The sequence below is a fragment of the Bufo bufo genome, chromosome 4 (genome assembly GCF_905171765.1).
Source record: "Bufo bufo chromosome 4, aBufBuf1.1, whole genome shotgun sequence".
Taxonomy (NCBI): domain Eukaryota; kingdom Metazoa; phylum Chordata; class Amphibia; order Anura; family Bufonidae; genus Bufo; species Bufo bufo.
The window spans coordinates 3690874-3762962 of record NC_053392.1 but is presented as its reverse complement, the minus strand read 5'-3'; the positions used below and the strand labels follow the sequence as shown (position 1 = coordinate 3762962).

Sequence of the window (72089 nt, the reverse complement as noted above, 5' to 3'; positions counted from 1 at the left end):
CAGATGTATATAGGTAACGACCTTCTACACCGATTTGCCGTGCAAATTGATCTGGTCAATAATAGTCTTTGGTCCAGATTACCGGGAGACCCAGAGGGGTTCCAGAATGTAGAGCAAGCCTTAAGATGGGGAGAACAGATGCTCTATGCCGTGAGTATCATGGTTGCTGATGAGGTTAATATCCCTGAAGGATGCAAACCATTCCTTATTCCCATTCAAGTGAAGAAGGGACAAAATTTGAACGCAGATGCTTTGATCTGTTTGTCCAACCGGATGCAGCAACTCGGCCTAAAGGTAAAGCCTACTCCTATGAGAAACATCCATCAGGATCTATTGCATATGGTAATCCATAACATGGCTCCCCATAGCATATCTCTGCAAAAGGACACTGTAATTGGTCTAGCTATGGATTCGGAATACTATACTTTTGGATTCCAGAATGATGTCATTGGACTTATTCCTGATGGATACCTAACAGAAGAACAGGTAGTGGAACAACATTTTTCCTCAACACCTGAGGGTTTATTCAAAATCCACTCTGTTTATCCTTTCAGTTCTGAAGAAAGTACGTGCCACATCGAACAGTCATCATTGGTTTTCAACCATGAGATCGATGAAAAGGAATACGAGTCATGCCAACAAGGAAAAGATAAGGTACACGATACTCACAATGATTTAACTAGTGAGCTTGAAGAAGCTTACGAGTTAAGTCAACCTGAAATCTTTCCATAATTTCAGGAACGGGTGGAAGAGAAAATATCTATAGCTGACGCATGCTCCAATGAGTCAGAGCATCAACAGCTAAAGAAGATCTTCACAGAATTACAGAACATGTTTGCCAAGGATTCTTATGATTGTGGGGAAACTGACCTACAGATATAGCAACGTTAGTGATCCCTTTTTTCACATAATGAAAGCAACGAATCGCGATACTAACCTGCATTTCATAACAAAGCCAGTAGATGGCAGCATTAACCAATCCTAATAAAAACCACAGTAACTGTTTAAACTAAACTATAGCTACCTCTTTTTAACACATTAAGTTGTATATTAAAGGATTTTTTAATCTTAATTTATACACAGTTACATATTATTTCAATAATTAAAAAAAAAAAATTATAACACACAGACTATGTGCCATAACCCTGGTATAATGCAAGCCAGCACCTATTCATAATAAAACAGGTAACCAGGACACCTTACACTATGGTGCACTATGAGACATTTAAAACCATCTCTCATCTAACTGAGAGCCAGTAAGTCTCAATGTTGCCTGAGAGCTCTTGGATAGCTTGGGGGACCATGCACCTAAGACTTTATCATTAGGGTGACAAAATTATAATTAATTTTTTTTATTTTTTATTGCTAGCTAATTCTTCTCTAACTGCTTAGGAAGGCTGCATAAAAATATACGGGTTTCTAATTGTTCTAATATATATTTAATAACCCATCTATACTGTTTTGTTATGTCAACTAATTTGCATAAATATGAAAGACATAGCACATGTGATTAGCCTACTTTCCACCATGGACAGCGCCATCTATTGGATACATAGTCTTATGTCCTACAGTCTGCAGAGTATTATCATTTTCCTCATGGACAGCGCCATCTATTGGATACATAGTCTTATGTCCTACAGTCTGCAGAGTATTATCATTTTCCTCATGGACAGCGCCATCTATTGGATACATAGTCTTATGTCCTACAGTCTGCAGAGTATTATCATTTTCCTCATGGACAGCTCCATCTATTGGATACATAGTCTAATGTCCTACAGTCTGCAGAGTATTATCATTTTCCTCATGGACAGCTCCATCTATTGGATACATAGTCTTATGTCCTACAGTCTGCAGAGTATTATCATTTTCCTCATGGACAGCGCCATCTATTGGATACATAGTCTTATGTCCTACAGTCTGCAGAGTATTATCATTTTCCTCATGGACAGCGCCATCTATTGGATACATAGTCTTATGTCCTACAGTCTGCAGAGTATTATCATTTTCCTCATGGACAGTGCCATCTATTGGATACATAGTCTAATGTCCTACAGTCTGCAGAGTATTATCATTTTCCTCATGGACAGCGCCATCTATTGGATACATAGTCTTATGTCCTACAGTCTGCAGAGTATTATCATTTTCCTCATGGACAGTGCCATCTATTGGATACATAGTCTAATGTCCTACAGTCTGCAGAGTATTATCATTTTCCTCATGGACAGCGCCATCTATTGGACAGCTGAAACACTGTTTTCAATATCTTGGCCATATTTATGCAAATGAGCTTACTTGACAAAACATTATAGAAAGGTTATTTGAATTGACTTGTAATTCGGACAATTAGAAAACAGAACATTTTTATGCAGCCCTCTTAAGCAGTGAAAGAGGAGTTATCTAGTGTAAAAAAATAAAATTACAATTGTTTTCACCCTAATGGTAACGACAGGTGCACAGGACTCCCTAGAAATCCGAAGTAAACCAATATTGAGACTTACTGGCTCTCTCTATTTAGATAGAGAGCTAGTTTACTATGTCTCAGGCTGCCACAGTGAGGTGTGCTGATGGTACCTGTCTCACAGATAGGACATCGGCTTGCACGTATCTTGCGTATGGCATATAGCCTTCAGTTAAAAAAGAACTGCTTTGTGTTGTCTTTTGTCATTTTAGTAATAAGGAGTTCTGAATGGTAGGAAGAAAGCTATATAATAAGTGGTTATTAATATAAGGTACAGATAAAAAAAAAATAATGATAATACTCTGCAGACTGTAGGACATAAGACTATGTATCCAATAGATGGCGCTGTCCATGAGGAAAATGATAATACTCTGCAGACTATAGGACATAAGACTATGTATCCAATAGATGGCGCTGTCCATGAGGAAAATGATAATACTCTGCAGACTGTAGGACATAAGACTATGTATCCAATAGATGGAGCTGTCCATGAGGAAAATGATAATACTCTGCAGACTGTAGGACATAAGACTATGTATCCAATAGATGGCGCTGTCCATGAGGAAAATGATAATACTCTGCAGACTGTAGGACATAAGACTATGTATCCAATAGATGGCGCTGTCCATGAGGAAAATGATAATACTCTGCAGACTGTAGGACATAAGACTATGTATCCAATAGATGGCGCTGTCCATGAGGAAAATGATAATACTCTGCAGACTGTAGGACATAAGACTATGTATCCAATAGATGGAGCTGTCCATGAGGAAAATGATAATACTCTGCAGACTGTAGGACATAAGACTATGTATCCAATAGATGGCGCTGTCCATGAGGAAAATGATAATACTCTGCAGACTGTAGGACATAAGACTATGTATCCAATAGATGGCGCTGTCCATGAGGAAAATGATAATACTCTGCAGACTGTAGGACATAAGACTATGTATCCAATAGATGGCGCTGTCCATGAGGAAAATGATAATACTCTGCAGACTGTAGGACATAAGACTATGTATCCAATAGATGGAGCTGTCCATGAGGAAAATGATAATACTCTGCAGACTGTAGGACATAAGACTATGTATCCAATAGATGGCGCTGTCCATGAGGAAAATGATAATACTCTGCAGACTGTAGGACATAAGACTATGTATCCAATAGATGGCGCTGTCCATGAGGAAAATGATAATACTCTGCAGACTGTAGGACATAAGACTATGTATCCAATAGATGGAGCTGTCCATGAGGAAAATGATAATACTCTGCAGACTGTAGGACATAAGACTATGTATCCAATAGATGGAGCTGTCCATGAGGAAAATGATAATACTCTGCAGACTGTAGGACATAAGACTATGTATCCAATAGATGGCGCTGTCCATGAGGAAAATGATAATACTCTGCAGACTGTAGGACATAAGACTATGTATCCAATAGATGGCGCTGTCCATGAGGAAAATGATAATACTCTGCAGACTGTAGGACATAAGACTATGTATCCAATAGATGGCGCTGTCCATGGTGGAAAGTAGGCTAATCACATGTGCTATGTCTTTCATATTTATGCAAATTAGCTGACATAACAAAACAGTATAGATGGGTTATTAAATATATATTAGAACAATTAGAAACCCGTATATTTTTATGCAGCCTTCCTAAGCAGTTAGAGAAGAATTAGCTAGCAATAAAAAATAAAAAAAATTAATTATAATTTTGTCACCCTAATGATAAAGATTTAGGTGCATGGTCCCCCAAGCTATCCAAGAGCTCTCAGGCAACATTGAGATTTACTGGCTCTCAGTTAGATGAGATATGGTTTTAAATGTCTCATAGTGCACCATAGTGTAAGGTATCCTGGTTACCTGTTTTATGAATAGGTGCTGGCTTGCATTATACCAGGCTTTTGGCACATAGCCTGTGTGTTTTTTTGTGTTGTGTTATAAATAGGTATTTAAGTAAAAGTAACTTTAATAAAATAATCATAAATAGTAGGATAAATATAAAATTTGATTAGTTGTTTATTAAATTAATGATAGAATTAAAAATAGTTAAAGTGCTAGTGTGGTCATTGTAAATTGTCTGTAGGTATGTTCAAATCTTAGAATGTAATAGTTCTATGTGCCATCTGCTGGTTATAAAGGTAAATTGCATTCTGATTTTTTTGGTTTCTGTTTTTACTTTCGTTATCATTCTTCACTTTTGCGATTGTGAAAGGAGCGGTAACGTTTCTACATCTGTACATGTTGCAAGAATCCAGACAGATCCCAATGCACCCCCTGTCTATGTCAAACAATACCGACCGCTGGTGTATTACGAGTCACTATCGGAAATCGTCAAAAACTTGGAGAGGCGGGGCATCATTCGTCCGGTACACAGCTCGTTCAACCATCCTATACTTGGTATTCTCAAACCCAATGGTCAATTTTGTCTCTGCTCGGACCTCAGACAGTTAAACAAACGTGTTTACATGTCCGGATGGCCCATGCCATACATTGATCAGTGTTTGGCCCGAGTACAATGTAACGGAACGCCTAGCACCCCGACCGGGTACCTCCGTTGATAGATGCTCCTAGTGCTTCCCGAGGACTCCAAGCACTCCACTTGACACCGTCAGCACTGCAGACCCCACGAACCGCCGAAGCTTGGTGGAGGTCTCGCCGTCTCCTACCCACCCTGGACCTACGACAAGGCTCCAGGCTCCAGTGGGTGAACCTCTCCTAAATGCAGAGAGCAGGAACCAGGAACAAGCTCTTACAAGAGCTTATACTCAGGGGAGTATAGTAATATGTGATATAGCAATCCCCAAGAGAGTAGTTATCCCATTCCCCAAACATGAGCCAAAACTTCATGAAGGGATAAAAACAGGAACTCTCTTTATTTGAACACACAAGCATTGATTTATACACATTTTCCAACAAGGTTACCACCCACAGGGTTTTGTAAAAACAGCCAATCACATGAATTTACGGTATTCAAACCTTCCCAGCAATTGTACACAAAATCCCCTTCCCTCTGTCTGTAACGCAATCAACAAAATACAATGAGCATTGTCTGAGACGCAATTAACTAACACACTGCATTGTCTGAGACACAATCCACAAAATACAATTACCAAACATAACGGGCTAACTTAATCACTACCAGACAGAAAACACACATTTTTCCCAACACACAGAAAACACCTCAAAACCCCACACATCCCCATAATGTATACATCCATGGATAGCTCTGATCTGGGTGAACAACATATCCAAAAATCACCCAGATCCGAACAGGGGTTCCCGAATTCCATGGAAGTCACATTTGGCCGGCGGCAAGCATGGCTTTCCTGCCCAAAACAGTTCCACAGATTTAAGCTGTGCGGCCGGTCTGTCTTCTCCTTCAAAGTTAGTATGGGCCATAATCCTGGGGCAAGAGGCTAGTAGCCAGGCCCCTCCAAAACCCAGTGGCGAGGTTGGTTTCGCCACACATCTCCCCCTCCCAGGGAAGACTAACTAGATACCTGACCTCACGGTCAGTACCTGAGTTAGTCTGGCAGTCCAACCACAACCCAATACTGGACCTGTTGAATTTTGGGGCCTGGCTCTGTTCTGTATGTCCCCAGCTGTTGAGTGGGCATCTGCGACTCCTTGCTTCCCTTGTGGTTCTCTAGCTTGGAGCTGTAGGTACTTGGTGGGCAGAGGCCGACTGCGCTCTGCCCAGATGCCAGCTATTCCGCTGGGGTAGCCAGTGGGGAGTCAGCCTCTAGACAAGAGGATAGGGGAGGGCAGAGGCCGACTGCGCTCTGCCCAGATGCCAGCTCTTCCACTGGGGTAGCCTGTGGGAAGTCCGGCTCTGGAGAAGAGAATAGGGGAGGGCAGAGGCCGACTGCGCTCCGCCCAGATGCCAGTTCTTCCGCTGGGATGGGGTCAGGGAATCCTGCCCCCAGGACCTTGTTGCGGATCAGCTGTGGAGAGGAGGGATCGTTTACCTCCTCCTCCTGGCATTCCTGCCGGGTTGGTGCGGGATCCGTACCGGCCGTCCAGCATCCCGGTAGGCCTGGTGCAGAGACTGCGGTCCCATCTGCACCATCGGAGTTAGGGGTGCTGTCCCCCTGTGGTTGGGGAGAGAGACCAATTGTCTCCTCTCCCTTCAAAGTACACTGCCGCTGGGGAGTGAGACCGACTGTCTCCACTACCCGTGATGCTGGTTGTTGCAGGGGTGAGGGACCGACCATCTCCTCCCTCTGGACTCCCAGTGGCAGTTGGGGATCTGGGCTGCCTCCCCAGCCACCCTGTTGGGCCGGTGGAGTGACTACGGTCCCATCTCCACCTGCCGACTGGGGTTCCTCCCAGTACCAGTCTATGAAGTCCCCTACCTCCACGGTTGGTGAGGAAGTAGGGGATACCTCAGCTGTGACTTGCCAGGGGTAGGGCTGCAGGTCTGGGCCTGGTATCCAACTGTCTTGTATCTGGCGCTGGGCTTGAATGGAGCGAAACAACTGTTGATAATCTTGCTCTAGCTCCCACTCCCTTTGGACCAGAAAGGTCAGATCTGCCCTCACCCCACTAGTTGTAGGCCAATTGTGCAAGTCCCCCCTGTAGTCAGTAATGTCCCAAAATCTAGATTCTTCTGTGCTCCCAAAGTCAATGTCTTCAAAAGACTCCCACAATAACCCAGAGCAATTATATTCCTCACCTTTGGGCTTGGCGTACTCCTCCATCCATGGAGACTGTCGTACTGTGTCCCACCATAGTGCTTGGTAAGCGTCATCCAGCCAGGTTTTCTGCCATACCAGTGTCTCAAGCTCTGACACTCACTCCGTCAATGGTTGCTCTCCCAGTAGAGGTAGTCGCAGCGCCAATCGCATTCGTAATCTCTGCTCCTTACTGGGAAGACTCTCACCCCTCCGACGCTGCACGTCCTCCAGGCCTGGTGCCATACGCCTTTCCACTCGGCAATCCTGTAATCTGGGTGATCTTCCTCATGGAATGCTGTGCAGGAACCAACGGCATCCATATTGCTGTAGCCAGGGGCGCTGTACGGATACTAGCGTTGCCCTCAATTTTGTAAATCCACGAACGGTGTCTCCGAGCTGCTTCTCCTCACACTAGGACGCCATCCCACTGCTGCCACCAATGTAACGGAACGCCTAGCACCCTGACCGGGTACCTCCGTTGATAGAAGCTCCTAGTGCTTCCCGAGAACTCCAAGCACTCCATTTGACACCGTCAGCACTGCAGACCCCACGAACCGCCAAAGCTTGGTGGAGGTCTCGCCGTCTCCTACCCACCCTGGACCTACGACAAGGCTCCAGTGGGTGAACCTCTCCTAAATGCAGAGAGCAGGAACCAGGAACAAGCTCTTACAAGAGCTTATACTCAGGGGAGTATAGTAATATGTGATATAGCAATCCCCAAGAGTGTAGTTATCCCATTCCCCAAACATGAGCCAAAACTTCATGAAGGCATAAAAACAGGAACTCTCTTTATTTTAACACAAGCATTGATTTATACACATCTTCCAACAAGGTTACCACCCACAGGGTTTTGTAAAAACAGCCAATCACATGCATTTACAGTATTCAAACCTTCCCAACAATTGTACACAAACTCCCCTTCCCTCTGTCTTTAACGCAATCAACAAAATACAATGAGCATTGTCTGAGACGCAGTTAACTAACACACTGCATTGTCTGAGACGCAATCCACAAAATACAATTACCAAACATAATGGGCTAACTTAATCACTACCAGACAGAAAACACACATTTTTCCCAACACACAGAAAACACCTCAAAACCCCACACATCCCCATAATGTATACATCCATGGATAGCTCTGATCTGGGTGAACAACATATCCAAAAATCACCCAGATCCGAGCAGGGGTTCCCGAATTCCATGGAAGTCACATTTGGCCGGCGGCAAGCATGGCTTTCCTGCCCAAAACAGTTCCACAGATTTAAGCTGTGCGGCCGGTCTGTCTTCTCCTTCAAAGTTAGTATGGGCCATAATCCTGGGGCAAGAGGCTAGTAGCCAGGCCCCTCCATAACCCAGTGGCGAGGTTGGTTTTGCCACATACAAGGATCCAAAATTTTCACCGCTCTTGATTGTGCGCAAGGATATTGGAAGATTAAAGTTGACAAGAGGGATCAATACAAACTGGCCTTCACGTTTGGAAAACAACATATGCATGGACCCGACTGCCCTTCGGGTACATAAATGCGGGCCATGAATTTTCTGTGTTCATGCATAAAACGAGGCACCTTATCCTATGTGGATGATATCCTGATCAAAAAAACTACTTTTGAGGAACATGTTGCAGAACTGAGGCATGTAGTAACCCAATTGAGAAAAGCTGGAAAAACTTTCTTTGCAGAAGGCTCAATGGTGTCGTGCCAAGGTTAATTTCCTAGATCACGAAATCACTGCTGATGGAATCAACCCACAGAAGAAGGTGGAGGCAGTGATCAATACCAAGTCACCTACAAATCTTAAGGAGTTGAGATCATTCCTGGGTATGATGAACTATTCACGTAAGTTCATAGATAATTATGCCAAAATTATCAAACCTCTTTTGCAGTTGCTGAAGAAAGGAGTGAAATGGGAAAGGAGTGAACGTCATGAGCAAGCTGTGAATGAGCTAAAGGCTAAGCTTGTCCAGGCCCCATGCCTTGCCTGTCCAGAGGGTGGAAAACCTTTCTTTGCGGAAACAGGTTTCACCGACAAAAGCGTGAGTGCAGTCCTTTTCCAGAAAAAGGAAAACCTGAACAAGATCATCGCCTATGCCAGCAAGTCCTTGTCACCAGTTGAAGTAAAATTCAACGATTGTGAGAAAGCATTATTGTCAACCGTGTGGGCTTTGCAATATTTCAGGAGCTTTATCCAAGGTAAAAGGATCATTGTGGAAACTGCACTCCAACCACTGCAATATTTGCAAAGTGATAGGATCAAGGATGGAAATCTGTCAAACAGCAGGATAACCGCCTGGACGATGTCCTTAATGGGATGGCCAGATCAGGTACAAAAAAATAATAAGAATCCACTTGCTCAAGGATTAGCCGAACTTCATGATTCTTCCAACGCAGAACATAAAGGTGAATCACAGGAAAATTATTTCCTGGAAGAACAAACTTCATCTCCATATAAGTCTTACGAAGAGGAGTATTGCAAATCATTTTCATGTGTATGTTGACGGCTGTTCTTTCCATACGGATATAGGGACTGAACGTACACTGGTTGCAGCAGGTATCAGAAACGTGTGGAATAATATGTTCCCAGAGATGTCTGTCGGATACAAAATTGGTCCCAAAAGTAGCCAGGTTGCAGAACTTGCCGCTGTGTACAAAGCCGTACAAATATGATATTAAAGAGTTTGCCATTATCACAGATTCTGATTATATTCGTAATAGCTTTGTGGAGAATTTCCCCGGATGGAAAAGATCCAACATGATGAGAAGCAATAACAAGCCAGTCAAGCATGGTAGGATGTTTTGTAAGATCGACGAGATTGTTATTAGCCACAGTCTTACCATTTACTGGAAAAAGGTAAGGGGTCATTCAAAATATCCAGGTATGGATAAGGAAGGAAATGATCTAGCAGATTCCCTCGCCAAACAAGCAGCCATGGATGGAGAAGCCTTGGATGTTGATGACCTCATGGGAACTGTCCAAGTGGATGCCATGACAAGAAGGCAGGCCCAAAAGGAAGCCGAAGCCAATGTGCTACAATGGAGCCCAGATTCCCCTAATGAAGATCTCATTGTGAGCCAAAAGGGGGATCCAATAATTGGTATCTTTTATAAACACATGGAGGATCCTCAGAATTGTCCTATAACCATGGAAGACTGTGCAGGTAAAGAAGAGTTACGTATTTTGATGAAGGGTAAGTCCCAATTCTCATTACAGGATAGGTTGTTGATAAGGACCTCGAAGAATGGTATTGTACAATGGGTAGTACCCGCAACATACCGAGGTTTGATGTTACAATATGCCCATGATTCCCCAACAGCTGGTCACCAGGGTGAGAAGTTAACGTACAAATTATTACGGGACTACGCTTATTGGCCACATATGTTGCAAGATGTTCACACATATTGTCAAGGATGTCTAATTTGCCCTCAATTCCAGCCACAGGCACCCACTCATCGGGTACTGCTGATGAAAAGAGGGATATCCATGCCATGGGAAGACCTCCAAATTGACATCATTGGACCAGTAACAACTTCATCAAAAGGCAACAGATACATGCTAACTGTGACTTGTCTGTTCACAAAATGGGTGGAATGTTTGCCTTGTAAAACATGCAGCTCAAGTGTGTGAGCATCTCTACTCATTAGCCACGTATTTTCCAGATTCGGTCTTCCCCAATGCATCGAGTCCGATCGTGGAAGTCATTTCACCAGTGAGGTGATGACGAAGATGTGGGAGATACTGGGGGTAAAAAGAAAACTAAATATAGCTTATCGGCCAGCCTCTAGTGGTGGAGTGGAACGCTATAACCAATCCATTGTGAACATTCTAAAAAAGTTTGTCAATGAATTCGGTAAGGACTGGGATGTCAAGTTGCCTTTAGTTCTCATGGCCATCAGAGCCACCCCGAGCGCGGCAACCAAACTTTCTCCCTTCAAAATTATCACAGGCAGGAAGATGGTGTTACCCCAGCATTTGCTCTACCGGACTACAGACCACAGTTTGATAAACGCTTTGACATCTCATCAATATATAGAAAATCTATGCAAGCACCTGCAGTATGCTTTTGCGTTTGCCCAAAAGAATATAGAGAAAGCTGCAGTAACTGCTAAGACATACTACGATCTGATGACTACACAGAAGGAATATCAAATTTCCAATCAGGTTTATCTCTATAACTTCGCCCGGAATCAAGTGAAGGAGATAAAATTCTTACCTTCCTGGAAAGGACCTTATGACACCACTGACAAGTTGTCACCTGTGGTCTACAAGATAAAAATCCCAAAGGGGGATAAAATTATAGAGAAATGGGTGTACATAATCCAATTACGTGTTTGTCATCATAGCTCACGCATTCGAGAGATAGGAGTTGGATGATGAGAGGTGAGGAGATATCAAGGTTCCAGCTAAAGATGGAAACCCGGGAACGGTATTGTATAAACAAACAAATATACTAACCTATCCCCATTTATGTTTCCTCTGCAAATAATTATCTCTTGACTCACCTCGAAACTGAGAACCTGCTCTGTTCAAGAAAAGAACCTATGCCAATTAAAGGTATATGTAAGTATAAAATCTTTTCTTGCATGATTGATAAAAAGTAAAAGATGTATGTACTCATATGTGTCATACAATATTTTATAGGCACAAGGTGACATCGAGACTTATTGCCGTTGTCTACGTCGTCCTTATCTTGGAGAAAGAGTTCCACTCCGAGCCAATTGCTGTGTCAGGCCCTTCATCAGGGATTATGCTGCAGGCTACCGCGGGATTCATCTTGACGAACAAGAGGATTCTGTCCCAGAAGATCTACGTCAGTCTGGATCCACGCATCTTCGTTGAGAGACAGTTCAACGTGTATGAAATCCTGTCGCCGGAGATCCAATCGTGGTATCAGACGCATATCGGATATTCCCAAGAACGAATTATGCAGATCCTGGAACAGGCGAGGAAGACCCTGACCAGGGAACAATTTTCTACAGGTCAAAGACCGAAGCGATTCATTTCTGCAATTGTAGCCGCCATAATCTTTGGCGTAGTGGGCGCTGTCATTGCCACCGGTGTATCAGTTGCCAATTCCATCTCTATAAAGACATTGGAACTTGAGATCGGTTCACTGAAAAGGAACCTAGTAAGTATTTATGCAGAGATGGAGAATCAAAAGAAACATTTATCGGACTTATATTCCGTTGCACAGGATACTGTCGTTACGACGAACTTACATTCAGAATTATTATCTCATTCGATAAATCTTCGTAAAAGTAACAAACGGTTTAATCAAGAACTTATATCTTTAAAAGAACGTATCAATTTCCATACTCAGGTATACCACGACGAAGTACAAAGTGGGATGCAGGATCTGAGGGAAGGACGCATTCCCCTATATTTTGTTTCATATGATCTCATCCGCAAAATGTCAGCAAAGAGAAAGTAGAGGATATCCAACTGAACTTAACATTCAACATGGGGATTGCCATGCCGCTGTATACTGATCCCATAAAGATGGAAATCTGTTTTCTGCTCTCGATTCCCGTAGTTACTACAAATAACGTATTCCAGATGAAAAAAATTCATAACGTAGGCACCTGGAAAGACAATATTCACGTTAGGATTCAAACTCCTGACATTGTGGCCTACCAACCCTGGAAGCCGGATTGGTTATTTGTCCTAATTCTGGACAATTGTGTGACATTCCGGGATAACAATTTCCAATGCGAAGGCAATCCCTTCAACTATGACGCGGCAAACGCAAAGACCGAAAAGGGCAACGTGGTGAACGCAGTTTTGATACAAGACAAATGGCTTGTTAGCACCCGCTTACCAGACATGACTGTCTTTTCAAATGACCACATGATGGTGAAAGTCATCGCCCTGCCTTTTTGTGTCTATTATAAAAGTGCCCCGTAATTCCATGATTATGATTGGAAATCGTACTATATATCCTGTTGAAATAGAGGACATTGAGGGGGAAGTGGAGAGTATTGATGCCTTCCAAAATCAAGAATTTGCCATAAATCCAGATGAAAATTTTTTGCTAGATAACAAGCCTAGCCATAAGGTCTGCATGGTAATAAAAGGAAAGATAACCTCACCATGGACACCCTACAGTATTTTTCATCGGACAATGATATATTATATCCCTCCGCTTGGGCATGGGGGGCAGATTATATATGCAGTGTTCTGATTGTCGTCATCCTGGAATGGTTGAGTATCTGGACCATCCAAGTCATGCGATGGATAAGGTTCTTCAAAAAGACTTTAGCCAAGCTCTGGTTGGAACACTATGAACCAAGTCTACGCATTGAAGAAGACGTATGAAAAGCCTTTTTGGACATTCCAGCACAATCCAAGTTATAGCAATGGATTATATTGCAATGAAGGGGGATTTGTTATGTCTTTTCATAAAAATACAGTGAAGTCTGCTTATTCTAGTCAAGATGGACGTTCATTGCCTTTAAGAATAAGTTCGTCCTGAACCATAGTTACAATTTTACTATGTGTCTAGAGTAGGCCAATGGAAAGGTCACAGAAAGTGTACTCTGTATAAGGTTCAGACTATGTACGGAGAGCATTGTTCGTTAAAAGTTATTGCCACTTATGTAGGTTTATCTAAAGGGAGTAATTTTACCTCATTGTAAGGATATGAAGGAGGTAACGCCGTTTCATGAGAAACATCTAATGTGTGTGTTTATTCATATAATCGAATGTATAACGTATGTATACATATAGTGGATTTATTTAGTCCTAGCATGAACCAATTGATAATTCATATACAGTACAGACCAAAAGTTTGTACACACCTTCTCATTCAAAGAGTTTTCTTTATTTTCATGACTATGAAGGCATCAAAACTATGAATTAACACATGTGGGATTATATACATAACAAGTGTGAAACAACTGAAAATATGTCATATTCTAGGTTCTTCAAAGTAGCCACCTTTTGCTTTGATTACTGCTTTGCACACTCTTGGCATTCTCTTGATGAGCTTCAAGAGGTAGTCCCCTGAAATGGTCTTCCAACAGTCTTGAAGGAGTTCCCAGAGATGCTTAGCACTTGTTGGCCCTTTTGCCTTCACTCTGCGGTCTAGCTCACCCCAAACCATCTCGATTGGGTTCAGGTCTGGTGACTGTGGAGGCCAGGTCATCTGGCGCAGCACCCCATCACTCTCCTTCATGGTCAAATAGCCCTTACTTTCAAAGTTTTCCCAATTTTTCGGCTGACTGACTGACCTTCATTTCTTAAAGTAATGATGGCCACTCGTTTTTCTTTACTTAGCTGCTTTTTTCTTGCCATAATACAAATTCTAACAGTCTATTCAGTAGGACTATCAGCTGTGTATCCACCTGACTTCTCCTCAACACAACTGATGGTCCTAACCCAATTTATAAGGCAAGAAATCCCACTTATTAAACCTGACAGGGCACACCTGTGACGTGAAAACCATTTCAAGGGACTACCTCTTGAAGCTCATCAAGAGAATGCCAAGAGTGTGCAAAGCAGTAATCAAAGCAAAAGGTGGCTACTTTGAAGAACCTAGAATATGACATATTTTCAGTTGTTTCACACTTTATTGTTATGTATATAATTCCACATGTGTTAATTCATAGTTTTAATGCCTTCAGTGTGAATCTACAATTTTCATAGTCATGAAAATAAAGAAAATTCTTTGAATGAGAAGGTGTGTCCAAACTTTTGGTCTGTACTGTATATATAATATTCTATATTGACACGTTGGAAGGCTGAAATGTCAGCCTGAATTTGTAGGAGGGGCGTCTGACCCCTCTTAAGCGCCGGTTCCCGACTCCTCTGGGCGCTTCCTGTTCACACCCACTGGATAAGAAGCCGCCTCGCTTTCTCTCCTGCAGTCCAAATCGTCTAAGGGCTCGCACGCCGCCTGTACACCGCCTGCACGTGTCTCCAGGACGGGTAATATCTCTTCCCTCGTTCCCGTCCCCACCACAGGGCACCTCTGATCGGCCCCCACGTTTTCCCCATTGTTTTAGCGCTGCTTCTGTTCGCGGGGTCGGCGTGAGTTTCAGTGTGGAACGCATGTTGAGGATCACTTTCGGGCATGTGTGCTTTTAATTTTACAGGTGGTGTCCTGGTTCATCCATGTCATACCTGCCCAGTCTCACCTGTGCACGCTCCTCCCTGTTTTCTCTATGCCTTATACGGCTGCTTATTGCAAGTCAGATTCCTGATATCGCATACACACACTGACACTGCTAGAGATATGGGAATGCAGCATAACCAGTACCTCTACATTCCATGGTATATTTGATAGGAGCCGGTCATAGTGTGCAAAATGCACACAATGGAGCGCATGCTGGGCTGTATATACACATGAATGCTACTCACCTGGGAATAAATACACAGGATTAAACCATAGGCAGAACTAGGTACAGTCACAGCACACTGGCCACTTGCACAATCCCTGTCATCACCAATACTGATATGCAGATATAGCAGAGCCGACTTTGTCAGTTGACTGTAGGTGCATGCTTTGTTTAATTTATTCGTGTTTTTATGTTTTTTCTGCTTCTCCCTGGATCGCCCAGGCTCGTATCTACCTCTGTCTTCCTGGATCGCCCAGGCTCGTATCTACCTCTGTTCCTGGATCGCCCAGGCTCGTATCTACCTCTATTCCTGGATCGCCCAGGCTCGTATCTACCTCTGTTCCTGAATCGCCCAGGCTCGTATCTACCTCTGTTCCTGGATCACCCAGGCTCGTATCTACCTCTATTCCTGGATCGCCCAGGCTCGTATCTACCTCTGTTCCTGGATCGCCCAGGCTCGTATCTACCTCTGTTCCTGGATCACCCAGGCTCGTATCTACCTCTGTTCCTGGATCGCCCAGGCTCGTATCTACCTCTGTTCCTGGATCGCCCAGGCTCGTATCTACCTCTGTCTCCTGGGTCGCCCAGGCTCGTATCTACCTCTGTCTCCTGGATCGCCCAGGCTCATATCTACCTCTGTGTACCTGGAACGCCCAGGCCGTCCTCTCTTCAGCTGTTCGTCCTTCCGACACGATCAGTTCTGTCCTCCTGTAAATGGGTACGTTCAGTTTCCTTTTATTGTGTATCCTTCCCCTGGTCCGCCCAGGCTCTGTTCTTCTTTGTCTGCCTGGTACGTTCAGGTCTGGTCTCCCTGCATGTCTACTGTCCCGGTTCTCCCAGGGTCTGTCGCTGTCGGCCGGGTTCGTCCAGGCTTTGGCTCTCCATCCATGGCAGTCTTCCTCCTGATCCGCATAGGCCCTGTCCACACTTCCACGCTTGGTTCACCCAAGCCCGTTCCCTTCCGGTTCAGCCCTTCCTGGCACTGCCAGGTCTGTTCATCGCTGGGCTACGTGTTGTGGTATTTCTGGGTTCCTCCTTGTGTCTCCTCTCCTGATTCGATCAGGCTCCGTCCGTCTTCACTCCTGCTGCTCGGTTCTCACTTTCCGCACTATGCCCTCTCGGATTCCGTAGGGTTTGCATATGTCCTCCGGGCTAGGCACGCTCAGGTTGCTTTTCACAGGCCGCATTCACTTGTCACTCTCGTTCGGTTCACCTTAAGATCTCCACCTTGGCTCCACGGGTCATTGGTCATCGATCTATTCGCGTCACAACCTCCGGTGGTTCTGTTCAGGTCCGGTCACTCCTGTCGCCTGTTTTCAAGGTTTTGCCCATCTCGGGTCCGGTTTCCTCTTCCTCCGCCTCGCGCTCGTTCATGCTCTCTCTCTTATTTCCCGGAATGCTCAGGCTTCGCTCCGTTTTCTTCCTACCGGCCCGGTATTGGTTAGGGGTCTGGTTAGTCTGCATGTCCTACTTTTTTCTTCCAGGTTCTAGCCGGTTCCATTCATCCGACACTTTGCTTAAGTCGGGCTAAATAAAACATCTTCACAGGTCTTCTCCAGCAACTTCAGGTACGTTACTCGGACTTTACACAAGCCTCTCTCCTCCTGGCGCTGGTCGTTCTACCTTCCGGTCATGCATAGTCATCCAGAAGTGTCTCTTTCTCTGCAGGTTGAGCATGTCGTGAGCCTCTGACGTGGATGACACCATGTCAGTCCCAGAAACTTCTGTTTCAGGACAGTCCGGCACCATGTCCCTGAGAAGTTGGACGATTCCCAAGCTGAGGTTAACAGAAGGAGGATTCCTCACCCGGCTTCTGCTCGTAAGGCAGAATTGTATAAGCTGCTGATGACTGATTTTTGGATATGTTGTTCACCCAGATCAGAGCTATCCATGGATGTATACATTATGGGGATGTGTGGGGTTTTGAGGTGTTTTCTGTGTGTTGGGAAAAAGGTGTGTTTCTGTCTGGTAGTGATTAAGTTAGCCCATTATGTTTGGTAATTGTATTTTGTGGATTGCGTCTCAGACAATGCAGTGTGTTAGTTAATTGCGTCTCAGACAATGCTCATTGTATTTTGTTGATTGCGTTACAGACAGAGGGAAGGGGATTTTGTGTACAATTGCTGGGAAGGTTTGAATACTGTAAATGCATGTGATTGGCTGTTTTTTACAAAACCCTGTGGGTGGTAACCTTGTTGGAAGATGTGTATAAATCAATGCTTGTGTGTTCAAATAAAGAGAGTTCCTGTTTTTATACCTTCATGAAGTTTTGGCTCATGTTTGGGGAATGGGATAACTACAATCTTGGGGATTGCTAGATCACAATACTCCCCTGAGTATAAGCTCTTGTAAGAGCTTGTTCATGGTTCCTACTCTCTGCATTTAGGAGAGGTTCACCCACTGGAGCCTGGAGCCTTGTCGTAGGTCCAGGGTGGGTAGGAGACGGCGAGACCTCCACCAAGCTTCGGCGGTTCGTGGGGTCTGCAGTGCTGACGGTGTCAAGTGGAGTGCTTGGAGTCCTCGGGAAGCACTAGGAGCATCTATCAACGGAGGTACCCGGTCGGGGTGCTAGGCGTTCCGTTACAGTCACCAACTGGGCCAACATCGACATGGAGCTTTTCTGCCGCCACTTTGCGGGTCTTAGGGCTCCTTCATGTACATTGTGCCAGTCCATATTTTACTCCTCAGACTGGTGTCCTAACTCTGTCAACCCCATTCAGGATAGGTCCCTGCCCGGCCCCTCGGGTTCCCACCTGGGCGCCCCCGGGGTTGACAAGCTTGGTCGCCCCATAGTGTACCTGGGTAGAAGCAAGGTCTGTAACAACTTTAATGTGAGCGGTTGCGTCTTCAATGGCTGCAGGGCTCTCCACATCTGCTCATTGTGCTTCAGGGCTCACCCTCGTTCCGCCCATCCCAAGAGGTCTGCCAAGCAGTCCTGACTAGCCGACATTAATCTTGATCTGCTAGGTGTCCTTCTGTGGGATCATCATGACAGAGGGTTTGTGCAATTCCTGATGTCTGGTTTTGCGGAAGGCTTCCACACGGGCCTTATTGCCCTCCCTCAGACGTCTTGGGAGGGTGGTAACTTGCGGTCTGCTTCTGGGGACACGGCCGCAGTTGACGAGTTGTTCCAGTCAGAGGTTTATAATGGTTTCCTTATTGGCCCGCTTGAAGTTATTTCTTTTTCTTCCTGGCGTATTAACCCTATTGGCCTGGTTATCTAAAAAATCATCCAATAAAAAAACTATTAATTTATGATCTGTCCGCTCCCCATGCTTCTGCCACACCCAGCCTCAATTCACTCATCCCGTCAGAGGAATTCTCGATGCAATATTCCTCTATTGATGAGGCGATTAAGTCCATTGTGATCTCCGGCAGGGGTTCCTGGTTGGCGAAGGCGGATATTGCAGACGCCTTCAAGCATCTTCATATTCAACCGCATTTATGGGGATACTATGGACTCAAGTGGACTGGTCGCTACTATTTTGCGAATAGACTCACATTTAGTTCTATTCAATTCCCTGGTGATGGATTAGAGTCCCTCCTTTCATACGCCAGGAACCTGGTACAACATTCCCTCTCCTCCAACACCACCAGGAATTACCAAGCCGGCCTTAAAATTTATAAGGAATTCTCCAGGTCTCACCCGCAAGGGTCCTTGGACGACATCTCCTACATTTTGGCGTTCATCGCCCATTGTCATCTCCACCTCAGGCTGTCTTATACTATTAAGCTGTACTTAGCTGGAATCCAGCACTGCGGAGGTTCTATTTTTTCGGTACAAGCAGTCAAGGCTGCACTTAGGGGAATCCAGAAGAGCGGGAATGCCTCTCCTGGCCGAAGACAGCCTGTCTCCGGTGAGATGTTTAGGAGACTTTCTTCTGCGTTGGATGGTCATCCTTTTGGGCACTCTCCCAGCTTGGTCATTAAGGCAGCTATGTACCTCGGATTTTACGGTTTCCTTAGGCCAGGCGAGTTCACTAGCACCACCTCCAAGCATCAGGGTTTGCAGAGGCAGCAATTGTCCTGGACCATTTTGTCCTCCGGTTACCTTCCACCAAGACCAGCCAGCACGGGCCTCCCACCGAGGTCAAGTTTTTTAGAACCTCCAATGTTTGGTGTCCGGTCAAGGTCCTTCAACAATTGCTAGCACTGCTGCAAGACGCTCCCCCTGATGGCCCGCTGTTGCCTTTCCACGAGGGTTTTCTGTCCTCTATTCAGTTCATATCTCATATCAGGACACTGGCATCAGGTCTCAGGTATAACCCACTTGCCATCACTGGGCACTCATTCCGTATTGGGGCTGCTTCTGCAGCTTCTAAAAATGGAGTCCCGGCCCACGTGATTAAAAAAATGGGTCGATGGCGATCCTCTTGTTTTACGAGGTACATTCCAAACCCAAATGTCGAGATATCCCAGGCTTTTTGTAATCTCGTGCTCTGAAGGGAATTAAATAATTTATCACTGCTCCGGTCTCCTCGCTTTTTTTGCCCACTGCTAGGCTTACCCTCGCTCCTGGCTCCGGGCACAACTCAGCCAGCTTAGGGCAGGGGTAGGTGCTTCTCCTCGTCATTTGCCTTTAGCCTCTCCCACAAGTTGGAAGGCTGAAATGTCAGCCTGAATTTGTGGGAGGGGCGTCTGACCCCTCTTAAGCGCCGGTTACCAACTCCTCTGGGCGCTTCCTGTTCACACCCGCCCCCCACTTTTTTTCAAATTTTCAAATTCCCTTTAGGGTATGCCCACTGCTAGGCTTACCCTCTCTCCTGGCACAACTCAGCCAGCTTAGGGCAGGGGTAGGTGCTTCTCCTCGTCATTTGCCTTTAGCCTCTCCCCAAATATTATAAGGTATCAATATATATATACTTTATGCTGTGTGTGTCTCACTAAGAGAATATGTATTATTATGATATATAAAAAGTGTTTAAGTTGATTTTCTGCTAATGGAATTTACTCAGAGAAGCTGTTATTCTAACCATAATGAATCAGTCATTTGGACAGTTAGAATATACTAACCCATGGTGCGAGTGTAAGGCCCATTGTATTTCTTATCAAACCCATAAATTCAAGAGTCTGGGAAAATCATGATGGTCCCACTAAGTCTGGGAAAGATTACTTCAGAGTGTCAAAGAAGTATCACTCCTCATTGATTTAGGTTGCAAAGGTTAAAGATATAATGGGTAACCTAAAGTCACATTGTATAAGTTAATTCTTGAAAAGTCTAATGTTAATATGTTACACAACAGTGCCATCTGGAGACAAATGGATATCATGACACCAATCACAATAGTGCATTCTGGGTAAATATGATCTCATAGGATCATTACCATATGAGCACACCCAACCAACATGATTGAAAAATCCTAATCTGGAAGGGTGTGATCATTAGATATGGGGATAATTACCACGTACCAGGAGATCACAAAAAAGAAAGGAAAAGGGGAAAAAGAAAGGAAAAATAACAACAGACTTCACGAGACAGAGAACACATAGGATCCCCACTACATTACAAGGAAAGAAAACCCTGGATTAGTTCCTGACTACCAGAGAATCCAATCCCTGAGAGCTGGTTATCCTCTGCAACTCTGCTCATCCTTTGATCTGGTAACATATATTCTTGTACGTATAGTATTCATAAATCACTTCGCTTGGTATATAGTTAAGATCCCCATTTTGTGTGGATTCATAGTGTTAAGTGGCCACAGCAATATTATAATTGATTTAGTGAAAATGCATATCACTAAATAATACATACGATATTGCTATCAGAGAAAGAATCTCTGACTGGAATTTTATATTTCATAGCCATACCAAGTTAAGGAATTTATAAGTTATATCATACTAACATATACAAAAATTGTTCATAGGAGACAGAGCAAAGGGTTAACATCTCTAAAATTTTCTGTATTGAATTGTGTCTGTAAAGATTGTAGCAGACTTGGTATATTCTCGTATCTTCGTGATGGCTTGTTAGAGGGTGCTGGTAAATTAGTGGTGTGTCAGCACCATCTTGTGGCATATTTTGGGCATTATTTTACAGCTTCATTGTTTGTCTTTGCAATTGTATTGTGTATAATAAATTACATATATATTTTTGCATAGACAATTGTCCCTTTGTTTCACTGCTTGCACAAAACAAATTAAGATACTCAATAAAAAAAACACTTAGGCAATTATGTCTACCTGAAGGATCATATAATTTTTTTATTTTTCTTTGATCCCCTCTTTTATTTAAAATTTAAAACTATGTCCTCTTGTAGCAGTTTTTCTTCTTTTATATATTCTCTCCTCTTTTACCTTGATTCCCTTTATGTATTTAAAAGTTTCTATCATATCCCCTCTGTCTCGTCTTTCTTCTCCCCTGTGTGGATTCTCTTATGTAGATCAAGACTTAATTTCTTGGTAAAGCAGTTCCCGCATTCTGAACATGAAAATGGTTTCTCTCCTGTGTGACTTCTCTGATGTGTAGTAAGATTTCTTTTTTCTGTGAAACTTTTCCCACATTCTAAACATGAATATGGCTTCTCTCCTGTGTGGATTCTATTATGTTGATCAAGGGTTGATTTCTGGTTAAAGCATTTCCCACATTCTGAACATGAAAATGGTTTTTCTCCTGTATGAATTTGTTGATGTATAGTAAGACTTTTTTTTTCTGTGAAACATTTCCCACATTCTGAACATGAAAATGGCTTCTCTCCTGTGTGGATTTTCTCATGTTTATCAAGGCTTGATTTGTGGTTAAAGCATTTCCCACATTCTGAACAAGAATATGGCTTCTCTCCTGTGTGAATTCTCTTATGCTGTTCAAGACTTGATTTATTGGTAACACACTTCCCACATTCTGAACATGAATATGGCTTCTCTCCTGTGTGAATTCTTTTATGATTATCAAGATGTGATTTCTTGGTAAAACATTTCCCACATTCTGAACATGAATATGGCTTCTCTCCTGTGTGAATTCTTTTATGATTATCAAGATATGATTTCTTGGTAAAACATTTCCCACATTCTGAACATGAATATGGCTTCTCTCCTGTGTGAATTCTCTGATGTATATTAAGATCTGTTTTACTTGTAAAACATTTCCCACATTCTGAACATGAAAATGGCTTCTCTCCTGTGTGGATTTTCTCATGTTTATCAAGGCTTGATTTGTGGTTAAAGCATTTCTCACATTCTGAACAAGAATATGGCTTCTCTCCTGTGTGAAGTCTTTTGTGTTGATCAAAACTTGACTTCCTGTTAAAACATTTCCCACATTCTGAACAAGAATATGGCTTCTCTCCTGTGTGAATTCTCTTATGCTGTTCAAGACTTGATTTATTGGTAACACACTTCCCACATTCTGAACATGAATATGGCTTCTCTCCTGTGTGAATTCTTTTATGATTATCAAGATGTGATTTCTTGGTAAAACATTTCCCACATTCTGAACATGAATATGGCTTCTCTCCTGTGTGAATTCTTTTATGATTATCAAGATATGATTTTATGGTAAAACATTTCCCACATTCTGAACATGAATATGGCTTCTCTCCTGTGTGAATTCTCTGATGTATATTAAGATTTGTTTTACTTGTAAAACATTTCCCACATTCTGAACATGAATATGGCTTCTCTCCTGTGTGAATTCTTTTATGATTTTTAAGATATGATTTATTGGTAAAACATTTCCTACACTCCGAACAAGAATATGGCTTCTCTCCTGTGTGAATTCTTTTATGATTATCAAGATATGGTTTATTGGTAAAACATTTCCTACACTCCGAACAAGAATATGGCTTCTCTCCTGTGTGGATTCTCTTATGTTTGTCAAGGATTGATTTCTGGTTAAAGCATTTTTCACATTCTGAACAAGAATATGGCTTCTCTCCTGTGTGAATTCTTTTGTGTTGATCAAGACTTGATTTATTGGTAACACACTTCCCACATTCTGAACATGAATATGGCTTCTCTCCTGTGTGAATTCTTTTATGATTATCAAGATGTGATTTCTTGGTAAAACATTTCCCACATTCTGAACATGAATACGGCTTCTCTCCTGTGTGACTTCTGTGTATAGAAAGCTCTGACTTATATCTGAACTGTTTTCCACGTTTCTCACAATTAAACCTTTTACCCCGTTTCTGCCTTATATTTGGAGTAATAATTTGTGATTGGTCAGGAGAAGATTCCTCATGTTTAGGATGATTATATGATAGATTTGGACTTGGGTTAATCTGTGATTGGTCATTAGAAAGTTCCTCATTCTTGGGAGAATTATTTGATGGATCTGCATTGTGAAGTCCTGGATGTACATTACAGGTAATGAAGTTTTCTCCTGAAGAGCGCTGCATGGTATCTTCATCTTCTTTATAATCTAGAGATAACATGATGGTTCCTTCAGGCTTCTCACAGGGATTATCTGCTAAGATTAATAATAGATTTTATGATTTTTTTTGTTAAAACAATTGGATAAATTTATCACATTCCAATGAGGCTGGATTCACATGTAACAGACATGTCCATCTATGTTACATGCACATGTATCTATGATGCTGTGAGTTGGTGTCAGCTTAACCTGTGGTCGGGACAGACGTGCACAATACAGATGGATAATATGTGCGTAATAAGCTCATATGAATCTGGCCTTAGGCTGGAGGGACACATACAATATAAAATACATTTTTGTGCCAGTCAGAAGTGGATCCATCAGGAATGTGAGGAATACACCCTTTCCTTTCTCTGCTATGTATTTGCTGTAGAAATTTAAGGCTGACTCTTGAACGTCTCCTGAGTTTCTACAGTTTGCATGTTGAGGATCTGCTTGCAGATTTAGCCTAAGGCCTCATGCACACGACCGTTCCATTTTTTGCGGTCCGCAAACCGCGGATCCGCAAAAAACGGAAGCCGCCCGTGTTGCCTTCCGCAATTTGCGGAACGGAACGGGCGCCGGCAATATAAATGCCTATTCTTGTCCGCAAAGCGCGGACAAGAATAGAACATGTTATATTTTTTTAGCGGGGCCGCGGAACAGAGCCATGGATGACAGCACACGGAGTGCTGTCCGCATCTTTTGCGGCCCCATTGAAGTGAATGGGTCCGCATCCGAGCCGCCAAAATAGCGGCTCGGATGCGGACCCAAACAATGGTCGTGTGCATGAGGCCTAAATCAATGGAGCAAATTTGCGCAAGGAAATTGTAACAGGAGGAAGGATGTCACTTTTTTTCTTGCTACAGTGTGCGGATAAATCATCTACTAGATGATCGATTGAGCCTGGAGTATGACACAGAATACATTCCAAAGTTAGGGCGGAAAAATGCTAATGAGAACATAAGCTAACATGTTTGAGTGACATCACAGATTCTGGTCTGCACTCAGCTGTTTTGGAATACTGCAAAGGCAGTGATAAGAGGAAGGATCATGGGCTACGTGAGTAGTTTCAAGAAAAAGGCCCAACATTCCTTTAAGGAAGCGAGTCAGAAAGTCAGGGAGGTTTATTTCAAATTCTTGAGTAATCCGTCAGATGTTAACAAACAGAAGTGGGTTACTGAACGCCAAGCTTTTGAGAAATGTGTGAGGGAACGGGAGTCCCTGAGACAGTCAGAAATGGAAGCAAGGTTATATAAATTTGGTAATAAATCAGGGAGGTTACTAGCAAATCTAGCTAAAGGGATGAGAAGTCCCCAGTACATAGCGTGCTTGACAGACAAAGAGGGTAAATTGAGCCATGACCCGGCTACAATTAGTAGCATAGTAGGCTCCTACTACGAAGCCCTATATAGGGAAGAGGGGACAGGTGACCTGACGGACACTATTTTAAATAGGGTAAAGCTACCAAAATTGTCTGAGGAACAGCTCCTTACTCTGAACGCAGACATATCTTTGCAAGAGCTGCAGGAAGCCATTAAGCACTTGGGTAATTCCAAAGCCCCAGGTCCGGATGGATTTACTGGGGAGTTCTTCAAAGCTCTGATACTCCAAGTATCCCGTTTTACTAGAATTATTTAATGGGGTATTCTAGGGCCGTATGAAATTAGATAATGAAAACATGTCATATATCAAGTTGCTCCCCAAACCAGGGAAAGATCCCTTGTCCCCGGGTTCATACAGGCCCATCTCTCCAATAAATGTGGACGCGAAACTGTTGGCCAAGATTGTGGCCGATCGTTTAGCTGTATTTCTTCCCCAGTTAATAGGAAGGGAACAGGTAGGATTTGTGAAAGGCAGGTCAGCAGTAACAAACATAAGGACTGTCTTGACGGTTCTAGACCGGGTCCAGAATGTCCCAGTTGAGGGGGAGTTTCCAGCCATGCTTACTCTGGATGCGGAAAAGGCATTTGACAATGTAAGGTGGGCATGGCTAGGAGCAGTATTGGATAGGATGGGATTCCAAGGGGCTTTCAGGACATATGTGTCCCAAATGTACCATAATCCGAGAGCGAGGGTTTATACCCAAGGCTTTCTATCTAAACCCTTTCAGCTTCAAAAAGGCACTCGGCAGGGATGCCCACTATCCCCACTCCTGTTCAACTTAACGTTAGAACCGCTAGCCAGAGGATTGTGTGACTCCAGTGTCTTTGAAGGTATCAAAGTTGGGGGATGTCAGGCACGAGCGGCTTTGTTCGCTGATGACATAATTCTATTCCTGGCCCGCCCGAAACAACATATGGGGAGGGTGATGGACCTGCTTAATGAATTTGGGAAATACTCTGGCTACGCGGTAAATAGGACTAAATGTGAAGTGCTTTCATTGGCACAAGGAGATGATGGGAGGGATATTGGCACAGGGAAATTTGGTATCGCCAAACCGTCGACCCAAATTACTTATCTAGGGATCAAAATAGGAAAGTTACCACATTCCTTATATAGGTTGAACTACCCACCCTTGTTTGCCAAAATTAAAAAGGATTTAGATAGGTGGAATAATTTACCCTTGTCTATAATGGGCAGGTGCCAACTGATTAAGATGATGGGGGCAGCGAAACTAATGTATCCTCTACAAACGATTCCTGTCCTCTTACGTCATGCTGATATAGGGGACCTTGAGAAGAAGTTTACTCAATTCCTGTGGAGAGGTAAGAAGGCAAGAATTGCGTTAAAAAAGTTAAAACTTAAAAAGGAACAGGGTGGCCTTAATTTTCCAGACCTGCGAGGTTATAATCTAGCGTGCCTTAGTAGACACATACTAGACTGGGTCAACAAGACTTCATTTTATTCGAACATACGAGTTGAGTCAGTTAGCATCACCATGGACCCTGACAGCCCTCCTTCACAACAAAATATCGAAACTCCCACTTGTCCCTTATTCTCAGAGACACAATTATTACGTGGAAAAATGTGAGGAAGCTGTTTGGCCTACCTTATTTGTTTTCGAAACATCTCCCTTTACAGGGTAATCCCAACTTCCCTCCTGGTTATAGTGAGAAATCCTTCCTAGAGTGGGCAAATAAAGGAGTGTCTAAGACAGGGGATCTGATCCACGAGAGGGAGGCCAAATGGGCATCACTGGGTGAGCTAACAGAGAGATGGAATCTACAGAAACCGGCACAGTTCCAATATATACAGGTTCTCAGCTATGTAAAGAGCATTATAAGCGATTTATCCAAGGAGGGGCAGAGGAACAAATTTGATTCCTTTCTAGGACATAAGTGTAGAATGTCTATTTCAGAAATCTACATGATACTGAGGGCAACCTGGGAAGATCAGCTGGCGGTTAACTTGTTAAAAAAATGGGAAAATCAACTAGGGGTGATGGAATTAGAGTCAATTGCTCGGACAGGTATTCAGGCGCTCTATAAAGCAGTACCCAATGAACAGATGAGAGAAACTCACTTCAAGATCCTTCATAGGACAATTTATGGATTTAATTTACCGCCTTCCCTAGCCAAACCTGATAGGATAACTGCCTGTCCAAAGTGTAACACGCCAGGGACAGATTTGTTCCACGGTTTTTGGGCTTGCCCCAGTTCGATGAGCTTCTGGTCTCAAGTGCTTGCAATTATGAGAAGGCTAGGCAACAATTGCTCAGAATTATCACCCCTTTTGGTCATATTTCAGGCAGAAGAAAAACAATCATCTGATAATGAAAGGGGTAGAGAGAGAAAGGGCCTGACTACTCTTGAGAATAAGATAATGCTGGAGGCAAAGAGATGCTTATTGACACAGTGGCTATTGGCGGACATTCCTAGTGTGGAAATGTTGTTGAATCGAGTTAAACGCTTATTTCTTCTCAAATGGCGTGAGGCTATCACCAGGAAAGAAATACTGGGGAAGAAACTGTACAAAGTATGGAGGAGTTTCATGTTACAGTTTATTTCTAATTCAGAATATCCCTCATTGATGGAGCCCTTCAAACTCACAGCGTGGTACCTACAGGAGGATCTGAAGGACCAGCTGGGGGATTTGAAAGTGTGAAAGCTTAAATAAAGGGTTTTACAAGAATGAAGAAATGGTTAAGAAGATTATCAGTAGTAAAGATAGTTGGATGTTCAAAGTAGCCGAGATGTTCAGGAAGGACAAAAGGGGGATGGGGAGGGGGGAAGAGAAGGGAGATGTATGGGAGGGGTAGGGAGTCAGGGGGGGGAGGAAAATGATGATTACACTTACGGTAATCGGATTTTCCTGACCCCCACGACAGCACCTTAGAGAGAGAGATGGCTCCGCCCCAGGACAGGAAACCTGCAGCATAAAAGGTGGAGCCGCTCTCCCACCTCAGTGAGTTTTCAGAGCATGAGAGGGACTCCCCCCTTACGTTAGTTTAACATTCTTTTTTTTTTTTTGCAACACCCGTGACAACACAGACTTACACCAATAGGGAGGGAATAAAGAGGTGCTGTCGTGGGGTCAGGAAAATCCGATTACCGGTAAGTGTAATCATCATTTTTCCCCTCCCCACGACAGCACCTTAGAGAAAGATTTCAGAGATCAGCCTCAGGGTGGGAAACAGTACTCAAGACTTTTGTACCAAAGAGAAGGTCAGAAATAGAGTCAAGCTGAAGCCTATAGTGTTTATAGAAAGTGGACGGAGAAGACCAGGTGGCAGCCCGACAGATCTGTTCAATGGATACGCTAGCCCTCTCAGCCCAAGAAGTGGACACCGCCCCTCGTGGAGTGAGCCCTCACAGAAATAGGGGGAGACACACCGGATACTGAATACGCCAAGGATATAGCTTCTCTGATCAGCGGGCAATAGATGCCTTAGAGGCAGTATTACCTTTTCTAGCCCCGCCGAACAGAACAAATAAGGCAGAAGACTTCCTCCAGTCCTAGTCACATCCAGGTACTGCAAAATACACCTCCTGACATCAAGGGAATGCAGCTCCTTCTCTCTGTCATCCTTTGGTTCTGAAAGAAAGCTGGAAGAACTACCTCCTGAGCCCTATTAATCCTAGAAGGAACCTTCGGCATAAAAGCCAGGATCTGGTCTGAGAACTACCCTGTCTTCCTGATGGACATAAAAGGGGGGTTAATGGAGAGGGCCTGAATCTCCCCAACCCTTCTGGCTGACGTTAAGGCTACCAGCAAAACTAGCTTAAGGGAAAGCACTTTAATTGTGCAAGAGACTAGAGGTTCAAAGGGATGTCTGGTTAGGGCATTTAACACCAAGTTAAGGTCCCATGGAGGAAATCTAGGGCCTGCTACTGGCGTAATCCTATCTACTGCCTTAAAAAAACTTAACAACTCAAGGGTCCATGGCTAAACTCCTTCTCCCTAAGAACGACAAAGCTGACACCTGCACTTTTAGTGTACTTTTTGCCAACCCTAGGGACAATCCCCTCTGTAAAAAATCCAACACCTGAACCACTGAAAATTCTAACGGCCAGGAAACCCTTTCTGTGCCTATAAAGGACAGGAACTTCCTCCATACCCGCGCATAAATAATATTCGTCACCTCCTTCCTACTTTTCATCAGAGTGGAAATGACCTCCTTAGAGAATCCCTGACTAGCTAAAAATGACCTCTCAAATTCCACGCCGAAAGATGCAGAGACTCTACTTCCGGGTGGAACACTGGACCCTGTGACAATAGGTCCGGAATTCCTGGCAGGATCCACGGATCCGAAACCGACATGGCCCTCAACAGGGAAAACCACGCCCTCTTCGGCCAGAAGGGAGCTATCAGAATCACTCTTGCCCTTTCGTATCTGATCTTCCTTATCACTAACGGAATCAATTGTAGCGGGGGAAAGGCATAACCTAGCGGGAAGTCCCATCTCTGGAGGAAGGCGTCCACCCCAGATGGGCACTCCTTTGGACTGAGGGAGAAGAACTCCTGTACCTTTCTGTTCTCCCTTGTGGCAAACATGTCTACAGAAGGCAGACCCCATAGATCTGCTATCTGGGAGAATATCCTTGGATTCAGTGACCACTCCCCCTGACGTAGCCTGTGGCGACTCAGGAAGTCCGCCCGAAAATTCTCGACCGCCTCTGATATGAATGGCCGAGAGATGAAGCACTTTCCCCTCTATTTCCTCGAAAATCCATCTCGTCTCCTTCTGTAAGGAATCTGACCTGGTTCCTCCCTGATGATTGAGATATTGAGACCACTGTCCGATTGTCAGACATCACCCTCACATGTCTGTTCTGTATCATAGGAAGAACTGCCCTCAAGGCCAACAAAACAGCTCTCAGCTCCTTTCGATTTGACGAGAACAGTTTCTGACCCTGGGACCACTCTCCCTGAAAGATCTGATCCTCCACGTGAGCCCCCCATCCCCAGGGGCTGGCATCCGTAGTCACAACTACTAGTTCTGGAAAGGACCAGGGAAGTCCCTGAGTCAGATTCTCTTCTTCTTTCCCACCAATTTAGGGATGAAAGAGCTATGTCGGACAATTTTATAACTGACTCCAGGGACGTCCCTGCCCGCCTTGTGGCAGCCAAGATCTCTCCCTGTAACTGGCGAGAGTGTCGCTGCGCCCACTGGACTGCTGGCATGCAGGATGTTAAAACTCCTAACAGGGACATAGCTTTCCTTATAGATAGGGTTCCTCCTGACTGAACCCTCCGAACTACTCCCTGAATCCTTGCTACATTCTCCTCTGTGAGGAAAGTTTTCTCCAGCCTGGAATTTAAAACCAGACCCAAGAAAACCTGACTTGATGACGGCTCCATCCTGGACTTTCTGGGTATTCAAAAGCCACCCCAGGGACTGAAGTACCTCCATCACCCGATTCAGAGCCCTGACACACTCCTCCTGAGTTTGGGCCACTACCAGAAAGTCGTCCAAGTAAGGCAGAAACGTGATGTTCTCCCTCCTGATGAAGGAAGCCATCTCCGCCACTACCTTGGTAAAGATCCGAGGTGCCATGAATAGGCCAAAGGGGAGTGCCTGGAACTGATAGTGAAGAAGCCCCGTCTTGGTTCTTACAGCCACCCGGAGGAATCTCTGGTGATCTGGATGAATCGGAATATGATGGTACGCATCTTTTAAATCCAGAACCGCCATATGACAGCCTGGAGATAAAAGAAATATCGCTGACCTGATGGTTTCCATTTTGAATTTCCTGGCTTTCAGGAACTTGTTCAGGTATTTGAGGTTTATTATAGTCCGGTATGACCCATCTGGTTTCTTCACTAGAAACAGGGTGGAATAAAAACCTCTCCCTATCTCTGACTCTGGGACAGGAATTAACACTTTTTTGCTTATTAGTTTTTTTATTTCTTGCAGCATAATGAGAGAAAATCTTGAAATCACAAATTTTTCCGCGGGGTATCTCAAGAATTCTAACCTTAGGACATTCCCGCAGAAGACCTATCAACCATTTGTACTTCCGGATCTAGGCCTTGCTCCTGCTCTCTGTCCCCCGTCTGCTTCTTATTCTGAATCCACTCGGGTTCCGAAAGGGCCGTCTATATTGCTTAAATTGAGTGAAAGATTCTTGGGGAAACTTTTTCTTTCTATCTGCCGCTTTTCGAGTAAGGAGTCAAGTTCAGACCCAAAAAGAAACTGGCCATCACAGGGAATGCTACACAATCTCAGCTTGGACGGCATATCTCCCCCTTTCCAATTCTTAAGCCACAAAGCACGTCGCGCCGAATTGGAAAGGGATGCGGCTCTCGCTTCCAGCCTCACCGCGTCCACTGCGCCATCTGCAATAAAGTCCGTGGCCTTCTGGAAAGTGGGCATAGATGCTAACAACTGCTCTCTAGGGCATTTATCCCTAATCTGCCCCTCTAGCCTATCCAACCACAGTGACATAGATCTCGCAACCACAGTGGCGGCTATACTAGGCCTGAAAGCAGCCGCAGAAGATTCCCATGAATTCTTAAGGGCAGAATCTATTCTTTTATCTAAGGGATCCCTTAAAAATCCCATGTCCTCAAAAGGCAGAGAGGATTTTTTAGAAATCTTGAAATGGCTACATCCAGTTTCGGGGCCCTGTCCCAAGATGTAGACGCCTCTTCCTCAAAGGGGTACTTCCGCTTAAAGGTCTTAGAAATAAACGTTTTTTTATCCGTTTTTTTTTTCCATTCTTTTTCTATCACAGCTGAAAACCGATTTATGGACAGGGAAACACCTACGCTTCTTTTCCCTAAGTCCCCCAAACACAACATCCCTCTACAGATCTATTTTCTCTGGTATCTTCCAACTCCAGGGTAGATCGGATAACCTTTAACAATTTTTCCGTATCCTCTGCCGGAAAAAGGAACTTTCCTTCTTTTGTATCATCCTCAGAAGAGAAGGAATCATTAGAGTCCTCATCCCCGGAGAGAGAGCCGCTATCTTCCGATTCTACGTCACACTCCTGCCTCACCGCTCTTCTTCTCTTCCTACCCGGCTGTTCAGGGAATTTTGACTTCGGACATAATAGACTTAATGTCTTTTAGAAGACTCGGAGTCTCCTCGGCCACCGTCTTCTCAATGCACTGCTGACAGAGCTTCTTAGCGTAAGAAGAAGACAGCGAGCACTTGCAGATAGGGCATTCCTTGTTTTTTTTCTTTGTCGCCACCTTCTTAGGCACCGTCTAAGAAAAATGGAACATACCCAAATCTAAGTAACAGCCTAGACCCTTAAAGGAGCGAGAATAGGACTCACAATACCGGTGGCAGGATTTCAATATCCGCACATTCAGACCTCCCCTCTTCATCCATAATGAAAGATAACCTGCACCGATAAAATATTGTCCAAGTTATCTACTGCACCAAGAATTCCTCTCACCTGAGAGATACACAGTTACTTGCAAACCCACCACGCCAGGATAGCACTGGAACCACTTGGTCCACTTCTGGCACTCTGAACTTCAGACACCGGCGTCCAATAACCCCAGCACACTCATACCTGCATGTAGTTGGTTTAAAAACTGCCGGCGATGCCGAACTTCCGGTCACCTGACCGGAAGTGCGCGGCCGTGGAACGCATGGCACTTCCTGTCCGGACGCCACCCACCAGCGTCTACATCCGGTGGCGTCCTGGCTGGTTTGCAGCAATACTGGGGCATTCTGGCCACCCTAGATCCGTTTGGTGCGGTCCTCCCTCGCCTGAGGGACAGGCACCTTCTGCCTTGTGACCCGGGATCTCATCACCGGTATTCTGCCCCCGACGCCTGTGGGGAATGATCGGTACAGGTAAAAATGCGCCGCCTCTAACCCCTCCGGCACTACTACCGGGACTTCCAGGTCAGGACGACAACTGCAGGCTCCCGTACCAGGACAGGTGGGGAGAGCGGCTCCACCTTTTTATGCTGCAGGTTTCCTGTCCTGGGGCGGAGCCATCTCTCTCTAAGGTTGCTGTCGTGGGAGAGGGGAAAAAGGGCAAAGTTAAAATAAGATCATATGTTTTTTGGTGGTAAAGATTTATTTTCAGTCAGCTGTGTAGCAGATATTTACTTTGTGGGAATTGTTATTTACAAAATTAACGTGCTAAATGTTAAATGTTAGCTTTTATTTTTTTGGTTATCATTGGGAGGGTTGGGCGGGGGGAGGGAGAACGGAATAAAGGGAAAATAGGGAAATGTATTTGCTTGTCACGCTTAGACTGTCAGATTGCTATGCCAATTGGTCACCAAATGGCCGTGTGTACAGTATGCTTGAGTACTTTATTTTCCAGAATAAAAGTGAATTAACACATGTGGAATTATATACATAACAAACAAGTGTGAACCAACTGAAAATATGTCATATTCTAGGTTCTTCAAAGTAGCCACCTTTTGCTTGATTACTGCTTTGCACACTCTTGGCATTCTCTTGATGAGCTTCAAGAGGTAGTCCCCTGAAATGGTCTTCCAACAGTCTTGAAGGAGTTCCCAGAGATGCTTAGCACTTGTTGGCCCTTTTGCCTTCACTCTGTGGTCCAGCTCACCCCCAAACCATCTCGATTGGGTTCAGGTCCGGTGACTGTGGAGGCCAGGTTATCTGGCGCAGCACCCCATCACTCTCCTTCATGGTCAAATAGCCCTTACTTTCAAAGTTTTCCCAATTTTCTGGCTGACTGACTGATCTTCATTTCTTAATGTAATGATGGCCCACTCGTTTTTCTTTACTTATCTGCTTTTTTCTTGCCATAATACAAATTCTAACAGACTATTCAGTAGGACTATCAGCTGTGTATCCACCTGACTTCTCCTCACGCCACTGATGGTCCCAACCCCATTTATAAGGCAAGAAATCCCACTTATTAACCTGACAAGGCACACCTGTGAAGTGAAGACCATTTCAGGGGACTACCTCTTGAAGCTCATCAAGAGAATGCCAAGAGTGTGCAAAGCAGTAATCAAAGCAAAAGGTGGCTACTTGATAGAACCTAGAATATGACATATTTTCAGTTGTTTCACACTTGTTTGTTATGTATATAATTCCACATGTGTTAATTCATAGTTTTGATGCCTTCAGTGTGAATCTACAATTTTCATAGTCATGAAAATAAAGAAAACTCTTTGAATGAGAAGGTTGTGTCCAAACTTTTCGGTCTGATACTGTAAATCCTAGTCCAGCGAGAGTATACATCTGTCCATTCCCTATAGAATCTGAAGTTGTAGGAATCCTTGAATAGAAATTTGGGCCATTCTACTGGAATCGGAGCCGTCATGAGGCCCAACACAGACATGGCCTTCTCTTAGGGTGACAGACGGGTGCGAGTGAATGTGTTTGGACCCTGGACTTAATTTGTAAGGCCTTCTGAAGGGGCAACCGACACTTCTGGGCTCTGAATTCTACAATCACCCTAGGAGTTGCACCTCTGGCTTGGACATAAACTGGACTTTTCTAGATTTATCTCCAATCCTAGCTTTTTAGCACTTCCTTCAACCAGGCAATCTGCCTCTGAAGGGCCCGATACGATTGGCCACGAGAAGAAGGGCCATCATTTCTGAAACGATTTCCGTGAACACTCTCGGAGCCTGCGAAAGCCCAAGGGGAAAGGCCTGAAATTGAAGTTGAAGAACTTCCTGCTCCGATTGGACTGCTACTCTCAGAAACTTCTGATGGCTGGGATGGATAGGGACATGGTAATATGCATCCCTCAGGTCCACAGTGGCCATAAAGCAGTTCGGGAAAAGATTGCTTATTGCTGACCTGATGGACTCCATACGAAACCACTTCATACACCAGAACTGATTTAAGCACTTTAGGTTTATTATGGTCCGAAATGAACCATTTGGTTCTTGACAGGAAACAGAGGAGAGTAAAACCCTGTTTGCCACTTCCTGCTCTGGGATCTTTATCCAAAACTTTTTTCTCTATTAGAGAGAGAACCTCTGTAATGATAGCTGTTTTGCCAGATCTGACCGGTAATCTGTTACCACAAACCTCCCCTCTGGAATGCTCTGAAAATGTAATCTTAGGCCTTCCCTTACCACAGGTTTATCCAAAAACTGTTGGAAATCTCCTGCCACCGATCTGCAAACAGAGACAGACGACCTCCGACAGGAGGCCTGGCATCATTGGGAATGTTTCTTAGAGGCATCATACCCGGAAAAAATAAACCCCTTATTCTTCTAGTAACACCAGAAAACTGCTTTGCTCTCTTACTTTCCCTTAGACGGGGTTCAGACCTGAGCGTTCTGAAAGGAGCGCTCTGTATCCGCGATTGTACGGGCGTTTACAAGCGCGCATACAGAGACAAGCGAACGTCATTTGTCGCGCGTTCCCGAAAGTCTAAGTACGGGAACGCGCGACAAAACGCCCCAAAGAAGCTCAAGTACTTGTTTGAGCGTCGGGCGTTTTACAAGCGCGATCGTAACGCGCTGTAAAACGCCCAGGTGAGAACCATGCCAATAGGGAAGCATTGGTTTCACCTTGTTGTGCGTTTTACAGCGCGTATGAACGCGCTGTAAACGCTCAGGTGTGAACCCAGGGTTAAACCCTTCTTTATTAAATCTAGGACGGAAAGATCTCCTAGGGGGTTGGACAGCGGAGGGAAAACCTGTTTTCTTGTCGGAAGCCTTTTCTAAAAGGTCGTCAAGGACTGGGCCAAACAAAAACTCACCCTGACATGGGATAGCGCAAAGCTTAGCCTTAAAGGAAGCATCCCCATTCCAGCCCTTTAGCCAAATAGCCCTACGGGCAGAGTTGGATAAGGCCGTAGCCCTGGCGGAGAATTTTAAGAAATCCGTAAAGGCATCAGCCAAGAAATCTAGGGCATTGTTTATAATGGGGAAGGAGGTAAGCAACTGTTCCCTACGGGTACCCCCCTTTAATGCGGGCCTCTAACTCTCCCATCCACACCTTTAGGGACCTAGCGACAGAGGTAGCAGTAATAGCAGGTTTAAAGGCTGCTGCAGAGGCCTCCCAAATACAGTTTTGGGGCCCTATCCCAGGGGGCGGAGACCTCTTCATCAAACGGATATTTATGTTTAACAGAGGAAGGAACGAAAAACTTCCTATCTGGTCTCTTCCATTCCCTGGCGATTACCGCCTGAATGTTCTTATGTACATCAAACACCTTCCTCTTTCTAGGACCCAGGCCCTCAAACATAGCACTGACTGCTGAGGTCTTTGATCATCCAATCCCATAGTAGCTCTAACCGCCTTGACTAGGGAGTTAGTGTTCTCAGTATGAAACAGCAGTTTTCCTGCAGCCTCGTCCTCAGAAGAATCGTCCGATGACAAACACTCTCCTCCTTCCTCCCAGATAGAATATCGCTGTCGCTGGAGGGGGAATCTTTAGATGCAGCAGCAGAAGTACCGGGGCGACATTTAATCAATCAGCTAACCAACTCTGACCTCATCCCTGATCATCTGCTTAATGCTGCTCATCAAAGATGGAGCTTCCTCCTCCATTAACTTGCTGACACATCCTTGACAAAGGAGTTTAGCCCATGCAGAGAGTAGCTTCTTTTTACAAACCGCACACCCCCTCTCTTTAGCTCTGGAGGTCTTCCTGGAAGACTCCTTAGACACCTAGGCACAAACAAACATAACCCCATAAGCAAAAGTAAGCTAAAATCTGCTGAGGAATGACCCCTCTTACCCCACCGTGGTACCGATGTATTACTGGTGGTCTCAGCGCGCTGAACCTGCTCCATTCCTTACATAGCAACTCAGCCAGAATGGGAAACTGACAGCTCTTCAGTCCGCATGGCAGTGAGCTGGCTGGGCATTTTGTCCTCGGCACGCGCTGGTGGCCCTCCCCTTCCGGTCCGCAGCGCCGGCTTCCTTCCACCGCCGCACCCGGAAGTTCAGACACGCGCGGGCTGGCAGCCGAACATGCGAACACGGCCGCAGAGGTTCGCAGAAGACCCAGAGGTACAAACCCCCCAGGTCCAGGGAAGGGGACGGAAGGTGAGGACAGACTCTGGAGCCCAAAACTGAGCAGCGGCTCCTCATGGAGACTTAAGCCGCTCGGGGTAACCCTCCTCACTTGCATAAATTGCCGGGGCCCCCCGCAGCTCTAATAGAGTATCGGCGATCCGATTCCTTCCTGCCTCTTAGGACAGGAAACAGAGCTGGAGGTGGAGGGGAGGTTCCCTCTTTTAAAAGGCGTTCTGGTTTCTGTTTCCTGTCCAGGGGTGCGGTCATAGGCGAAAGAGAAAATCATTTTTTCAATTGGTCTTTAGTAAAAATATTGAGCCAATACTACATGTCTCCAGACTTTATAGTGTAGTAGTAATGTCATCTATAACACCCGGCATCTGATGACACCTACCTGAGGTATAACAGCCATTACTACATGTCTCCAGCCTTTACAGTGTAGTAGTAATGTCATCTATAACACCCGGCATCTGATGACACCTACCTGAGGTATAACAGCCATTACTACATGTCTCCAGCCTTTATAGTGTAGTAGTAATGTCATCTATAACACCTGGCATCTGATGACACCTACCTGAGGTATAACAGCCATTACTACATGTCTCCAGCCTTTATAGTGTAGAAGTAATGTCATCTATAACACCTGGCATCTGATGACACCTACCTGAGGTATAACAGCCATTACTACATGTCTCCAGCCTTTATAGTGTAGAAGTAATGTCATCTATAACACCCGGCATCTGATGACACCTACCTGAGGTATAACAGCCATTACTACATGTCTCCAGCCTTTATAGTGTAGTAGTAATGTCATCTATAACACCCGACATCTGATGACACCTACCTGAGGTATAACAGTCATTACTACATGTCTCCAGCCTTTACAGAGTGTAGTAGTAATGTCATCTATAACACCCGGCATCTGATGACACCTACCTGAGGTATAACAGCCATTACTACATGTCTCCAGCCTTTATAGTGTAGTAGTAATGTCATCTCTAACACCCGGCATCTGATGTCACCTACCTGAGGTATAACAGCCAGTACTACATGTCTCCAGCCTTTATAGTGTAGAAGTAATGTCATCTATAACACCCGGCATCTGATGACACCTACCTGAGGTATAACATCCATTACTACATGTCTCCAGCCTTTATAGTGTAGTAGTAATGTCATCTATAACACCCGGCATCTGATGACACCTACCTGAGGTATAACAACCATTACTACATGTCTCCAGCCTTTATAGTGTAGAAGTAATGTCATCTATAACACCCGGCATCTGATGACACCTACCCGAGGTATAACAGCCATTACTACATGTCTCCAGCCTTTATAGTGTAGAAGTAATGTCACCTATAACATCCGGCATCTGATGACACCTACCTGAGGTATAACAGCCATTACTACATGTCTCCAGCCTTTATAGTGTAGAAGTAATGTCATCTATAACACCCGACATCTGATGTCACCTACCTGAGGTATAACAGCCATTACTACATGTCTCCGGCCTTTATAGTGTAGTAGTAATGCCATCTATAACACCCGGCATCTGAAGACACCTACCTGAGGTATAACAGCCATTACTACATGTCTCCAGCCTTTATAGTGTAGAAGTAATGTAATCTATAACACCCAGTATCTGATGTCACCTACCTGAGGTATAACAACCATTACTACATGTCTCCAGCCTTTATAGTGTAGTAGTAATGTCATCTATAACACCCGGCACCTGATGACATCTAACTGAGGTATAACAGCCAATACTACATGTCTCCAGCCTTTATAGTGTAGAAGTAATGTCATCTATAACACCCGGCATCTGATGAGACCTACCTGAGGTATAACAGCCATTACTAAATGTCTCCAGCCTTTATAGTGTAGAAGTAATGTCATCTATAACACCCGGCATCTGATGAGACCTACCTGAGGTATAACAGCCATTACTACATGTCTCCAGCCTTTATAGTGTAGTAGTAATGTCATCTATAACACCCGGCATCTGATGACACCTACCTGAGGTATAACAGTCATTACTACATGTCTCCGGTGCCTTTACTAGTATAAAACCATTAGCCTGCTATTTAAAGACTCAAAGCTGGGTCACTGCCCGGAGTGCTCCTTTACTGCAGCTCTAAGGTGGAGCCTCACCTGAAGAAACCTCCCAATTCCCATCCTCCATTCATGATTCCATACCTGTGGTGACATGGACTGGAATGTCCTCCTCCACCTCACTCTTACACGGGGATCGCCCATCATCTGCTCTTCTTCATCCTCCACTTTAATATCAGTCACATCTTCCCCCCTGATTTGTCATCTGTAACAATTCAGGACAATACAGCAGAAAGGTGGGAAATCTAACAGATCCACATAAGAGACCCCCACAATCTATGACCCCTCTATGACTGCAGGACCCCCCTATATAGATGTGTATAGGGCTCAGCTCCATCTACCTGATGGTTCTCTGGGAGCTTCTCCTCTGGACAGTCCTGGGAATACAGAGGACGGGGACATCTCTCGGGGGGACTTCTCCTCCTGGAGTCAGAACCTATAGGAGATAACACACAGACTGAATACAATACTGAGCGCAGAAATGCCGCAGAGGAGAGGCGGGAACCTGCGGGTGGACGATATTAAAAATATTCAGACGATAACGATATTAAAAAATATATTGCGATAAATACCCGTTTAAAAGAAAAAACACAAGGAGACGTTATACTGTATGGGGCAGCCACAAGGAGACATTATACTGTATGGGGGCAACAGGGAGACGTTATACTGTATGGGGGCAGCCACAAGGAGAGGTTATACTGTATGGGAACAGCCACAAGGAGACGTTACACTGTATGGGGGCAGCCACAAGGAGACGTTATACTGTATGGGGGCAGCCACAAGGAGACGTTATACTGTATGGGGGGCAGCCACAAGGAGACGTTATACTGTATGGGGGCAGCCACAAGGAGACGTTATACTGTATGGGGGCAGCCACAAGGAGACGTTATACTGTATGGGGGTGCACAAGGAGACATTATACTGTATGGGGCAGCCACAAGGAGACGTTATACTGTATGGGGGCAGCCACAAGGAGACGTTATACTGTATGGGGGGCAGCCACAAGGAGACGTTATACTGTATGGGGGCAGCCACAAGGAGACGTTATACTGTATGGGGGCAGCCACAAGGAGACGTTATACTGTATGGGGGTGCACAAGGAGACATTATACTGTATGGGGCAGCCACAAGGAGACGTTATACTGTATGGGGGCAGCCACAAGGTGACGTTATACTGTATGGGGGCAGCCACAAGGAGACGTTATACTGTATGGGGGCAGCCACAAGGAGACGTTATACTGTATGGGGGCAGCCCAAGGAGGTACTGGGCAGCACAAGGAGACGTTAAACGTATGGGGCAGCCACAAGGAGACGTTATACTGTATGGGGGCAGCCACAAGGAGACGTTATACTGTATGGGGGCAGCCACAAGGAGACGTTATACTGTATGGGGGCAGCCACAAGGAGACGTTATACTGTATGGGGGGCGCCACAAGGAGACGTTACACTGTATGGGGGCAGCCACAAGGAGACGTTATACTGTATGGGGCGGCCACAAGGAGACGTTATACTGTATGGGGGCAGCCACAAGAGACGTTATACTGTATGGGGGCAGCCACAAGGAGACGTTATACCGTATGGGGGCAGCCACAAGGAGACGTTATACTGTATGGGGCAACAGGGAGACGTTATATTGTATGGGGGCAGCCACAAGGAGACGTTATACTGTATGGGGGCAGCCACAAGGAGACGTTATACTGTATGGGGGCAGCCACAAGGAGACGTTATACTGTATGGGGGCAGGCCACAAGGAGAGGTTATACTGTATGGGGGCAGCCACAAGGAGACGTTACACTGTATAGGGGCCACAAAAAGACGTTACACTGTATTGGGCCACAAAAGACGTTACACTGTATGGGGGCCACAAAAAGACGTTACACTGTATGGGGGCCACAAAAAGACGTTACACTGTATGGGGGCCACAAAAAGACGTTACACTGTATGGGGCCACAAAAAGACGTTATACTGTAATGGGGGGCCACAAGGAGAGGTTATACTGTATGGGGGCCACAAGGAGAGGTTATACTGTATGGGGGCCACAAGGAGAGGTTACACTGTATGGGGGGCCACAAGGAGACGTTACACTGTATGGGGGCAGCCACAAGGAGACGTTATACTGTATGGGGGCCACAAGGAGAGGTTATACTGTATGGGAGGCCACAAGGAGAGGTTATACTGTAATGGGGGGCCACAAGGAGATATACTGTATGGGGGCCACAAGGAGATATACTGTATGGGGGGCCACAAGGAGACGTTACACTGTATGGGGGCCACAAGGAGACGTTACACTGTATGGGGGGCCACAAGGAGACGTTACACTGTATGGGGGGCCACAAGGAGACGTTACACTGTATGGGGGGCCACAAGGAGACGTTACACTGTATGGGGGGCCACAAGGAGACGTTACACTGTATGGGGCGGGGCCACAAGGAGACATTATAATAAAGTCTTGTGGCCACAGGCCACCATACATACAGTAATACTTTACGATATACTTTTCCCGCGGCTCCCTCGCTTGTGTGCTCCGATTCTGACATCAGATGACGGTGGGCGGAGATTTGAATATGGGAGCGAGGAGGAGGGAGAGCCGGGGGCGGCCGCTGCGGGAAGTAATACGTTTGTAATTTTGTCATCAGAGCACACGAGCGAGGCAGCCGCAGGAAAAGTCTCTCCAGAGACACCAGTACTCACACAGAGATCGCCACATACAATACAGTCGGCACTGGTGGGTGACGACGGTGATGTCAGATGGTGGGTGGAGACTTGACTAGGGGGGGGGGCGGAGCAAGAAGGAGCCAGGAGCGAGAGCAAGTAATGTTACTCAGCGCTATGCAAGGTGCAGGGGCGGGCGGGACGCACGGTTAGAAGCGGTCAGCGCACATGACCGCTTTGATGACGTCACAAAATACTGCGGTAATTAGAAACAGCGATATCGCCATATTACCGTTATTTTAATACCACGGTATACTGTGATACCTGTATATCGCCCAACCCTAGCGTGCACTAGGTGGAGTTCAGCAGCCTGGAAGTCTATGGGCAGCCGGCAGCAGTTCGTGAGCCACAGATAAATCCACCATTTTACGGTTTCTAGGAGAATTTCAGACCCTTCCGTTTTCTGCTCTAATTGAAAAGAAAATCCTTGGAAAGTGTGACCCCCATAGAAGGACCACAGCGCCCCCCAATATCAGGGCTGAACCCCCATAGAGGGAGGAGAGAGCCCCCGATATCAGGGCTGAACCTCCATAGAGGGATGAGAGCGCCCGCCGATATCAGGGCTGAACCTCCATAGAGGGAGGAGAGCGCCCCCCCGATATCAGGACTAAAGCCCCATAGAGGGAGGAGAGCGCCCCCCGATATCAGGACTGAACCCCCATAGAGGGTAGGAGAGCGCCCCCCGATATCAGGACTAAAGCCCCATAGAGGGAGGAGAGCGCCCCCCGATATCAGAACTGAACCCCCATAGTAGGACGAGAGCGCCTCGATATCAGGGCTGAACCCCCATAGAGGGAGGAGAGCGCCCCCCGATATCAGGGCTGAACCCCCATAGAGGGAGGAGAGCGCCCCCCGATATCAGGACTGAATCCCCATAGAGAGACGAGAGCTCTATGCAAGGTGCAGGGGCGGGCGGGCGGGCGGACACACGGTTAGAAGCGGTCAGCGCACATGACCGCTTTGATGATGTCACAAAATACCGCGGTAATTAGGAAACAGCAATATCGCCAAATCTCCGTTTTTTTAATACCACGGTATATCGTGATACCGGTATATCGCCCAACCCTAGCGTGCACTAGGGTGGAGTTCAGCAGCCTGGAAGTCTATGGGAAGCCGGCAGCAGTTCGTGAGCCACAGATAAATCTGCTATTTTACGGTTTCTAGGAGAATTTCTGACCCTTCAGTTTTCTGATCTAATTGAAAAGAAAATCCTTGGAAAGTGTGACCCCCATAAAAGGACCACAGCGCCCCCCAATATCAGGGCTGAACCCCCATAGAGGGAGGAGAGCGCCCCCTGATATCAGGGCTGAACCCCATAGAGGGAGGAGAGCGCCCCACAATATCAGGGCTGAACCCCCATAGAGGGAGGAGAGCGCCCCCTGATATCAGGGCTGAACCCCCATAGAGGACGAGAGCACCCCCGATATCATGACTGAACCCCCCATAGAGGGAGGAGAGCGCCCCCTGATATCAGGACTGAACCCCCATAGAGGGATGAGAGCACCCCCCGATATCAGGGCTAAACCGCCATAGAGGGAGGAGAGCGCCTCCCAATATCAGGGCTGAACCCCCGATAGAGGGACGAAAGCGTCCGCCCCGATATCAGGGCTGAACCCCCATAGAGGGATGAGAGCGCCCCCGATATCAGGGCTGAACCCCCATAGAGGGAGGAGAGCACCCCCCAATTCAGGACTGAACCCCATAGCGGGACGAGAGCGCCCCCAATATCAGGGCTGAACCCCCATAGCGGGACGAGAGCGCCTCGATATCAGGGCTGAACCCCCATAGAGGGAGGAGAGCGCCTCCCAATATCAGGACTGAACCCCCATAGAGGGACGAGAGCGCCTCCCAATATCAGGACTGAACCCCCATAGAGGGACGAGAGCGCCTCCCAATATCAGGACTGAACCCCCATAGAGGGACGAGAGCGCCCCCCGATATTAGGACTGAACCCCCATAGAGGGAGGAGAGCGCCCCCGATATCAGGGCTGAACCTCCATAGACGGAGGAGAGCGCCCCCGATATCAGGGCTGAACCCCCATAGGGGGACGAGGGCGCCTCGATATCAGGGCTGAACCCCCATAGCGGGACGAGAGCGCCCCCGATATCAGGGCTGAACCCCCATAGCGGGACGAGAGCGCCCCCGATATCAGGGCTGAAGTGCCTGATAAAGATGACTTCTGCTTTTTCCCATACATCTCGCACATCCCCCTTCATCTCTCCTACTGTAGAGTTCATAAACTGTGTCCATAGGATGGTTCAGACTGGAGAAGTCCAGTTCATACTGGTATAGTACTGGGCAGGAGACCCTCCGTATGGACATATAAAACACACCTGGAGACATTGAATCTGTGTCTTTCTTTCTCTCAGTGACAGACTTGGAGGCCTTTGAAGTCTCCCCCAAATTCCAGAGAAGAGGGCTTCCATCTACAGTCCATGGTGTTAGAAACCCAGAAACGTCAACAGACTTCTTTTACCTGACCAGGACTATCTCCCACGGGACTACTGAAATTCAACAACCACAGTGGGCAACCCTTTGTGTTACATGGACTCTATACTGTAAGAGCAGCGAGACTATGGACTCTACTCTAAGAGCAGTGAGACTACGGACTCTTTACTGTAAGAGCAGTGAGACTATGGACTCTACTGTAAGAGCAGTGAGACTATGGACTCTTTACTGTAAGAGCAGTGAGACTATGGACTATATACTGTAAGAGCAGTGAGACTATGGACTCTTTACTGTAAGAGCAGTGAGACTATGGACTCTATACTGTAAGAGCAGTGAGACTATGGACTCTTTACTGTAAGATCAGTGAGACTATGGACTCTCTACTGTAAGAGCGGTGAGACTATGGACTCTTTACTGTAAGAGCAGTGAGACTATGGACTCTCTACTGTAAGAGCGGTGAGACTATGGACTCTGTACTGTAAGAGCAGTGAGACTATGGACTCTTTACTGTAAGAGCAGTGAGACTATGGACTCTCTACTGTAAGAGCGGTGAGACTATGGACTCTTTACTGTAAGAGCGGTGAGACTATGGACTCTTTACTGTAAGAGCGGTGAGACTATGGACTCTCTACTGTAAGAGCGGTGAGACTATGGACTCTATACTGTAAGAGCAGTGAGACTATGGACTCTATACTGTAAGAGCAGCGAGACTATGGACTCTTTACTGTAAGAGCAGCGAGACTATGGACTCTATACTGTAAGAGCGGTGAGACTATGGACTCTCTACTGTAAGAGCGGTGAGACTATGGACTCTTTACTGTAAGAGCGGTGAGACTATGGACTCTTTACTGTAAGAGCGGTGAGACTATGGACTCTCTACTGTAAGAGCAGTGAGACTATGGACTCTATACTGTAAGAGCATTGAGACTATGGACTCTCTACTGTAAGAGCAGTGAGACTGTGGACTCTCTACTGTAAGAGCAGTGAGACTATGGACTCTATACTGTAAGAGCAGTGAGACTATGGACTCTTTACTGTAAGAGCAGTGAGACTATGGACTCTTTACTGTAAGAGCAGTGAGACTATGGACTCTTACTGTAAGAGCAGTGAGACTATGGACTCTTTACTGTAAGAGCAGTGAGACTATGGACTCTTTACTGTAAGAGCAGTGAGACTATGGACTCTTTACTGTAAGAGCAGTGAGACTATGGACTCTTTACTGTAAGAGCAGTGAGACTATGGACTCTTTACTGTAAGAGCAGTGAGACTATGGACTCTTTACTGTAAGAGCAGTGAGACTATGGACTCTTTACTGTAAGAGCAGTGAGACTATGGACTCTATACTGTAAGAGCAGTGAGACTATGGTCTCTCTACTGTAAGAGCAGTGAGACTATGGACTCTTTACTGTAAGAGCAGTGAGACTATGGACTCTTTACTGTAAGAGCAGTGAGACTATGGTCTCTCTACTGTAAGAGCAGTGAGACTATGGACTCTTTACTGTAAGAGCAGTGAGACTGTGGACTCTCTACTGTAAGAGCGGTGAGACTATGGACTCTATACTGTAAGAGCAGTGAGACTATGGACTCTATACTGTAAGAGCAGTGAGACTATGGACTCTTTACTGTAAGAGCAGTGAGACTATGGACTCTATACTGGTAAGAGCAGTGAGACTATGGACTCTGTACTGTAAGAGCAGTGAGACTATGGACTCTTTACTGTAAGAGCAGTGAGACTATGGACTCTTTACTGTAAGAGCAGTGAGACTATGGACTCTTTACTGTAAGAGCAGTGAGACTTAGACTCTCTACTGTAAGAGCAGTGAGACTATGGACTCTCTACTGTAAGAGCAGTGAGACTATGGCTCTCTACTGTAAGAGCAGTGAGACTGTGGACTCTATACTGTAAGAACAGTGAGACTATGGAACTCTTTACTGTAAGAGCAGTGAGACTATGGACTCTTTACTGTAAGAGCAGTGAGACTATGGACTCTTTACCGTAAGAGCAGTGAGACTATGGACTCTTTACCATACGAGCAGTGAGACTATGGGACTCTATACCGTAAGAGCAGTGAGACTATGGACTCTTTACCGTAAGAGCAGTGAGACTATGGACTCTTTACCGTAAGAGCAGTGAGACTATGGACTCTTTACCGTAAGAGCAGTGAGACTATTACTCGTTACTGTAAGAGCAGTGAGACTATGGACTCGTTACTGTAAGAGCAGTGAGACTATGGACTCTTTACTGTAAGAGCAGTGAGACTATGGGCTCTTTACTGTAAGAGCAGTGAGACTATGACTCTATACTGTAAGAGCAGTGAGACTATGGGACTCTTTACTGTAAGAGCAGTGAGGACTATGGACTCTTTACTGTAAGAGCAGTGAGACTATGGACTCGTTACTGTAAGAGCAGTGAGACTATGGACTCGTTACTGTAAGGCAGTGAGACTATGGACTCGTTACTGTAAGAGCAGTGAGACTATGGACTCGTTACTGTAAGAGCAGTGAGACTGTGGACTCTTTACTGTAAGAGCAGTGAGACTATGGGCTCTACTGTAGGAGCAGTGAGACTATGGACTCTTTACTGTAAGAGCAGTGAGACTATGGACTCTATACTGTAAGAGCAGTGAGACTATGGACTCTTTACTGTAAGAGCAGTGAGACTATGGACTCTATACTGTAAGAGCAGTGAGACTATGGACTCTATACTATAAGAGCAGTGAGACTGTGGACTCTTTACTGTAAGAGCAGTGAGACTATGGACTCTTTACTGTAAGAGCAGTGAGACTATGGACTCTTTACTGTAGGAGCAGCGAGACTATGGGCTCTACTGTAGGAGCAGTGAGACTATGGACTCTACCGTAGGAGCAGTGAGACTATGGAGTCTGCCTGAGGAGGTGGTGATGGTGAAGTCACTATAAGAGTAGGTGGTAGCTTACACTAATCGCTGCTTCCCAAATTATGATAAAAAGTTTACATTATTTTGTTATGAACTGGTGGGGGAAGGCCTCGGGGGTCTTGTATACGGGCACAGGGGGTAAACAGAAGCCCCCGGGATACTGCTGGGATCCCCTGAACTCATCAAGAAGATGGAGGATAGTCCTCCAAAGTCCTCTTATAGACATTCCAGACACCTCTCCAGTGACTCCACAAATATGAGGTTGTGCTTATTACAACCCCCAAGCTTGTAATGCAGCGAACCAGCTCTGCTGCTGTCCGTGGGTTCAGAAAGGGGGGGATAGGAAATGACTGATAAAAAGGGGGGCATTGAGAGACCACTGACCATTGATGAGACCACTGTCTGTGATGATATATGTACATGGTTGTCAGACATCGAAGGACATGGAAACCAAAGTGTCAGCACAGTATCACCTATGTCTGTCTCACTGATCCTTATACTGAGTGTTCTGTAGACGGTCCTAGATGGTGGAAAACAGACCACGGGAATTTCATCACCAGGCATGCCGCGGTGCAGAAAGGTGAGGCAACGATACATAAACCACTGCCTTTTAGGTGAAGCCCTCACTGCAGGGTGTAATCTGGGTGAGGACAAGGAGGTGGACATCTACATCACTGCAGGGTGTAATCTGGGGGAGGACATCTACATCACTGCAGGGTGGAATCTGGATGAGGACATCTACAACACTGCAGGGTGTAATCTGGGTGAGGACAAAGAGGTGGATATCTACATCACTGCAGGGTGTAAACTGGTTAAGGACAAGGAGGTGGACATCTACATCAATGCAGGGTGTAATCTGGGTGAGGACATCTACATCACTGCAGGGTGTAATCTGGGTGAGGACAAGAAGGTGGACATCTACATCACTGCAGGGTGTAATCTGGGTGAGGACATCTACATCACTGCAGGGTGTAATCTGGGTGAGGACATCTACATCACTGCAGGGTGTAATCTGGGTGAAGACATCTACATCACACTGCAGGGTGTAATCTGGGTGAGGACATCTACATCACACTGCAGGGTGTAATCTGGGTGAGGACATCTACCTCACCACAGGGTTTAATCTGGGTGAGGACAAGGAGGTGGACATCTACATCACTGCAGGGTGTAATCTGGGTGAGGACATCTACATCACCACAGGGTTTAAACTGGGTGAGGACAAGGAGGTGGACATCTACATCACTGCAGGGTGTAATCCGGGTGAGGACATCTACATCACTGCAGGGTGTAATCCGGGTGAGGACATCTACATCACTGCAGGGTGTAATCTGGGTGAGGGACATCTACATCACTGCAGGGTGTAATCTGGGTGAGGATATCTACATCACTGCAGGGTGTAATCCGGGTGAGGATATCTACATCACTGCAGGATGTAATCCAGGTGAGGATATCTACCATCACTGCAGGATGTAATCCGGGTGAGGACATCTACATCACTGCAGGGTGTAATCCGGGTGAGGACATCTACATCACTGCAGGGTGTAATCTGGACGAGGACATCTACATCACTGCAGGGTGTAATCTGTGCGAGGACATCTACATCACTGCAGGGTGTAATCTGGGTGAGGACATCTACATCCCTGCAGGGTGTAATCTGGGTGAGGACATCTACATCCCTGCAGGGTGTAATCTGGGTGAGGACATCTACATCCCTGCAGGGTGTAATCTGGGTGAGGACATCTACATCCCCTGCAGGGTGTAATCTGGGTGAGGACATCTACATCCCTGCAGGGTGTAATCTGGGTGAGGACATCTACATCACTGCAGGGTGTAATCTGGGTGAGGACATCTACATCCCTGCAGGGTGTAATCTGGGTGAGGACATCTACATCCCTGCAGGGTGTAATCTGGGTGAGGACATCTACATCACTGCAGGGTGTAATCTGGGTGAGGGCATCTACATCCCTGCAGGGTGTATCTGGGTGAGGACATCTACATCCCTGCAGGGTGTAATCTGTGCGAGGACATCTACATCCCTGCAGGGTGTAATCTGGGCGAGGACATCTACATCCCTGCAGGGTGTAATCTGGGTGAGGACATCTACATCCCTGCAGGGTGTAATCTGGGTGAGGGCATCTACATCCCCTGCAGGGTGTAATCTGGGTGAGGGCATCTACATCCCTGCAGGGTGTAATCTGGTGTGAGGACATCTACATCCCTGCAGGGTGTAATCTGGGTGAGGGCATCTACATCCCTGCAGGGTGTAATCTGGGTGAGGGCATCTACATCCCTGCAGGGTGTAATCTGGGTGAGGACATCTACATCCCTGCAGGGTGTAATCTGGGTGAGGACATCTACATCCCTGCAGGGTGTAATCTGGGTGAGGACATCTACATCCCTGCAGGGTGTAATCTGTGGTGAGGACATCTACATCGCTGCAGGGTGTAATCTGGGTGAGGACATCTACATCCCTGCAGGGTGTAATCTGGGTGAGGACAAGGAGGTGGACATCTATACGACTCCAGGTCTGTGTTTGGTGTAGAACCTGATGTCGGAGATATGTGGCGGAGCCGCGCCCTCCTGAGCTCTGTAGGTAAGCCTATATACAATGCCGGGGCTGGACGGCGGCCATTACACCCATTGTCATTCCCTAAACGGGCGGCCATATTGAAGAGCAGACCCTCCGGCATGTGGTGACCGCCCTGACAGACCAGGAGGCCACAGAGGCCGCATTACTCCGCTGGACGGTGGCCGCAGCGGACCTGTTCCAGACATGGACGGAGGCAGGGGCCGCACAGGAGCCTCTAAGGTCTGCCGGGCCCCGTGTCTCCATGATGGCCGCCCTGCCTCACCCCTCACATCTCCCAGGGAGCCATGTCTGCCGCAGTCTGGGAGGACTGATATGTGCAAGGCATAACCCAGGGGGGTCTACCCGAGATGTGCCCGGAACCACGGCCGAGAGTAAGCCGCCGGGAACCTCCCCGCACATCCAGCAGTGTCAGCCGGAGCAGTCCTGTTACCTGGGAGGGGAGCCTCCATCATGGCGGCCGGGGGCAGCTTCTCCATGGGGACAGAGAGCGTAAGGACCTGCGGTGACGTCACTGTCATGTGACCCAGAGCAGGGGGCGGAGCTCAGCAGTGCAGACAGGTGGTGGTACAGGACCTGCGGTGACGTCACTGTCATGTGACCAGAACAGGGGGGAGCTCAGGAGTGTAGATATGTGGTGGTAGAGGACCTGCGTCACGTCACTGTCATGTGACCAGAACAGGGGGAGCTCAGCAATGCAGACAGGTGGTGGTACAGGACCTGCGGTGACGTCACTGTCATGTGACCAGAGCAGGAAAGGGCGGAGCTCAGCAGTGCAGACAGGTAGTTGTACAGGACCTACGGTGACGTCATTGTCATGTGATTTTAGCAGTTGTGGGCGGGAGCTATATAGTGCTGAGGATTGATGGGCGCAGAAGCCGTAAAGACGTCATGTGACCTGAAGGGCGGAGCTGAGAATGGAAGAGAAGATCCTCTGCTATCACATAGCAGACTGGGAGTTGTAGTTCTCTCCATTTTATATCTCCTACTGTAATATCTTCTGATACCACATAATAACAGGCAGGTTGGACATGATGGGAGTTGTAGTCCTCTTCTACCTCCTCCTGTAATGTCCTCTGATAACATAATATGGGCTGGACATGCTGGGAGTTGTAGTCCTCTCCTACTGCCTCCTGTAATGTCCTCTGATAACATAATAATGGACTGGACATGCTGGGAGTTGTAGTCCTCTCCTCTTCTACCGCCTCCTGTAATGTCCTGTGATGGGTGTCAGTTGGGGGGTCCCCTCTCTCTGCAGTCGGTGATCCTCTCCTCCATCTCTCTGTTGGGGGCCTTTGCTCTTCTCCGCTCTCACAGCTCGGCCATTAGTGGAGGTCCGCTCCTCTCTCTGCAGTCGGTGGTCTCCTCCTCCATCTCTCTGTTGGGGGCAGTGCTCTTCTCCGCTCTCACAGCTCGGCCATTAGTGGAGGTCCGCTCCTCTCTCCGCAGTCGGTGGTCTCCTCCTCCATCTCTGTGTTGGGGCAGTGCTCTTCTCCGCTCTCACAGCTCGGCCATTAGTGGAGGTCCGCTCCTCTCTCTGCAGTCGGTGGTTCTCCTCCTCCATCTCTGTGTTGGGGCAGTGCTTCTCTCCGCTCTCACAGCTCGGCCATTAGTGGAGGTCCGCTCCTCTCTCTGCAGTCGGTGGTCTCCTCCTCCATCTCTGTGTTGGGGGCAGTGCTCTTCTCCGCTCTCACAGCTCGGCCATTAGTGGAGGTCCGCCTCCTCTCTCTGCAGTGGGTGGTCTCCTCCTCCATCTCTCTGTTGGGGGCTGATAGGAATCTCTGACTGATAGGAATCTCTGAGTCCCACTTGGTACCCCTGGCACCAAACTTCTAGTATCGGTTTCTTGGTTTGAGTCCTTTCTGACGTCAGGAGAGCGCTTCACTCAGTAAGTAACGAAAGACACAACAGTGATGTACTGAATGAACACTCTGAGGTTTATTTTTAATGCCACACAGGTTATATAGAGGGGGCTTTACCCTCTTTATTAGCATCATCGTATGTTATGTATTTAACCTATCATATTAACACGTTTCATTCTACGCCCTCAGAGAAATAGAAACAAAAACGGAACTTCCATATTAGGAGTATTGTCGGGAGTAGTGCCAAAGAGATAAGATTCAGGGTTACAGAGAATAGAAAACCTTACAGTATATTAGTTTCACAGCAATCAGAGTTAGTACCTAACATAGAAACAAAACTTCAGCAAAAAGCAGAATTCATTTTGACATAATAAAGAACATGGATTCCTTTCAAATCCCCTCTTAAAGAACCTTTAGTGGATCACACTACATGGTTCTTTCCTTTCTTGTCCTTTTATCTCTCTATATGATATTAGGTAATTCTTATACCCATCTGGGCTTCGATCCTCCTGGGGTAGAGTAGTCTGATATAATGACATATTAGAGAGCCCCTTTTTCTAGCATTCGTCTCACACCAGGAAATAACACATAATGCTACTACACCTATTACTACAATTACTATTAGTATGACAATCCCTAGTTGCATGAGACCTTGTTTCCAATTTGTGAACCACCCAAAGTATTGATCCCATGGATCATTTATACCTGAGTTCTTTTCCAGTTCTACTGACAGATCTCAAGCTTCTTTATAGCTATTGTGGACCTTACCAGTGGGGCCAGTATTATTATGGTATGTATGTGCAGCAGGAGGTTGGATCAATCAATACTCGGCACACTCCGCCCTTCTCTGCAAGAATCATATCCAACACCATTCGATTTTGGAATGTCATGATTGAGTCTGCTTGTAGTTTCTTCTGCTACCCCTAGAAATGCATCTCTGGTATAGTTTACAAACCTTGCTGATTGTAGTATATGTAACTTATCCAATCCACATTTTTATTCACAGTAATGATGGGAAATATTGATTCAAATCTGGCGGCTACTTGATCTCTAGCTTTGAACTCATCTGGGACCCCTCTTGGAACACCTATTGCATCTATATACACATGGGGATCAAAACTTGAAAGGGGGCTGCTTCCTTTTGTTTATCTTTAGCACCCCCTTTGTCTATAATATCTGATTCAGTAAAAATGTGGCATGTTCATTATAGCTTTGGCAAGCGCACATTCACCTTTCCAGGCACCTTCCAATCTGGATCTTATCTTTCCATCTCCACAGATCCAGTACACATCTCCTATGGAGTACACTTGGTTCTGAGTGAGGGATATGTTCAGATTGCTGTATATGTGACAATAACCTTGGTGAAATTCTGTACATTCCTCCCATGTGTACTCCCTTGTAACATGTGTAGTTACCTGGATATACCTGGATGCCTGCCCCTGGGCGAGGATTTTTTAACAAAGAGGGTATTTTGATTTCCATTCTGTACATGCACTGTGGTTATAAGACTATTAACAAAAAGAGTCAAAAAACATTCTTCAACACTTTCTGGTAACACTAGGGGTACGGTACCTAGGTGTGGCTTGGCAGCCACCGCATATGTACAGTTACTTTTATTCACAGAGGCTGCACTATATTTCATCCACTCCAGCCACAAATTAACATCAGAAAAACCCGTCCCCATGGCCAAAGTATCCTCATATGTGGGATCAGATATGGCCCTTAGGTTTTTTAGAGAAACTATATGCGGGGCTAGTGGGTTTTTGGGGACACCTGTGATGGGCTGGTATTCCTTAGACTTATACATATCTCTAAGTTTGAACATTTGTGTTACCTGAGAAGTCTCAGCTCCCCACATGTTATGGAAGTACCATCCTAATACATAATCTCCTTCATCATATTTACCAGGGTTGTCTATTGTCAATACAATCTTCATTTCCGCTGACCTTTTTTTTGCAATGATACACTGAAGAGGTGTCCACATAACACGTCCCTCTCTCAAGGAGTGTCATTCTAGTCAAAAGGGACTTAGAATTTTTATCCCTCCTTTTGAGGGCACTTTCTGGTTTATATCCCCATTTTGCCCCTGTATTCCATCCCACTGATCCCCAGTATCCACAACCTTTTCCCCAGTATGAGTCTGTTACACATATATAGGCCTGTCCTTCTACATAGTCGTTGGAACAATAGTTATAATATGAACATGTTTTCAATATATCACAAAGGCAAAAGGTGTAGGTGGCTACGTGAGTGTTAGATGAATTATACCAAAAGGTGATGACGCCGCCCTTGCTAGTTGCGGCTACTTCTCCCTTACTACGAATTGGTAAAATCAACAAGATATTATTGAAGCAATCATTAGTCAGTACATTCAACCCATTTCCCAGAAAGGGTGAGGAGCTCATCATGTTTGCGAGGTCAGTGCTGGGTCTGCCCCCGTTAGTACCTCTGGGCCTCGTTGGAGCCGTCAGGGACTGTCTGCCCCCGTTAGTACCACAGCGGCCTTGTTGGAGGTCAGAGGCTGTCTGCCCCCCGTTCAGTACCTCTGCGGCCTCCTGCTGCCGAGCGTCAAGGGTCCTGTCTGCCCCCGTTAGTACCTCTGGGCCCTTGTTGGAGAGTCCAGGGCCCTGTCTGCCCCCCGTTAGTACCTCTTGTCCTTCTCAAGGCCAAGCTCGTCTCCGCCTCCAGTTCCTGCCTCCTCTCTTGTTCTCACAAGCCTTAACTCGGGTGGCCCGCCCTGGATCCAAGTTTGGACTGCTTCAATCAGCACGGCTGCTTCTGGTTACAGCCGACCACGGTAGTGGGCTTGGCCATATGCGAAGTCACCTTGGGATTTTCCTTTCTTCAGTGTTTTGATCACTACCACATCCCCCACCCTGTATGGGTGGGTGGGTTCCTGTGGAAGAGAGGGAGACTTACAAGCAACTTTTTCCTCAGTTTTATTAAGAACCTGTATCAATTTGGTGACATATTCTTCCCTTATTAAATCAAGATCACCTTCCTGCACTATCATTGGGCGTCTTGCCCAGGGGGTGGGGAAAGGCCTTCCCATGAGTATCTGTAAGGATTCTCAATACTGTTATATCCTACCCCCTCTTTGCAGACTAATCCTGTCTTAGGATTTTTCTGCAATACTGGATAACACCAGTCTTGCTGTTCCTGTTCAGTGGAATATCTTTGAAGATCAGTAAGCATTTGTGACATCTCAGGGGTTGGAGGTGCCAAACATGGCATCTCCCAATGGTTACATGGACCTGTGGGGTTGCATTTGGCCACTCGTTTCGCCACCTTATCTGCCAGCGCATTGCCCTGTGAGACATTATCCTTACCATCTGCTGCCGTGAATCCTCTCCTCTGTCAAATCATACCATGGTCCCACACTACCCCATGTGCGTACCTACTATCAGTATAAATGGTGACAGATCTATCAGTATGTAGAATACATGCTCTAGTGAGTGCAATGAGCTCAGCTGCCTGCTGTGTTGAGTGCGGATGTCCTTGAGTAGGCCTATAACATCATGTGTAGTGTGCAAAAATGGTGTAACGTCACATTGTGAAAGGAGTTGCCAACTCTACCATCATAGCACAGGCTGCAAGAGAACACAGACATGCCGGCATCCCTTGAACAGGGGTGGGCATTACCTTTGAGAAAAATACACAAGGACGCAACTTGCCTCCGTGTTCTTGTGTCAGTACACCCGCCATGGTTTTACAATTTTGTCGTGCAAACATGTGGAAGTTTGTAGTCAGGGAGGCCTAATCCTGGACTTGACATTAATGAACATTTCAGATAATCAAATGCATTGTACATTTCTGAAGACCATCTTATTAAATCAGGTTTGTCCTGCAGTGTTGCCTGTCTCAAGATATTATCATAGTAGGAGCAGTCTGGGATCCATTGTCTGCAGTAGTTTATCATTCCAAGGAAGGATAGCATTTCCTTCTTGGAGTGCGGGGTGACCAATCCCGCTACAGACTGAACTCTCCCTGGACTGATCCTCCTTTCCCCCTTTTTCAGGACAAACCCCAAGTATTCGACTTGCTGTTTACACCATTGCATTTTCCCTAATGACACTTTGTGTCCACATTCAAACAACCATTGTAACAGTGATATACCATCCTCAATGTTGGCCTCCACTGACATACTGCACAACAGTAAATCATCCACGTATTGCAACAACACGGAACCTTGGGGGGGGTGCCATGGTTTTAACGTGGCTTGGAGGACTATGCTGTACACTACAGGTGAATCAGCACATCCCTAGGGCATTTCTGCCCCAGGTCAGTTGACATCTGTCAAAGGAAAAAGCAAAAATTAGTCTGGTCTTCTTGTCAACTGGGATAGAAAAGAATGCGATTTTCAGATCTATCACACTGAACCAAACAGCGTCTGCTGGAATGGCAGATAATAATTGAGTGATGTCAGGTACAACAGGAACTATAGGCACAATGATGTTGTTGATGGCCCTTAAATCCTGTACAAAGCGGGCAGCACCATCTGCCTTTGTCACTGGATTCACGGGCGTGCTGTAGGGTGAAATCACCTCTGCCAGGATTCCCTTTTGTAGGAATTCTTTTATCATTGGCCTAAGTCCATTGAGTTTCTCTTTTGGCAGTAGGTATTGTTTCTGGAACACTGAAATGACACCTGGTTTTTCAGTAGCTTTGTAAGGTGTGCAATCTATGAATCCTGTGTCATATTCATTTGAAGACCATAATGCAGGGTTAATGTTGTTAAGTTCTGGGTGGTCCTGTATGTTTGCAAGAATCAGTGGCACTGGTGTAGAGACTGGAATGAGATCTGAGTGTACTCTTATGCCCTGATTTTTGGCTGACACTTGTAAGTCAAGCTTAATGAACAAATCTTTACTTAACACACTTGAGGTTGCACTGCTATCTACCATGCATCCTACTCTGAGTCATCTAAGTCCACCCCTTTTAGTCGGACGCTGTGGTCCTCCTACTCTCTGTCATTAGTGTCCCAGCTGTCCATGAGGACAGAGCTCTGATGTGAAGCACAACACTTAACATGTAACACGTAACTGCAAACATTGAAACAAACAGATCTGACAATACAGACATGAACACACAAAGGGCCCATAAGAAACTTTTCATTGACTTCAATAATAAAAAAAAATTTACAGCTTGATCAATGCTGTTGGCACCAATAAAAACCAAAAACTTCCAAGAAAAATAAAATAAAATTCTCAATGCGCATATTATATGAAAACAAATATCGTACTCCATACACATTCATATACATTTCATGTACTCATCTTCACAAAACAGCTCATAACCACGCCCTTACACATAAAAACTGAATTGCACACACAGCTCTCCTAAAGCATCCATTAGGGCTCTTTCACACTTTCAACTCCACTACAACTCAGAGCCACACCCATTCACATTCCACTGAATCATTTGTCTTCCAACCTAATCACACAATTGTCTTTGTTTCATCCCAAAACTTGCAGCACAGACAAACAGTTTTCCGGGAAACAGCCACACCACACCCAGAATTGCTGATGGTCTGTCGCTGTAAGACAATATACATGTTATAATCATAAAGTCATTTTGTTAAACCCAAATCATTTTATATGTCAGGTGTTCTTAGTTAATGTTGTACATATATAATAATTCTTGTTAAAAGCTGGATTCTCACATTACACTGCTGGGGAAAGAAAATTATTGAACAATTTTTGTCTTCTATAATAATATTACACATATAACATTACTTACTCTGCAGGATTCTCTACTCCTTTGTATCATGTAATCTATATCCTAGGACGGGTCATGGTCAAAATGTGGCCATGCTTCTTTGTCTCCCAGACAAAGACCCTTTATCATGTCCATGTGGTACGGGCTATTATCGCCGTCCCTGGGAAAAGGGGCTAGCAGCTTGCATGAACTCAGTCCATCCAGCTAAGTTATCCACCCATGGGTTAAATAGGAAGTAATTTGTGGGACTACACCGTGCAACATAAACTTTGCATGTTTCTCCCGTCTCAGGTTTGGGATGATTTGTTTTAGACCCTTGTGACCCCATTCCGTCTGATATTTTAATGATGCTACTTTTCTAGGACTGGCTGTACTGAAGCGTTAAGGATTCGACAAATTAATGCTGTCAACTAGGCAAAGGACTCAGGTCTGATCAGAAAATATCAGAGTGTCTCATCAAACATATAATTTGTTGCTTTGGTCTGCCGCTTGTGTTCACCTATCTGCGGGTTAATGGATTGTTCCCAGCCGGGGGTGGGGCGTATTGCAGACCTCCGCAACACAGTAAAACAACAATGCAATGTCCTTAAAACTCTATGCAAATAGTGAACTTCAGTCCGTACACTTACCACCCGGACATCAGTATCCTTATCTCAACTCTAATAATCTTATACTTTAAAACAACGTTAAAAGAGTCAAACCAAGCTCCATCCTTGTCTCCCTGAGACAATATTATGTAGTGCGCACTATATTTTCTCTGAGTGATCCTCACGGCGGACTCCCGGAGTCCCCGGGTCACTCCCCCAGACTCCCGGAGTCTGTACCCTGTATCCCTGATACAGTAATTATACTAGAAGTTGTAGGTTCTACTTACTAGATCGAGACGTGGTTCTCGGATCGGCTAGAGGACAATAACAGATGCCTTCCTTACCGAACACGAGGAAAACCTTCCCGATCCCGGAAACGAGCCCCCAACTGATAGGAATCTCTGACTGATAGGAATCTCTGAGTCCCACTTGGTACCCCTGGCACCAAACTTCTAGTATCGGTTTCTTGGTTTGAGTCCTTTTCTGACGTCAGGAGAGCGCTTCACTCAGTAAGTAACGAAAGACACAACAGTGATGTACTGAATGAACACTCTGAGGTTTATTTTTAATGCACACAGGTTATATAGAGGGGGCTTTACCCTCTTTATTAGCATATCATCGTATGTTATGTATTTAACCTATCATATTAACACGTTTCATTCTACGCTCAGAGAAATAGAAACAAAAACGGAACTTCCATATTAGGAGTATTGTCCGGGAGTAGTGCCAAAGAGATAAGATTCAGGGTTACAGAGAATAGAAACCTTACAGTATATTAGTTTCACAGCAATCAGAGTTAGTACCTAACATAGAAACAAAACTTCAGCAAAAAGCAGAATTCATTTTGACATAATAAAGAACATGGATTCCTTTCAGGGGCAGTGCTCTTCTCCGCTCTCACAGCTCGGCCATTAGTGGAGGTCCGCTCCTCTCTCTGCACTCGGTGGTCCTCTCCTCCATCTCTCTGTTGGGGGCAGTGCTCTTCTCCGCTCTCACAGCTCGGCCATTAGTGGAGGTCCGCTCCTCTCTCTGCAGTCGGTGGTCTCCTCCTCCATCTCTCTGTTGGGGGCAGTGCTCTTCTCCGCTCTCACAGCTCGGCCATTAGTGGAGGTCCGCTCCTCTCTGCAGTGGGTGGTCTCCTCCTCCATCTCTGTGTTGGGGGCAGTGCTCTTCTCCGCTCTCACAGCTCGGCCATTAGTGGAGGTCCGCTCCTCTCTCTGCAGTCGGTGGTCTCCTCCTCCATCTCTCTGTTGGGGGCAGTGCTCTTCTCCGCTCTCACAGCTCGGCCATTAGTGGAGGTCCGCTCCTCTCTCTGCATTCGGTGATCCTCTCCTCCATCTCTCTGTTGGGGGCAGTGCTCTTCTCCGCTCTCACAGCTCGGCCATTAGTGGAGGTCCGCTCCTCTCTCTGCAGTCGGTGGTCTCCTCCTCCATCTCTCTGTTGGGGGCAGTGCTCTTCTCCGCTCTCACAGCTCGGCCATTAGTGGAGGTCCGCTCCTCTCTCTGCAGTCGGTGGTCTCCTCCTCCATCTCTCTGTTGAGGGCAGTGCTCTTCTCCGCTCTCACAGCTCGGCCATTAGTGGAGGTCCGCTCCTCTCTCTGCAGTCGGTGGTCTCCTCCTCCATCTCTCTGTTGGGGGCAGTGCTCTTCTCCACTCTCACAGCTCGGCCATTAGTGGAGGTCCGATCTTCTCTGCAGTCGGTGGTCTCCTCCTCCATATCTCTGTTGAGGGCAGTGCTCTTCTCCGCTCTCACAGCTCGGCCATTAGTGGAGGTCCGCTCCTCTCTCTGCAGTCGGTGGTCTCCTCCTCCATCTCTCTGTTGGGGGCAGTGCTCTTCTCCGCTCTCACAGCTCGGCCATTAGTGGAGGTCCCCTCTCTCTGCAGTCGGTGGGTCTCCTCCTCCATCTCTCTGTTGAGGGCAGTGCTCTTCTCCGCTCTCACAGCTAGGCCATTAGTGGAGGTCCGCTCCTCTCTCTGCAGTCGGTGGTCTCCTCCTCCATCTCTCTGTTGGGGGCAGTGCTCTTCTCCGCTCTCACAGCTCGGCCATTAGTGGAGGTCCCCTCTCTCTGCAGTCGGTGGTCTCCTCCATCTCTCTGTTGGGGGCAGTGCTCTTCTCCACTCTCACAGCTCGGCCATTAGTGGAGGTCCGCTCCTCTCTCTGCAGTCGGTGGTCTCCTCCTCCATCTCTCTGTTGGGGGCAGTGCTCTTCTCTGCTCTAACAGCTCAGCCATTAGTGGAGGTCTGCTCCTCTCTCTGCAGTCGGTGGTCTCCTCCATCTCTCTGTTGGGGGCAGTGCTCTTCTCCACTCTCACAGCTCGGCCATTAGTGGAGGTCCGCTCCTCTCTGCAGTCGGTGGTCTCCTCCATCTCTCTGTTGGGGGCAGTGCTCTTCTCCGCTCTCACAGCTCGGCCATTAGTGGAGGTCCGCTCCTCCTTCTACATTGGAAAGACAATTCGCCCCCTTTTTGAGCGCATTCGCGAACATGTTGGTTCCATTCGATCAGGTAAAGGCAGCCCACGCCTCATTGAACATATCCGCACGGCCCACGACGCGTATCCGCGTTGCCTCTCCTTTGCGGGCGTAGAGCATGTCCGCCCTATCCCTCGGGGTGGTGACCGGCATCGCCTACTCCTGCAGAGGGAGGCAAGGTGGATTATGCGTACGGAAGCCATGCATGCGGTAGGAATGAATGACAGAAATGACATGTCTGTATTCTTGTGACATTCCAGGCGCCCATATATGGAGGGATTCTGTGGCGATTTGTCTTTCCCATGTAGAAGCAGATCCTCCCTTTTCATCCCTTGCAGCAAAAAGCTTTATAGCTGTTCTATCAGGCCTTATACACGTACCGCAGACTTTGGTCCATGTTAAAGCATCCTGATCCATTACCGTAGCTCAGACCAGTTATCTCATTTTCGAATTTCTTACATGCTCTAATATGTATTTTTTAACATTCGTCCTCTCTATGTACATGCTCCCTTTATTTGTCCTAATTCTGGTCCAATTAACTGTATGATTGTAACCTCACCTGTCGTTTTGCATGTAATTTTAACACGTCATATCCGTGGGAGTGAGATACTTGCTGACGGCGTCGGCCGTCCCCTCATCCACTTTGTATAAAGCGCACATATGCGCAATGACGTAATCAGTGGCCTGAGGAAGCGCGTCTGAGCGCGCGAAACGGCCGTCGCTGCTCGCAACTACGTGTCCGCCCTGGATCCCCACTGCTACCTGTTGAGGAAGCTACAATAAAGGATACTTTTTGACACACTTCGGTGAGTGCCGCAACTTTGTTCTTCACTTCTCTCTCCAAGTTGCAGTGCTCTTCTCCGCTCTCACAGCTCGGCCATTAGTGGAGGTCCGCTCCTCTCTCTGCAGTCGGTGGTCTCCTCCTCCATCTCTCTGTTGGGGGCAGTGCTCTTTTCCGCTCTCACAGCTCGGCCATTAGTGGAGGTCCGCTCCTCTCTCTGCAGTCGGTGGTCTCCTCTTCCATCTCTCTATTGGGGGCAGTGCTCTTTTCCGCTCTCACAGCTCGGCCATTAGTGGAGGTCCGCTCCTCTCTCTGCAGTTGGTGGTCTCCTCCTCCATCTCTCTGTTGGGGGCAGTGCTCTTTTCCGCTCTCACAGCTCGGCCATTAGTGGAGGTCCGCTCCTCTCTCTGCAGTTGGTGGTCTCCTCCTCCATCTCTCTGTTGGGGGCAGTTCTCTTTTCCGCTCTCACAGCTCGGCCATTAGTGGAGGTTCGCTCCTCTCTCTGCAGTTGGTGGTCTCCTCCTCCATCTCTCTGTTGGGGGCACTGCTCTTTTCCGCTCTCATAGCTCAGACATTAGTGGAGGTCGGCTCCCCTTTCTGCAGTCAGTGGTCTCCTCCTCCATCTCTCTGTTGGGGGCGGTGCTCTTCTCCGCTCTCACAGCTCGGCCATTAGTGGAGGTCCGCTCCTCTCTGCAGTCGGTGGTCTCCTCCTCCATCTCTCTGTTCGGGACAGTGCTCTTCTCCGCTCTCACAGCTCGGCCATTAGTGGAGGTCCGCTCCTCTCTGCAGTCGGTGGTCTCCTCCTCCATCTCTCTGTTCGGGACAGTGCTCTTCTCCGCTCTCACAGCTCGACCATTAGTGGAGGTCCGCTCCTCTCTGCAGTTGGTGGTCTCCTCCTCCATCTCTCTGTTGGGGGCAGTGCTCTTCTCCGCTCTCACAGCTCAGACATTAGTGGAGGTCTGCTCCTCTCTGCAGTCAGTGGTCTCCTCCTCCATCTCTCTGTTGGGGGCACTGCTCTTTTCCGCTCTCACAGCTCGGCCATTAGTGGAGGTCCGCTCCTCTCTCTGCAGTCGGTGGTCTCCTCCTCCATCTCTCTGTTGGGGCAGTGCTCTTCTCCGCTCTCACAGCTCGGCCATTAGTGATGGTTCGCTCCTCTCTCTGCAGTCGGTGGTCTCCTCCTCCATCTCTCTGTTGGGGGAATTGCTCTTCTCCGCTCTCATAGCTCAGACATTTGTGGAGGTCGGCTCCCCTTTCTGCAGTCGGTGGTCTCCTTCTCCATCTCTCTGTTGAGGACGCCAGTAAAGCATGCTGCCAGGAAGTTAAAATGGATTCCTCAGCTGTAGGACAGCTGATGCTGGAGATGTTTCACGCCGATATGCAGATCCCTAAAAATATTGGAAAGTGAAGCAGGCCTCAGATTTCCTAGCCAACGCTTCTGCGGACCTGGTAAGACTTTCGGCCAGATCCACGGCTCTATCAAATGCCACCCATAGAGCAATCTGGTTGAGGTCTTGGTCAGGTGATGCTGTCAGTTTTCTAGAGGTAGAGGAAGAAGGTTTCTTTTTAACCCCGACGCCTCTACCAAAAAAAATCAATGATGCCATAAGTGTCATGGGAGGCAGGCTCACAAATTTCCATAAGGCCTGGGATTCTATAGAAGCCTCCTGGTCCTAGACCAGATTCTCTCTGGTCACAGCATAGAATTTAATCCTTCTCTCCCGAAAAAGGTTTATGATAAACAAGACTATGTCACATTCCCTCAAGCAGATAGCTCTAGAGTCAGAGGTAGTGACCCTGCCAGAAAAAGAAGTAGAACAGGTACTAACAGGTAATTCAGAACCATCTTCAGTCTAAAGTATTTGAACCGATTCAAAAAATTCAAGATGGAGTCGATAAGATCTACGATAAATCTTCCAAGCCGAGACTATTATATGGTAACACTCAATCTAGCAGGCTTACTTATTTTGAGCTTAAAATCATTTTTTCAATTAGTCTTTATTAATAAATATGGAGCCCTTTTTTCTGTACGGAGCTGAGATGCTCTAATAACAGCCTCTGGATTTTCTGTCAGACAGGGAGCTGACGGCTCCTTATTTCTGACCAGGGCCGTCTTTAACAAGGGGCAAAAGGGGCAGCTGCCTCTTGAGCCCTGCTAGCCATTGCCCCGGGTGTCAGGCTGTCAGCTACTCAGGGGGTGCTGCCATGCCTACCGGCACTCCAGGCAGCGTACTGTGAGAGCTGTGATTCTCTAGGACCTTAGATGACATCATCACCATGTGACCAGTAACCTAGCAATATTACTGGTCACATGGCTATGAGGTCATCAAGGTCCTACCAGGAGTGTTGCTGTAGAAGTTTGCCTTAACTGGAGCTTTTTTTGTAAATATTACATCAGAAAAAGGTGACAGGGGCTGTTATGCTAATATACTGTAAACTACTGTATAGTGGGGTGCTGTATACTGTGGGGGCCTGTATACTGTGGGGGGCTGTATAGTGTGGGGGGCTGTATACTGTGGGGGCCTGTATACTGTGGGGGGCTGTATACTGTGGGGGGCTGTATACTGTGGGTGCTGTATATTGTGGAGTGCTATGCTGCTGTACTGTATACTGTGGGGGCTGTATACTGTATACTGTGGGTGCTGTATATTGTGGAGTGCCATACTTCTGTACTGTATACTGGGGGGGGCTGTATACTGTGGGGGGCTGTATACTGTGGGTGCTGTATATTGTGGAGTGCTATACTGCTGTACTGTATACTGTGGGGGGCTGTATACTGTGGGTGCTGTATATTGTGGAGTGCTATACTGCTGTACTGTATACTGTGGGGGGCTGTATACTGTGGGGGCTGTATATTGTGGAGTACTATACTGCTGTACAGTATACTGTGGGGGGCTGTATACTGTGGGGGGGCTGTATACTGTGGGTGCTGTATATTGTGGAGTGCTATACTGCTGTACTGTATAGTGTGGGGGGCTGTATAGTGTGGGGTGCTGTATCGTGTATAGTTTGGGGTGCTGTATTCGGTGAGGTGCTATACTGCTCTACTGTATACTGTGGGGTGTTGTATACTGTGGAGTGTTGTATACTGTGTGGTGCTGTATACTGTGGGCTGCTATACTGCTCTACTGCTCTACTATATACTGTGGGGTACTGTGGTAGTGTGGGGTGCTATACTGCATACTGTGGGTTGCTGTATACTATAGGGTGCTATACTGCATACTGTGGGGTGCTGTATACTATAGGGTGCTATACTGCATACTGTGGGGTGCTGGGGTGCACTGTAACACTAGGGTGAGCCGAGCCCTGGTCTCCTTCCTGCAGAGCGGTGCCCACTTCCAGCCCTGAGCCCAGCTGCCCAGAGCACTGATCCTGAGCCACTGGAGTCTTCAGAACTGGAAGTATTTACAGTCATTCACTGGACTCTACCAGATGTGTGGATTTATTGTGTGTGTGTTGTGGTGGAGGCCGTGATTGCCTGCTAAGGTGTGGGAAGGCGGGATCCAGGGGGCCCAAGTAAATTTTTGCCCAGGGTCCAATCAATATTAAAGACGGCCCTGTCTGTAGTAGTATACTGTCCTCTTCAGTGTTAATTACTTTACACAGTTTAGTGTCATCTGCGAAAATTGATATTTTACTATGCAAGCCTTCTACAAGATCATTAATAAATATATTGAAGAGAATAGGGCCCAATACTGACCCCTGAGGTACCCCACTAGTGACAGTGACCCCTGAGGTACCCCACTAGTGACAGTGACCCCTCCAGTACTGATCCCTGTGGTACTCCACTAGTGACAGTGACCCCTCCAGTACTAACCCCTGAGGTACCCCACTAGTGACAGTGACCCAATCTGAGTGTGTACCGTTAATAACCACCCTCTGTTTTCTATCCCTCAGCCAGTTACCCACATACAGATGTTTTCTCCCAGTCCGAGCATTCTCATTTTATATACTAACCTTTTATGTGGTACAGTGTCAGATGCTTTGGAGAAGTCCAGATATACGACATCCATTGATTCGCCGCTGTCAAGTCTAGAACTTACCTCCTCATAGATACTGATTAAATTAGTTTGACATGACCGATCCCTCATGAAGCCATGCTGATATGGCGTTATTTGCTTATTTCCGTTGAGATGCTCTAAGATAGCATCTCTCAGAAAACCTTCAAACAGTTTACCCACAACAGATGTTAAACTTACCGGCCTATAGTTTCCGGGCTCTGTTTTTGGACCCTTTTTGAATATTGGCACCATATTTGCCATGCGCCAATCCTGTGGGACATTCCCTGTCAGTATAGAGTCTGCAAATATCAGAAATAAGGGTCTGGCTATGACATTACTTAATTCCCTTAGGATACGGGGGTGTATGCCATCTGGTCCTGGTGATTTGTCTATTTTGATCTTTTTAAGTCGCTGTTGTACTTCTTCCTGGGTCAGACAGGACACTTTTAATGGGGAATTTATTTTTACATTCAGCATTTCATCTGACAGTTTATTTTCCTCAGTGAATACAGTGGAGAAAAAAACAGCTTTGCTTTGTCCTCGTCGCTCTCTGCGACTCCCCCCTCATTACTCTTTAAAGGGCCGACACCTTCAGATTTATACTTTTTAACATTTATATAATTGAAGAACATTTTAGGGTTAGTTTTACTCTCTTTGGCAATTAATCTCTCGGTCTCTAGTTTGGCCGCTTTTATATGTTTTTTACATGTTCTGTTTTTTTCCTTATAGTTTTTCAGTGCTTCCGTGCTACCCTCCTGTTTTAGTGATTTATATGCTTTCTTTATGTCATTTATTGCTTTCTTTACAGTTCTGTTTATCCACATTGGTTTCTTTTTGTTCCTTAGCCTTTTATTCCCATACGGTATGTACCTCTCACAATGAGATTTTAGGATGCTTTTAAAGATATCCCATTTTGTGGCTGTATTTTTATTTTTGAGGACTTTGTCCCAGTTAGTTAGGTCTATTGGGAAATAAGGATATTTGGGCATTTTCATGCATGATGGTTTGCAACCTCCTTGCTTGAGTGAGGATTAGGTTGCGGTCCTTCCAATTTAGCATGCGAGCTAGTAGCGGCCTAGGTGGGGCTCCTGGAGGTGGTGGTCGAGCCGGGACCCTGTGGGCCCGCTCCACTGCATACGCCATAGAGAAAGATGCCTCTGGAAAGATTGACTTAAACCAGGCCTCGAGGAATGCTGCAGGATCCTGTCCCTCTGTTCTCTCAGGTAGGCCCAGTATGCGCACGTTATTTCTTCTGGCCCTGTTCTCCAGGTTGTCGCATTTCTGCTGCCATAAGCAGATTGAGCCTTCCAGGGCATGTATCTTAACAGGTGAGATCCTCCAGCTCGGAGATCCTCTCCTCAGTTCCCCGCACTCGTTCTCTGAGTTGCTGAACATCGTGCCTGAGGAGGCCTACATCCACACGTACCTCCTCTATCTTTGTGGTGAGGGAAGTTTGGCAAACCAGGATTGCTGACATCAGCTGCTCATGTGCCTCTTTCGGGGTAAGTTCAGCCACCTCAGGTTCATCTATGGCTGCTTGCTGTGCCGCTTGACCACGGGTATGCTGTGTACGAGGTGAGCCGGCTGCCGCAGGGCCATGTTGGTTTTCTTGGCGCGTGAATTCCTTCAGCCGTTCTGCAGCGGCTTGAGCTTTGCTGGGTCCCATCACCGGTTACCGTGGAGGTTCGTGTTGCTGTACACCCTTTATTCGGTCCAGTTAGCTGCAATAGCATTCAGGATTGCTCAGGATTATATTCAGGAGCCGGAGCTCAGATCAGATGCGACCGTTCATGCCAGCCGCTAGCCATGCCCCTAGAAACGCTCTTTTGAATGATAATTGGAAGGTTATTACTTTCTGGTCACTATTTCCCAGGTGTCCCCCAACCTGCACGTCTGTTGTTCTGTCAGGTCTACTGGTTAGTACTAAGTCCAGTATGGCCGTCCCTCTAGTCGGGTCCTGGACCAGTTGGGGAGAATTGTCTTTGGTTATTGCCAAGAACCTGTTTCCTCTATGAGATGTACAGGTCTCAGTTTCCCAGTCTATATCTGCGGAGTTCCCCCATAATAACCACCTCATTATGATTTGCCGCCTTGTCTATCTCGTCTAGTAGTAGATATTCTGTGGACTCTGGTATATTAGGTGGTTTATAGTAAACTCCTATTAGTAATTTATTGTTGTTTTTGCCTCCATGTATCTCCACCCACAGAGACTCCACATGTCCATGTCCATCACTTATATCTTCTCGGAGTGTGGACTTTAGACAGGACTTTACATAAAGGAGAACCCCTCCCCCTCTCCAGTTTTGGCGATCCTTTCTAAACAGACTGTAACCCTGTACATTAACCGCCCAGTCATAGCTATCATCCAGCCGTGACTCAGTTATTCCCACTGTCATAGCTATCATCCAGCCATGTCTCAGTTATTCCCACTGTCATAGCTATCATCCAGCCATGTCTCAGTTATTCCCACTGTCATAGCTTTCATCCAGCCATGTCTCAGTTATTCCCACTGTCATAGCTATCATCCAGCCATGTCTCAGTTATTCCCACTGTCATAGCTATCATCCAGCCGTGTCTCAGTTATTCCCACTGTCATAGCTATCATCCAGCCGTGTCTCAGTTATTACCACTGTCATAGCTATCATCCAGCCGTGTCTCAGTTATTCCCACTGTCATAGCTATCATCCAGCCGTGTCTCAGTTATTCCCACTGTCATAGCTATCATCCAGCCGTGTCTCAGTTATTTCCACTGTCATAGCTATCATCCAGCCATGTCTCAGTTATTCCCACTGTCATAGCTATCATCCAGCAGTGTCTCAGTTATTACCACTGTCATAGCTATCATCCAGCTGTGTCTCAGTTATTCCCACTGTCACAGCTATCATCCAGCCATGTCTCAGTTATTCCCACTGTCATAGCTATCATCCAGCCATGTCTCAGTTATTCCCCCTGTCATAGCTATCATCCAGCCGTGTCTCAGTTATTCCCACTGTCATAGCTATCATCCAGCCATGTCTCAGTTATTCCCACTGTCATAGCTATCATCCAGCTGTGTCTCAGTTATTCCCACTGTCATAGCCATCATCCAGCCATGTCTCAGTTATTCCCACTGTCATAGCTATCATCCAGCCGTGTCTCAGTTATTCCCACTGTCATAGCTATCATCCAGCCGTGTCTCAGTTATTCCCACTGTCATAGCTATCATCCAGCCGTGTCTCAGTTATTCCCACGGTCATAGCTATCATCCAGCCGTGTCTCAGTTATTCCCACTATGTCATAGCTATCATCCAGCCATGTCTCAGTTATTCCCACTGTCATAGCTATCATCCAGCCGTGTCTCAGTTATTCCCACTGTCATAGCTATCATCCAGCCGTGTCTCAGTTATTCCCACGGTCATAGCTATCATCCAGCCGTGTCTCAGTTATTCCCACTATGTCATAGCTATCATCCAGCCATGTCTCAGTTATTCCCACTGTCATAGCTATCATCCAGCCGTGTCTCAGTTATTCCCACTGTCATAGCTATCATCCAGCCGTGTCTCAGTTATTCCCACTGTCATAGCTATCATCCAGCCGTGTCTCAGTTATTCCCACTGTCATAGCTATCATCCAGCCATGTCTCAGTTATTCCCACTGTTATAGCTATCATCCAGCCGTGTCTCAGTTATTCCCACTGTCATATCTATCATCCAACCATGTCTCAGTTATTCCCACTATGTCATAGCTATCATCCAGCCGTGTCTCAGTTATTCCCACTGTTATAGCTATCATCCAGCCGTGTCTCAGTTATTCCCACTGTCACAGCTATCATCCAGCCATGTCTCAGTTATTCCCACTGTTATAGCTATCATCCAGCCGTGTCTCAGTTATTCCCACTGTCATATCTATCATCCAACCATGTCTCAGTTATTCCCACTATGTCATAGCTATCATCCAGCCGTGTCTCAGTTATTCCCACTGTTATAGCTATCATCCAGCCGTGTCTCAGTTATTCCCACTGTCACAGCTATCATCCAGCCATGTCTCAGTTATTCGCACTGTCATAGCTATCATCCAGCCATGTCTCAGTTATTCCCACTGTCATAGCTATCATCCAGCCGTGTCTCAGTTATTCCCACTGTCATAGCTATCATCCAGCCGTGTCTCAGTTATTCCCACTGTCATAGCTATCATCCAGCCATGTCTCAGTTATTCCCACTGTCATAGCTATCATCCAGCCGTGTCTCAGTTATTCCCACTGTCATAGCTATCATCCAGCCATGTCTCAGTTATTACCACTGTCATAGCTATCATCCAGCTGTGTCTCAGTTATTCCCACTGTCACAGCTATCATCCAGCTGTGTCTCAGTTATTCCCACTGTCATAGCCATCATCCAGCCATGTCTCAGTTATTCCCACTGTCATAGCTATCATCCAGCCGTGTCTCAGTTATTCCCACTGTCATAGCTATCATCCAGCCGTGTCTCAGTTATTCCCACTGTCATAGCTATCATCCAGCCGTGTCTCAGTTATTCCCACGGTCATAGCTATCATCCAGCCGTGTCTCAGTTATTCCCACTATGTCATAGCTATCATCCAGCCATGTCTCAGTTATTCCCACTGTCATAGCTATCATCCAGCCATGTCTCAGTTATTCCCACTGTCATAGCTATCATCCAGCCATGTCTCAGTTATTCCCACTGTCATAGCTATCATCCAGCCGTGTCTCAGTTATTCCCACTGTCATATCTATCATCCAACCATGTCTCAGTTATTCCCACTATGTCATAGCTATCATCCAGCCGTGTCTCAGTTATTCCCACTGTTATAGCTATCATCCAGCCGTGTCTCAGTTATTCCCACTGTCACAGCTATCATCCAGCCATGTCTCAGTTATTCGCACTGTCATAGCTATCATCCAGCCATGTCTCAGTTATTCCCACTGTCATAGCTATCATCCAGCCGTGTCTCAGTTATTCCCACTGTCATAGCTATCATCCAGCCGTGTCTCAGTTATTCCCACTGTCATAGCTATCATCCAGCCATGTCTCAGTTATTCCCACTGTCATAGCTATCATCCAGCCGTGTCTCAGTTATTCCCCCTGTCATAGCTATCATCCAGCCGTGTCTCAGTTATTCCCACTGTCATAGCTATCATCCAGCCGTGTCTCAGTTATTCCCACTGTCATAGCTATCATCCAGCCGTGTCTCAGTTATTCCCACTGTCATAGCTATCATCCAGCCGTGTCTCAGTTATTCCCACTGTCATAGCTATCATCCAGCCATGTCTCAGTTATTCCCACTGTCATAGCTATCATCCAGCCGTGTCTCAGTTATTCCCACTGTCATAGCTATCATCCAGCCATGTCTGTTATTCCCACTGTCATAGCTATCATCCAGCCGTGTCTCAGTTATTCCCACTGTCATAGCTATCATCCAGCCATGTCTCAGTTATTCCCACTGTCATATCTATCATCCAGCCATGTCTCAGTTATTCCCCCTGTCATAGCCATCATCCAGCCGTGTCTCAGTTATTCCCACTGTCATAGCTATCATCCAGCCATGTATCAGTTATTCCCACTGTCATAGCTATCATCCAGCCATGTCTCAGTTATTCCCACTGTCATAGCTATCATCCAGCCATGTCTGTTATTCCCACTGTCATAGCTATCATCCAGCCATGTCTCAGTTATTCCCACTGTCATAGCTATCATCCAGCCGTGTCTCAGTTATTCCCACTGTCATAGTTATCATCCAGCCATGTCTCAGTTATTCCCACTGTCATAGCTATCATCCAGCCATGTCTCAGTTATTCACACTGTCCTAGCTATCATCCAGCCATTGTCTTCAGTTATTCCCACTGTCATAGTTATCATCCAGCCGTGTCTCAGTTATTACCACTGTCATAGCTATCATCCAGCCATGTCTCAGTTATTCCCACTGTCATAACTATCATCCAGCCGTCTCTCAGTTATTCCCACTGTCATAGCTATCATCCAGCCGTGTCTCAGTTATTCCCACTGTCATAGCTATCATCCAGCCGTGTCTCAGTTATTCACACTGTCCTAGCTATCATCCAGCCATGTATCAGTTATTCCCACTGTCATAGCTATCATCCAGCCATGTCTCAGTTATTCCCACTGTCATAGCTATCATCCAGCCGTTGTCTCAGTTATTCCCGACTGTCATAGCTATCATCCAGCGTGTCTCAGGTTATTCCCTTCTGTCATAGCTATCATCCAGCCATGTCTCAGTTATTCCCACTGTTATAGCTATCATCCAGCCGTGTCTCAGTTATTCCCACTGTCATAGCTATCACCCAGCCATGTCTCAGTTATTCCCACTGTCATAGGTATCATCCAGCCGTGTCTCAGTTATTCCCACTGTCATAGCTATCATCCAGCCATGTCTCAGTTATTCCCACTGTCATAGCTATCATCCAGCTGTGTCTCAGTTATTCCCACTGTCATAGCCATCATCCAGCCATGTCTCAGTTATTCCCACTGTCATAGCTATCATCCAGCCGTGTCTCAGTTATTCCCACTGTCATAGCTATCATCCAGCCGTGTCTCAGTTATTCCCACTGTCATAGCTATCATCCAGCCGTGTCTCAGTTATTCCCACGGTCATAGCTATCATCCAGCCGTGTCTCAGTTATTCCCACTGTCATAGCTATCATCCAGCCGTGTCTCAGTTATTCGCACTGTCATAGCTATCATCCAGCCATGTCTCAGTTATTACCACTGTCATAGCTATCATCCAGCCGTGTCTCAGTTATTCCCACTGTCATAGCTATC

At 46.3% G+C, this 72089-nt stretch overlaps 1 protein-coding gene across 1 annotated transcript; it reads right to left on the bottom strand.

Annotated features, from left to right (window-relative positions):
* Positions 1 to 12706: 12706 nt before the first annotated feature.
* On the bottom strand, positions 12707 to 50378 carry LOC120997410 (oocyte zinc finger protein XlCOF6-like). The gene is made up of 4 exons (XM_040427484.1): positions 50333 to 50378; positions 21815 to 23876; positions 17099 to 17252; positions 12707 to 12721 (listed from the first exon to the last, which is right to left on the bottom strand). The coding sequence occupies exons 1-4, from the start codon at positions 50376 to 50378 to the stop codon at positions 12707 to 12709; spliced, it is 2277 nt and encodes a 758-aa protein (XP_040283418.1).
* Positions 50379 to 72089: the final 21711 nt, after the last annotated feature.

What these genes read in the sequence shown, in the direction of transcription:
- LOC120997410 (XM_040427484.1), bottom strand. Translation starts at nt 50,378, where the DNA reads ATGGAGAAGCTGCCCCCGGCCGCCATGATGGAGGCTCCCCTCCCAG. An exon ending in GATGGAGGCTCCCCTCCCAG is followed by an intron (nt 23,877 to 50,332) that starts GTAACAGGACTG and finishes TAATCTTAGCAG; the next exon opens with ATAATCCCTGTGAGAAGCCT. An exon ending in GGGGAGAAGAAAGACGAGAC is followed by an intron (nt 17,253 to 21,814) that starts AGAGGGGATATG and finishes TGTTAACCTCAG; the next exon opens with CTTGGGAATCGTCCAACTTC.